We start from the raw sequence: 69,963 nt of genomic DNA on the forward strand, positions 1-69,963 counted from the left end.
ACTTGCGAAAACAGAACTTGAAATAAGATTTTTGCTCTCTACTTTAGAAATTCCGAACTTAGGCAGCTTTTGAGATCGTTTGTACTTGAATATCGCCTGTTAAAGTACAGAAATCTTGATTTTTTTCTGAGTGTAGGAAAGGTTTCATTTAAAAAAGCGCGACAGTAAAAGACCCTGTTAAAAACACAAAGATCCTGCAAGCTTTAAAGTCTGTAGCGCCAGTATTCTCTTCTTATTCTATTGAGCCAAGTAAATATGCATCTCTTTGACAAACTCAATAAGCCCTTTACATTTTTGTAAGTACAGGGTGACATAAACTACAACAGAAAACTGCCGATCGCAATACAACTTTCCACATGATTTTTACCTTTTGTGCATTCTGTATTCGGACACCCTTTAACCAACTTAAGTTGCTTGCAACTGCGCCTTGGGAAAGCACCTGCCAACATCATCAGCAGCAACCTAAATGTGGGCTGCCCTAATGGAGTTGTCTTGCGGGTCTGGTTGATTCGGTTTCAGGATTCACGATTCGGGTATTTCGACAAGTCCAGACTTTATATCTGCTGCAGGCACGTCACAATAATTACTAAAATTTTTGCCTAATTATTTTCATATTTTATTTAAACTCTGGGCTGGATGTGGCAATGCCACTGGCAATATAAAAAGGGGGCATGTCTTTGTCATTCATTAGGAACGTCTGAGTTGCCATTAGAAAGGTACAAAAACTGCCATACGTTTAAAAGAAATGATCAGTCTTCTGGAGGATTCTTCTCAGATAGTTGCAACATGAGAAAACAAACTCAAATTCCTTGTTCCTTACTTTACTATCTTACTGAATTAAATTTAAACAGAAAAAAGAAATCCCTTTGAATAGGTTTGTAATTTCAAGGATCAAACGCATTTCCACAATGTTCCATAACATTCCATTCGCAAGGGCTTGCAGGGCATATCGACTTCGGCGCATGCGCAATCCAAACCGCCAACGAAAGATCGATGAGCTCCTCTTTGTAGTTTGTAGCGAACTCTGCTTCTGCTGCTGCTGCTGCTACCGCTGTCGTTGCTGATGCCTTTTGTCGCTGAGCGAAGGCAAAGCAACAAAAAAAAAGTCCGTTATTATGTTTTGTTATAGTGATGGCAGCATGCCGATGTATGAAGTGCTCTAGTAATACATATATATATAATAAAATATTATTATTAAATATTCAAAAAAAAATTAAAATTAAAAATTAATTATGCACATACATATATAAAAAATATATCGTGCTCTTACTGAAATATCAGCACGCGCTCATCACTACTTTTGTAGACGTCGCATCTTTGCCTGGAAGGCTGCTTGCGTCGCGTCGCTGCCTTCTCGAAAGCAGCAGCAGCAGAGCAGAAGCAACAGCAGGAGTTCTTCTTCTTCTTAGGCTGTGCGACTGACGCTTTCGAGCGACGTTGTCGCTGAAGCAGGAATCAATTGCGCGCGCACCATCAGCGAGGACGGTTGTGCAAAAAGAACTCTTAAGAAATTCTCTCTCTTTTTCAACGCGGTCTCTTAGCGGTGAAAATGAAATGATCTCTTCTCTCGTGTTAAACTTTGGTTCGCGACGCTGTTAAGGTTTGAAGTTATATATGTGTGTGTGTGCGTATTTGTGTTTGTATCTGTGTGTTTTTATTTGTTAACTACAGAACCGTTACTTAAAATGTAAGGCGAAAAGACAAAGTGCTGAAACGTAACGAAAAGAAACTAATTGTGTGTTAAGTGCAAAGAGACATGCAAAACGAAATATGCCAAAACAACAACATTTCGATTTCGATGCAGTTGAAGTTGCTGCAAAGTTTACAACCAAAAGAAATAAAGGCTACGCAGATGCAGTTTGAAGTTTACGGAATTGGTGGGTGCGGCGTTGTTGTTGTTGTTGCTGCTGATCTTGAACTCACGTTGAGGCCGAGGCCAACTCCCCAGCATGGACCTAACGGTGCAGCAAGTGCAGCAGCACGACAAGCAAAAGACGACGACGGCGACGTCGACGCTGCTGCAGCCATTGCATTTCTTTTGATTGCTTGTGTATCATCTTTGGGGATCTTGGCAAAACGCCTTCGTCTTCTTCGCCTGCGCCTGCGCCCACTCGTTCGCTAAATTTTCGTCGCCGAAATGGTTTTTCTTTTGCTCTCAGTTGTTGTTGCTGTTTTTTTTTCGGCTATGAAGAACAAGACGGCAACGCTACAGACGAAGACTATGCACTCAAAAGGTAATCTTATGCTAGAGTATAAAACTGCCGTTAGTTTTTATGTTTAACCGTTTGACGTTTGGGTGCAGCAGCCATTGAGACGCTCTCTCAACATTTAACAGCCTGTACAAAGTCCAAATTCCGTATGTTATGTTTGACCATCACCATCGCCATCATCAACATCAACTAACTGACGTTTGCCAGTATGACATTCAACATTCACACAGTGCTTTTTGCATTTAAGCTTATGACGCAATAAATATCTGACGAACAGAAGTGCCATGAGTTACAGAAAGGGGAATAGAGAGAGAGTTTACCCCTTCGGCGAGGTTTTAACGACGCAAAAGCGGATTGCTATGAGAACTGTTAGGGGGAGGGGGTCCAGGAAATTCTTATAGCAAAATCAAAAATATATATTTTTTATGAATTCTTATTTTATATCTCAATTTATTAATTTTTTTAATTCAATTTAACTGTTCAACATACAGTTGGTCAACAAAGTGTTTTGACTTAAACATTAATTTACGCATTATGTCTAGCAAGAGAAAAAATTATTTTTTATGAATTCTTATTCAACATATCAATTTATTTGTTAAATTTAACTATTTTTAAATATAAAAGCAAACAAAAATGTAAATTTTGTTTGTCAAAACACTTTTTTGACCAACTGTTTTTAGGCAGCACAAAGTAGTAGCCCCTTGTGCCCCAGTATTTTGTGGATTATGACTCATCCTCACCCCCAACGTTATACGATATTTCACATTACATACTTTTTGCATTTTGCGCGCCAAAGCAACGAACGCGAACACAAATGGAGCAGCGAAAGGGCAACCCAGCAGAGAGAGAGAGAGAAAGAGAGTAAGATCCGAAATCACGTGTGTTGCCAACTTCGCTCAGTTTTTGCACTTTTGCTTTGCGTCACAGCTTCTGCGCTCCTTCCTTGTCAGCGCCTTCATTATTATAATTTTTATTGCTTATGCATAAATCAAAATACATATATACATACATACATTCATATATATTTCATACATACTTTTTATATTCGTATAAAAAAGCACCTTTTTCGCCGCCTGCACTAATTTCGCAAAATGTTGCTGCTGATCCTTTTCTTTTCTTTGTTTTTTTTTTATGTGTTGCGCGCATTTCCGTTACGGATTTCTTTTTTCTTCTTTGAGCTGGCTTTCGTTTTTGTGCCAAATCATTGCCGTATAACATGAAACATGAAATGTCTGTGGTTTGCATACAAATTCATTAGTGCCGGGGTGCCAATGGTGATTGCAACAACAACAACAACGCCGAAGACTGACTGACTGACTGACTGGCCGCTGTCTGCCTCCTTCTACTATTGCTATCCTTCTTCCTCCACCTCCCACACAAGCATGGAGGCAAAGCTTTTTTGTTGCTCTTTTTTTTGGTTCGCATTTCTCAGAATTCTGCAGCGCACCTTTGTTACAGACCGGCAAGAACTTGGCAGGAACTCACACGGCGCTACCATGTTGTTGTTGTTTTCCCTGGAATTGTCTTTGATGCTCCCTTTACTGTTCTCTAAAATACTGTTTTTATACACCAATCTTAATTATAAGCTATTGATAGATACCTTGTTTTTCAAAATACAATTTTCCAGAATTTTTCTATTTGGTGGAATCTTTCAAGAACTAAAGTTCCATATCATCTTCTCTTTAAAAACAAGCTAGAACTTTATTAGAGTTGACAAACTATTCTTGTAAACACAATCCCAAAAGGTTTCTTTTCCAGCTCATTTAGAGCTGTCTCTTATCTTAAATCCATCTCTATTAAGCACTCCACGTGATCCAGATCATTGCCTATAGATCTATCTCACATAAATTAGGCGCAACCTCAACACTTTTCGCTGCGACAAGAGAAGAATTTATGAAGTTTAAATTATTTCTTTCTTATTATTTATTTTTTTTCTGGGCTGCCCTTTTTTCTGCTTACTGTGTAACCCAAAAATGTGACCCGAAACTCGTTCTGCACGACAATTTGGACACTAATTTTGGGGCTGGCATACCCAAATACAGTTGTCGGTAAAATTTTATTGATCTTCTTCGCAAAAATATAAAATTGTTTCATGGTCGTCGGTTGCCGGTCGTTGTTGCTGTTGTTGTTGTTGTTGGCAACGAAATCGAAAACGAAACACAGCTTGGAATCGAATTGAAAACTCCAGGACCATAGAGGACTGAGGATTGGAACTTGGAGTTGAACTGCAGACGACGATAACAACAACAACAAGAAGATGAACAAAAACAACAACAAATACGCTGGTTTAGGAGCCACTGTCCGGAGCAGCTGCCGGAGATCGCCAAAAAGGGCAGCCGAAAAATATTTTTATCTTGATATTTTCTGTTTTAGTTTTTTTTTTTTTTTTCTTTGCTTGTTCTAAATACGCCAAGAGTGGCTTTTGGGGCATAAATATATGTCTTTAGTGTGGCATGTCTGGTTGCGTTTTCGGAACTTGGTAAATGGGCCACTGGACGGTCGAGACGGCTATGTGGTTGGCGAGGAGCCAAGTTGGTTGGAGCAGACGCCGCTATCCCCGAATGTCCGAATGTCCGTGTGCCGAGTGCCGGCCGTCTGCCAAAATTCATGGAATTAGTTAACGATTAATGATTGGATATTGATTTCGGTTGTTTCGGTCTCGACGCTCAGATACGAGTATATATTTATACATATATACACTCTATACATGTGCATTTCTCGCATTTCCCCAATTTAGTTTGGTTAAACAGCTAGTAAATTTGTTATTTACAGCCTCTATTGTCATCCTTTTCTCCATTTTCCGTTCTCTCTCTCTCTTTGTTAATTAAATTAGCAATATTTTTATTAGCTTGACGAACTTTCTTCTTGCATGGTTTAACCATTTTATCTTTACGATCGTCACTCGCATAAAACCCAAATGGAAAGGGGCAATGATCAGTGAGAGCGGGGGGCAGGGGTAGGGGAAGGGGCATGGATATTAGAAGAGGTAGATGAAACAGCTTCCCAGGTAGTTAAGACGCTGCGATCTGCTTATTTTTTTTTTCTTCTTTTATTTTTATTCATCGCCGCTTCCTATGAAACTTAATTTGTGGTGTTGCTCCTTAGCCGCATATCAAATTGGCGCTATCGAATATCTACACACACATGTACACTCAACAATGCCCCATATAACCGTATAACTATGGGGCAACCTTCTTAATAATAAGCGTCTACAAAATTTGCTTAGCTCTTTGAAATTTTTGGTTCGCCTGCGCGAAATTTGAGGCTTAAATTCCTCAAAGATCGTTTCTAAAACTTTGCTTATACGATAGTCTCACACACACACATAGATAGTATAATTGGAACAGATTTAACGCCACGTTGCTTCAGCAGCATTCGAATCTTTTTAAAATCTTGGTCGGAAATTTGTGTGAGAACTTTCTGAGATTTGAGCTTCATGTTAGATTCTACAAGTATGCTGCGGATTATAACTGGGCGCAAATTTTTGGATGCTAATGATTTGCTTACTGACTTGGCAACAAGCTCCTCTCTTTTCGGTTGTGTGTGTGTTTGTATGTGTTGGCCTATTAATTGCATTTTAACCAAAGCTGCTTGGCTTTTAGATGCTCAGCAGGTTTTAGTAATTGAGTTGTTAGCCATTTAGTTGTGTCCCCCCAAAGTGCTCACTGTAATCGTACCACTGTGCCGTCAGTTGAGTAATTTTGATTGCTAACGAGGCAAGCACTTGTTGCATGTGGCATGGCTTACATTTCAAATGGAAATATCTTTTATTACTTACTTACTTCTTGAGTAAATCGTGAAATGTACTTTCTTTTTATTTATTGACGGAAGAACTTAACTTAATTAAATGATAAAACTTTATTACTTGGAGTCATGTTATTTCATAGCTGTAAATAACTGTTGGAATTTAGTGAGCTTAAGTTACGTATGTTAAAAAAAACTAGATATTGATCGTATTTCAATTGAAAAACCAAATATATTCGATCAATTGTGCCTTGAGCAAACACTATATTGAGAGTGAAGTGAACAAACAAACTAGATGACCTACAATCTAGATTCTAGAATCTATAATATATTTCTTGATCACACAGTAAAGATTTTAGTATATTTCCTAAATACTATATATTGGTAGATCTTTTGAACTGCTTTAGGAATCTATAATTCGTATTTTTTGTGTAACACTTAATTTTTTATTTATTCTTCCAAAATAAGGAATTAATCGCATTTTATTTGAAACTCAGAAGAAAACGATTATCTTATCACTGCGAAAGTCAATTTAAAATAAGGATTTAAACAAGGTCAGTTCAGATATAAAGTACATATTTCTTGTGAAATTTAGGCATTAGAACTGATACGCTTAAGATTAACAAAAACCAGATGTGGCATGTTGAAAGAAATTATTAAAAATTGAATTCCTAAAAGCGATAACGCTTATATCACAATTCTTGTAGTTCAATAGCAACCCACGCGAACACACACACACACACGCACACACGCGCACATAAAACTCTACAGCTCTGCAGCATTAGGTATTGAATGCCAAATTGATACTTAAATGAAGAGAACACACAGCAATTGAATTAAAGATGCCAAGATCTTGCCCAATAAACGTCTAACTCTGATTTGCATTGATTGCAGATAATGATTGTCCGGTAAAAAACAGTGCAACTCAAACTGTAATGTATATATGTCCAGACTGTGTAGTGAAGTCTGTGTAGAAACACATACGTATAAATATGGACAATACTCGTATATTATGGCATAACAATATCAACGAAATGACTGTGGTGCAACTACGAGAGGCAGGAGGCAGCAAGGAGTAGAGAATTTGCGAATGTGGGGAATGATTTTGTGCGCATTGCTCTTTGCCAGTTGTTATTGTTGTAGTTGTTGTTGTTGCAGGAGACATGCCCACTTATTTGCGCCAACTAATATTAAAACACCGTTATGCATATCAGGCACACACATTTCACATAGCTATCCAGATGGCGCATATCGACTCACAACGGTGCAAAGTGGCAGCTCTCTGCCGATTGGCATGTCTTGGCCATGGCCGTAACCCTTTAATTATGGCACAGGCGCTCTGCCACTGCCACAGCCACACAACAACAACAACAACGACATAGAGAATAAGCAAAAAAAAAAAAAACCACGTCAACGCCTTTCGAATGGCACTCGCCCAATGTTGGACTCCATATAAGCCTTTATAGATACTCTGAATACTTTCTAAAAGAAAAGAAACTGTCCAGTCATATAAAAAATTGCCAAGCCATGTGAGTGTATGCGACTGAAAACAACAAGTTGCCACCAAAAAACGAAAGAAAAAAAAAAGGCAGCTTAATTGCATTTCGATTACGTTGGCTAGAACCGAATTTGCAAGCAAATCAAAGTGCGAGCGAGCCATTCGCAGCCTGGCAACAAACAGCAGAGAAAGCACTCGGCAACAAAGTAAATGTTGCACCGCGAACAGGCCCACAGCAACACACAGAAGGAGGCTGGCTGGCAGTGCCACCAAATAGACAACAGATGAGACAGCCAAGGCACAGCCCAAGTTTTCAGGCCCAAGTCCCAGTCCCAGTCGCAATACCAACATCCAACTCTCTGTGCAACGCCTTTTTTAGTGCTCTGCGAGCTTCACAACTAAACAATCTGAAACTGGTTTGAGTCTCCTTGCCGCCACCTCTTGCAACGCTGCCAAAAAGGCAGGCTAAAATTGTAACAGTCCAACTCAGAGCAGTGTTCTCAGGCCAGAACCTTTCTATAAGCCAGTCTCAGACTCAGTCCTAGGCACTGGCCATTTAATACAGTTATTTTTACAGCGCGCAGACGCAACAGTCGGACAACAACAACCACAACAACAAACTCTTTTTGGCTTTAAGCTATTCACCCGATTCACCTGGTTCCCCCTGATATCCCCCTCTCAGTTCCCTGCTCCTTTCAATTCTTAGCCTGTCAATGCATTGACGCTGTACTCGTACTTGGCGCTGCTCCCGGAGTCATTAAAAATGATTCTCCTCAAACTAGAACAGACAACACACCATCATCATCATCACCATCATCGCCATCGAGCATCAACCAAGATCCAAACAGACAAAAGGCTGTCCGCAATCATAAGCGAAAATGTCGAAACATATCGAAGTTCAAATACACTGCCAAATGCATCTACAAGTTTGCAAAATATATAATAAAAATTAAAAAAGAATGCAGGGAATAATACTGTTACCGATATCGGAAACGTTAACCGAAACTAACCGTTTCATTTTTAGTACCGGAACTGAAACCGTAACCGACATTAATTCAAAAGTCGACAAACTTCCTACTGTCATAACTTGAAGAAAACTGACCCGATTTTCAAACGGAATGCCATTTTGATCACGATTCGGTCTCTTAATTCATACTGCATTCAAATTTTTTTGCATTTAGAAAATTTGATTATTTTTCGACCTTCATAGCCATCATACGATGATAAGGGTCCCCCCTTTGAAATTTTGAAAACTGAAAATTTTAAATCTCAAGTTTTTACTTTTAATCAACTCCTTACATCGTAATAAGTATAAAACGACACTTTAAACTTGATTCTAAGGCCTTTCATTTCTTTGTAAAAAATCATGTGAAATTGAACAAAAATTTGGACTTGTAAAGTGATTAAATCCGCAGTCTGACAAACTTCAAACTGTCATAACTTGATCAAAACTGAACCGATTTTTAAGCGGAATGTCATTTTAATCATTATTTTGCATTTTAATTCATTCTGCATTTAAATTTTATTGAATTCTAAAAAAAAAAATATTTTCCTATAGATTCTACTAGATATTGATTTCGATGCTAAGGGTCCCCCCTTTGAAATTACGAAAATTTAAAATTTTAAATCTCAAGTTTTCACTTTTAATCAACTCCTTATATCGTAATTAGTATAAAACAACACTTTAATCTTAATTCTGAGACCTTTCATTTTTTTTCTAAAATATCATGTGAAATTGAACAAAAATTTGTACTTGTAAAGTTGCTAGGTCAAAGGCAAGAGCAACTTCGAACTGTCATAACTTTGGCAAAACTTTACCGAATTTCAAGCGGAATGTCATTTTGATCATGGTTTGGCATCTAAATTAATTCTGCTCTCAAATTTTATTTAATTCGTTCATAAAATTGTATTCTTTTGGATCTAGATATTTATTCGATGTTATGTTTCATGAACCGAAGAATTGCTTAATATTGTAAGATCTCAGCAGGCAGTCTACATAGATTGTTATGCTTTTCACCATAATAATCAAACTAGTTGTGGCATCGATTCACTACCTGCTCTGTTGCTATTCCATTCACACTCCCCTGCTCCTTTCCTGGAAGCATCCATGTCTATGGAATATAGGTGGGTTCTGTTGCTGATGCCTCTTGGATGTTGTTTGTTGCATGTTGGCCTGGCCCCAATGGCGCTGTTGTTGTTGTTGTTGTTTCAGTCGTGTCAGCTGTTTGCTTAAGCAAATATTATTACATGATACTGCGCCGCGTTGTTGCTATTCAATGAATTATTAGTTATTTCAAATTTATGTGGCGTTTTTTTTTTTGCTTTATATATTTTTCTCTTTCGCTCTTTCACATTTATTATATATATTTTTTTTTATCGCGCGTCTATTTGCGTTTCCGCTTTCCGTTATTATTGGCCTGGGACGACGGCTGCTTTAGCTTTTGCTTTTGCGATTCCTTCTCCCATTCCTCAATGGAGAGCCAAGTCTTAAACACGAACTGGGGCCAGTTCAGTTCAGTCTTCAATTTCTTGTGGCTGTTGTTATAGTTGTTGGGGGCGTATTTGCCTAACAAAAATAAATAAATATGAATTTATTGCCGCGTTTGTTCGTTTTCGACTTCTTCCCTCTTTCTCTCTCTCCCGCGCTCTCTCTATGTCATTAAACTTAAAGCTAATGCCCGTTGCGATCACATAAACAAATACGTGTATATATGTATGTATTTATGTGCGAGAGCTCCCCTTTTCTTGCTGAAGATAAGCGGCATAGAAATACGCTGAGCCACAGAACTTAATAAAAATGTCGCGCTTTTCCCCCAACTCCAGAATCAGCCCAGTCCCAAGTCTTGAGTCCCACATATATGTATGTAACTATAATACAAAAAAGTGCTCGAGAAACTTTGATTTTTCTGCTGTTGTGGCAATTCCTCCGCTCAGCTCAGAGAATTCATAATTGCCACTGTCAGAGAATCCAAGCGGTCCACAGCAGAGAATCTCGAGAGATTCTTCGAATTTTGTCACGCTTTGGATTACAAATTTTGTCGATGTTAGCCAACTGTTAATGGATCCCGGGCCACGCAATACATAACCATACTATGAGTACATAAATTATATACAAAAAACATATTTGTATAGAAGATTAATATTGTAGAAGATGCTTTGAGGCGTAAGTAAATGGCATTTAACGCTTGATTTGCAGAGTTTAATTTTACCTGTCTGGTACTTTAGTTTCTCAGCTTGATCCCTCTCATCTCCACATCCTTAGCGACGATCGATCCGATCCTATTGTTCTCAGCGACGCCCGCACAACAAAAATATGTCCAACAAACAAAAAAAAAAAAAAAAAAGTCTCAGATATTGAGAGCCCTTCTTCAAGTAGGGGCGGAAATTTAATATGAAATACATTTTTTCTGTATGTTTTTGAAATTTGAGATTTTTAGGCACTGATCCGCTGCTCTGTCTACCTGTTTATCCTTATTTCTCTTCGGTTTTTTGTTTGCTTTGTGCAAAATATAATTATATTGTAATTTGGTAGTTTTAGTACTTCTGAAATTCAATACCAGTTGTTATAGATCAAGAAGTTTCGCAAAAATATTTCACATAAATTGCTTGTAGGACGGGAAGGTGTCAACGTTTTGCATTTTGAATAAACATTGCACTTGTCCCGGCCTATAAGCGGTTTGTGCAACACCGAAAATCCGTAATAAAAAAAAATACGTATGTCAAAAAAACTGTATATCTTTAATATAGTAATTTTCGATGAAATAATTATATCTTTTTTAATGTATTTATTTTTGTTTACTATCATTACAGCTTCTCTTAACATTAAAACTTGACATAGACGCGATTCGGGTTATATAAATCAGGTGAGCTTAACTGTACATTATTAATCTAAAAATATCTAATATAGTTTATCAACTAGTTGTTTTGGTAAAATTAAAAATAAATATGTGATTACAATTGTGAAAACAATTGACTACTAATATGTCTTCTTTTGTATTAAACAACACGATATATAAATTAGATTTAAATATTACGTTTATTAAAATTATAAACATTCTGCCAAACCATTGTAGCCATTTTTAATGGCCACAGGGTATAAATAAAAAAAGTTGCCATTTTATTACATTGCATTTACCCTAAACGTACTTTAATTACTCATAAGTTATATCAAAAAATATCTATTACACTGTATCAAAAGCTTCATAAATATATATATATCATAATATATAAGTTAGCATCAACCAAACGTAAATTTTTATTTAAAAAAAAATATCAATCAAGTTAGTCGAAAAGTATTTTTAAACAGTTATCACATAAATGGAAAATGTTAAATACACAGTTTCCTTTTCTAAATCAAACTGAAACGAAAACTAAATTTAGAATAAAAAAAAAGCAGAAAAAATACATACGTATTTCATTTATTTTAGGGTAAATTTCATTTTAATACAATACACAAATAATTTTATTTTAAATCAAACGAAAAAAAAAATAGTTAAACTAATTTCAAACAGCAAAAAAATAAATTAAATTTGAAAGACGAAAAAAGTGCTAAAATACGCGCGCAGTTTTCTCCAGCTGACTTGAAGTATTTTTTTATTTTGGTATTTTATTTCGGGATTTTGCTTTGTGCTGCTCATTTGGTGCATTTTGTGTCTGTGGCGGCGTCGCGTCCGTCGCTGTCGCTTGTGAAAAACAACAACAACAACAAGAGCAGCAAGCAAACCAATTGCCCGCCTGCCTGTTGTTGTGTGTGCCTTTTTCGTGGTGTGTTAAATATAAAAACAAATTGAGTTTAACTAAAATATTCAGCGTGCAAATTGCAGTAAGTTTTTCAACATAGGTGAACAAATAAATTATAAATGGCAGCTGTTGGTATTTGGAAAAGCATCTAATTATGTATTTATACATACATACATACATATAAATATATCCCCCGCGCAGCGATAAATATTTTTTTTTATTTTTTACTTTGCTTTTGCTCTCTTTTTTTTATGCGTTGCTTTTGCTGAGTCGTTTTGAGTAAATTTATTATAGTTTGATTTTTTTTTAACGAGACGAAAAAAATACGTATGTACATGTGTAAGAAACAATTATAAAAATGCTCATTTTTTTTAATTAAATTTTTTTATTGATTTATAGAGAGAGGTCAGAGGCTGTAAGTTACGATTATGGAGCGCGCTTCATCCCCGCTGCTGCTGGCACATTCAGTGCTGCCCATGCACCAGCCGAAGAGTCGAGGACGACCTCGTGCCTCCTATGCCCAGACCGGTGAATTTGATTTGGGTCTGATCCGAGAATATCGCTCACGACCTGCGCTTTATGATCGGACCAACAAGCGCTTCAAGGATAAGATATATGTGGCTCAGCTCTGGATGCAGATATCACACAAGCTCGGCTACGACGGTAAGAGAGAGAGAGAGAGAGCGACAGCAGAGCGTGAGAGAGTGAAAATTGCTTACATTTTATGTTAACTAACATCTTTCGATAGTTTCCATGTTACGTGAACGCATGATCACGCTGCGTAATCGTTATAATATCGAGAAGAGACGCGTGGAGAACAGCTCCCTGACCGCCTCCTTTGTGGGATCGCAGTGGCCGCTGTTTGAGAACCTTAGCTTTTTATCCGAGCACATACGTTCCCGACGATCGTATAAGACGCAGAGTAGACACGATGGTCATCAGGACGATGATGAGGACGAGGAGCCCTACGATGTGGATGATCTAACGGGCGAAATCAATGGTTATGGCAAGCGAATCAAACATGAAATGGATGCGGACTATGAGGATGGGGATCCCTTTGATTGCGATCGTCAGATGCCAGTGACCACAGTACTCAAGTGAGTAGTAGTAATGAATGAATGAATCGAATCTTCTATATGCTATATTCCATGTTGCAGCATACCGCACAGCGCGCATATATTGAGTCAGGAAGATTACAGCACGCAACTGAATGGCAGCGATAATGTAAATGTCAATGGTAAAAGAACTGGTAATCTGGAAGGATTGCGTCAGCCGGAACTGGTGATGGCCGCTATCAAACAGAAGCGGGCACAGCCAATGACAGAGATTGCCAGACGACGACTGGATGCATCTATTTCGACAGATACGGCAACTGCAACCGCATCGTCAGCAGCAACCTCGCTAACAGGACTAGCAACAACAGCAGCAATAACACCAACACCAATAACACCAACACCAACGCCATCATCGACAACAGCAAAGTTTCGAGCCTTTGGCGAATTCGTGTCTCATTCACTTGCCGAATTGCCTCTCTCGGTATCGATGCGTCTGGTTGAGGCATTTACCCGCGATCTAGTTCAGGCTGCCATTGCCAACGAGTCGTCAGTCAGTCAGGAGAGGGAGAGAGAGCGGGAGCGGGAGACGAAGACAGACACGAAGTCGCAGTCGCAGCCGAAGCTGGCAACGGGTTCGGCGGAACACAGTAGCATGGACGAAGCGGATGATTAGATTTAGTGTTAAGAAGAGAAACCACAATCAGCTAAAATACCTACAAATTGTAATCTAATTTTTAATTATTTTTTACATAGACAGGAGATGGGAGGAGGCATGCATGATCTTTCCTATATATATATATATATACATATAGATGCCACAAACAAATAAAACCAATGGCAACAAATTGAGTTCCGAGCTGTTACTTGTCGCATTGCACGCATGTGCATAAAAATTACATTTGTATTAATTAAATTGCAGAGGCTGCAAAACACCGCTGGGCAGTGGTAATGAATATTGGCCACAAACCACAATCTGTGGCAAGTTCATTAGAAATGCTTGCCACAGGCGAGTTTAGCTTTTGTTTTGCTTTTCTTTTATGTTTATGTTTCTGTTATTAATGCGTCAATATTTTAATTAAATTACAGCCTCGGAAATGGGCAGAAGTAATGACAGTGTTTAAGCCGCACTCAGAAGACGACGACGACTTTCTTGGCTTATTGATATTGTTATGGTCATGTGTGTGTGTGTGTATGTTAAGTGCTGTGCAACATTAAAACGTCACCTGATGTAGGTCGTGCCTGGTGCTTATTTGTTGTTGTGCGAAATACAAATTGCACTAGTCCCGGCCTGCAGTGAGTGTCGCTAACAACAATTCAGCTGACTCAAATGCGGTGGCATGTGGTTGTTACTCCGTTTATGCGCAGCATTTCATGTATTCTTTAATTCATGCATTTCAAAATTGCCGCCTGTTTATACAGCAGGCAATGATGAATTCATAAAATCAAGGCAACAGAGTTGCCACATCGGAGTAACTTTTTAAACTGCTCAATTGCCATAGCTGTTTAAAAATTAAATAAAGTACTGGAAGTAGAACAATTATTTATTTTATTCTATACATTTTTTTATAATAATTTCAAGTTATTTTTTTCAGGTTACGTTTAAGTTAAACACTTCTGACACCATTTCGTGAAATGACTTCACGCAATTGACTGCGTATAAACCGTTTATTTGGCAGTGGCATGTATTTTGTGTATTCGTGTTCCGTCACTGTCAGCGGCAAGCAACTAAGCATGTGTGGCAAGAAGGCAACAGCCTGCCCTGTAATTATATAATTTAATCAAATTACTTGCATATGTTGCCAAAAAAAAAATAACAAAGAAAAGAATGAAGCGAAAGACGTAAGCAGAAACCTCAAAAACGAAACGAAAACAACAGACTCAACTTAAGTGCAACATTTTGACAGTGAAATGTGATTATGTATGCTGTGTGCGTGGCCAAAAGAAAGATATTTGCGTATTTTAGCATTCATCATCATTACTCTTAACCTGCCTTGCGCTGCAGTTGAAATTTTGAAGGCGCACTTAAACTTGACAGCGGTTTGACAGTTGCAAATTACTTCAGCTGCAGCGCGTGTTATAGTACTCAGCCTTAACAATGGCAAAGGGCTCACAAGCTGACTGCTACAAAATTCTAGCTCATGCATGCGACAGCTTTGCAGTTGCACTTTCTCAAAGCTGATTGCTTTTAATGCTACACGTACGCCCTTTTTTTTTTTAAGGATTTGTATTAATCATTAATTCTATAAAATCAAATTTAGGCTTATTAGTTTAATTTAAAAAATATGTCTGTCTTTATAATTTCAATTTATGCAATATCAACTGCGATGAAAGATTGACATCAATAAATTGGGAGGAATGCTTATGTATTGTCGCTTAAAATATATTGCTCGATATTTTATTTTTTTGCTATTAATTTTTTTCTAAACTATGCAAAAGTGAACACAAAACGAGAGTCACAACTGACAATATACGCATTCTACCAACACCTGATCGCCTTTCCGCTGCCTTACGTGAAATATTTACCTCTTAAAATATACGGCATTGGTACTCATTTTTTATGATCCGCCATAATTCTTCAAACAAATCCCGTTAGAAATGCGGCGCGGCGTCCTAAAACTGATTTTTAAATTTTTTTTACCGTATTTTGGTTCTGCCAAATAACGGTGTGGCAACCTTGAATCCCAGCACAAAAAATAAAGACCGATAGTTTGAACGTCTGGCAACCTTTGTATTCAAAAAATTTCGAACAGCCTGGCAGCTCTCGGAAAGCAGCGCGCTATATTCAAAAATCGAGAAAATTTCGGACAAATTAAAAAAAATTAAATATTTTTAATTTACTTTTTTTTTATATAACATCTTCCCCCAAGGAGTGACAAGCTTCAAACCTTTACATTCAGTTGCCTGCATACATAAGCGTCCCACATACGTACATTTATCGATAGTTACAACGAAGTAGCTTTCCTGAAATCGCAGTTGGCACTTTCAAAAAATTAAAATATTGTAAAATAACGAATTTCCATTTCAACTTCTATTATGTATATTTTAGATGATTTATTCGCTTAAGCTTTTTGTTTGTTGACATTTAGTTTTCCAATACATTTGATTTTGTAATTATTTAACTAATACTAGGCAAAGTTAGTGATTCTTGCATTTATTTACGAATATATAATGAATCTTATTTATTGTAAAAAGCGTTTGTCATAAAAATAAAGTGGAATAATAATATTATTTTGCACTGCTGTTTGCCATAGTTTATACTTGGTATATTTAGTACATTATTACATGTTTTTCTTTTATTGTTTATTATTTACTATTGCATAACGCTTGTTTCGAAATTCCATTGCTAAATATATAATACATCCAGATGATAATTGGATATTTTTATTATACGTATATTGTTTTGTGACATTTAATTGAGATAATGAAAATATGGATTTATTTATTTATTTGGTGTAAATAGCTTGTGGCTTAATATATCATTGAATTATTGTGTACATTTATAAGCAGAAATATTGCAATGCCTGTTATGTATGTAAATATGATCTCTTTTATTTTCCAAATACAATATACTTTTAGTATTCGTAATCCAAAGATCTTCACTTGATTTTATAGTTCCCCTTTATTTATTTAATTTAGTTTATGATGAGTAAATTTGTATAAGGGTTAAGGTAATGCGTTTATCTTTAGTAAGGCACTAGTTACACGTTAGAGTCCCCATTAAAGTTAAGGATATTTCTTAACGTGTAACTACTGACTACGGCATATTTATCATAATTCATATTCATTCTCCTTCCATTTTCCGACCAAATTTTAAAGCTTACGTGTACAATTTCATTTAGCGTATTCATTTCACATACTTAGTTTTAGTTGTAGCTATTATGGCAAAACTAAACTGATTACAAAACAAGCAACTATACAACTATCCAGCCTACTAAAGATAGATATCATGGATGGGGGAATCAAAGATCGGTATCTCATCCTATGGATCATCATCTAAACTTTTGTATTGTTTCATATTGGGGTGGTTGGTAATAAGGGTTGATTGGTAGGTTGGTTGCGTGATTCATGTTGATAGTGTACATTTAGGCTGATAGTTACTGCACTTGTGTTTTGGAATAATACAGGTAGTAATACACATATATATATTGGTAACACGAGTACATTAGTTTTGTCGAGTTCTCACGATAGTTACAATATCTAACCTAGAAATATATATAGCATTATAGGGGGAGAGAGATAGAGAAAAATAGAAAGAAATGTTTGTATAGTTAGCACTCGTGTTTTCTATGTTCTTAGTACAATTCTTTAAACCTCCTGCCCATTTGGCAAGAATACAACTAGTTATAGTTTTAACATGACAGCTACATATAAATTGGAAAATGTAGCTGTTTTTGTTGTTGGAAATATATTGCTTGTCCAATTTGATAAGCACAAGCCAATATGTTAAAATTTTGTATCAAAATCCATTAAATCAGTGAGTGAGTGTGAAAAAACACTTTGTTACATATGTTTCTTGTAGTTTACAGGCAGTTTTGCAAAGTTGCTTCTTTATGTATGAGTGTGTGTCTTTGTGTCTCTGTGTGTGTGGTGTGTGTGTGCGTGTGGCTGGGGCACATGCATAGCAGAACTAACAACTACATACATAAGTGCAGGATGGCTTCTATTCTAAATATATTCATGTATGTTTACCCTCTGAATATATATTTATATATTCTCAGTTTTTTTTTATAGTTTATTTGTAGGCATACAATTTAACCTAAATAGACAAGGATGCTTGGCTTAAAATTTAAAATCTACATATTTTGTCATAATTCAATTAAATTAAAAACTTTTGTAGGTTTATTATAAAATATATGTTCACATTGTTAAAACGGTTGCCATGATTTTCATTTGGTTACATGTTCGAATTTTTATATGTATTTATGTATATATATATTTTTTTTTATAGTGTATCCATGAAGTCTGCATGACCAGATGAATGTGAGATTCGCTTAACGATTCTGGTTTGACAGTGATGTACATTGAGATTCGCATTCTACGCACTTATTATAAATAAAACTCATTCAATAAATGATAAATTATTACATTTCAGTGGACAGAATTTACACTTAACTCAAACAAAAAATAATAACATAATTATGCAAATACGAACAAAACTTAAAACTTATCGAGCAAATAGAGCTTAAATGAACTTAAATTATAAAAGTATGTACTTATGTGTGTCGAACATAAGTTTATAAATTAATTAAAGGTAGAGTATATATTTTATATAATACATAAGGCCATGGTATGGAAATAGAGTTCAATGCTTAAAATTAACAAAAGAAGAATTTTCTTTTAACGCTTAAGTGAGTTTTTGAGTTCGAAATGTGTGTGAAATGTTCTGTGTGTGTGTGTGCCTGTGTGTTGTTTCTTGTGACACATATAATACAGTTCATCATGAATGTATGTTTATATATGAATGTACAACATGTGCTAAACATATGCAATTAATATATTAGTTACGTTTCTTTTGTCTTGTGTTTGTTGTTTGCTGTTGTTGGTGTTGTTGTTGTTGTTGTTGTAAATGTTGTCAGATTTTGACTGTATTGATATCATTTCTGGTTTTGTTTTGATTTGATTTTTACATTTATGAATAATGCGTTTAGTTCAAGAACTTTGCTACTGTTATCATTATGAGGTTGGCCAACATGATGCAAATGCTTGATTCTGGCAAATAGCTACCTCCGCTCACAACAATGTCTTTCTCTTCCATCAGCGGATAATCGATGACATGGATAATGCCATTGGTGCACTCCACATCCGGCCGATAAACATTGATCTTCTTGTAATTCCAATAGATCACATATCCTGCAATAAGATAATAAATTATTTAATAAATGTTACTGAAAATTTCTCTAATTTTTTGTTAACGGGTAAAGTAATGTATTTCCTGATATTAAAAATTATTTTCTAAGATAAGTTAAAATTAGATTAGTGATGTTAATTAAAGTATGTTAAATACAATTTACAAAATTTGTTTTATGTTGTGGTTTTAATTATAAAAAATTAATTTGTAAATGTTTTATGTTGATCACTATTATAAATAAAACGCAGTGACTAATTTTTATTAATAAGATTTGAAAAAAAATGATATTACAAAAAAATGATCAAATAGTTAAGTAATAACATAAAATGTACAAATAATTGATGATTTCAGATTTAAATCCAGAAGAAATGTGTTTAATGGAAAACATTTAAAACAAGTCTAAAAATAAGCGTAAAAAACTGATTCTCAAATTAAACGGTTACGATCTCTGGAATATGTAGTATGCTAAGAAGCATATATTGTGAGAGTTATGTTATGCATGGAAATGTCCAGTTGTGGGAAATGGCTTTGGTGGGTTTGTGCGATGGATTGACAAACGACAACACTCACCAGTCCATTCGTGACTAGCAAACTCATCATGTAGATCTTTTAAATATGCATACATATTGTTTTGATTTGGTTAAATGCAAAAGCATGATATTTTTTGGTAAAGTTATAGAGAAACATCAAAAGTTAGTACAGATCATGATACCAATAGCATTAAATTTAATGTAAACAAAAGCCCTCTAAGGATCTACAATAATCAAATACTTACGTCCAGCTTCCTCCTCGACCTTAACCTTAAGTGAGTCACGCAATGTTGGTAGCACCACCTGATCGGTGGTGAGTGACATTTGTGCCAGATCTTTCATGGTATACACCTGATCCGCAATGACCAGATGACGCTCCAATAGATTCTTTGACTATTTAAAATAGAGATACAGTTAAATGGGAATGCATTTAATGTAGAGCATATTGTATCTTACATGATAGTGAAAGTCGCGCATAAACAGTTTCTTATGCGCCGAGGGATAATCCAGTTCGGTCTGTTGCCATCCCTTGTCGCGCGGAACGAAGAAAGTGTATCGGCGCTGAGTATTATTCAGCTGATCGTTAAAGTGTGAGAACTCTCCCATTCTGTAGGTGTCGCTGTGAAAATAAAAGAGTTAAAGTTATATGGACATATTCGAAAATTTTACTTTTTATCTTTGAATAAGGAAATGTTTTTACTTAATAAATGTTACATTTCTGACTTATTAAGAAAATATGTTTGCATTCAATTTATGTTTAAAATTTTATGTTATCTAAATTGAAAACAAATTTTATTAAAAAAAAATTAAATAAGAGTTAGATATCTAAATAAAAATGTTAATATAATAAAAAGCTTCTATTTGCTTATCTGTAACACTAATTGAAATTATAAATTGATTAATTATTAGAAAATGTACAACTAATTTATATTTCAAAAATAATAATCCATTACTGAAATTTTAATCCTATCTTACCTCATCATCGGGTCGGTTTGAAGTTTGCCCAGCACAGTGTTATGTGGCACGCCCAAAACACGATCAATTATATGCACATATCCATTGGTTTGTGCCACATCAGCCTGCAGCACAGTGGCATTGACGCCACCACCTTCAACAGTGACCACAGCATCGGCACCCTCGCCCTGAACGTTGAAATACAGGAAGGTTCTATTATTTTCCGTGGGCACCTGGGCGATCTGAAAGTGTCGAAAAAAAAAAAATGATGTTTAGAATGTGGAGCATTAATTTTTGATCATTTAATAAGATTCTACCATGTTAGCATTCTTCTGTCTGATCTTTCCGACGTTCAAGCGATCCCTAATGATGTGCATCTTTATAATATCGACTATTCTCTTGCGATCTCTGTGAATATATATAAATTTGACTGTAGAATAAACATCATGATCTATTTATTAATTGTACATTTACCTCACAATATTGTCGATTGATGACACGTTCCATGCCTCGTTGCTGGGCGCCAAAATGGTAACCTCCGACATTTTAGCGATGCCATCCAGAACTTCACCTCCAGCATCCATAATAACCTCGTAGAATTTACGCAATGCTCCGTTCTCGCCGTTATCCTTTAAAACAAAATCGATCGTCAATCAGTTAAAATACTCAATATGTTTTCAAAAATTTAATTCTAACTCAACAAAATATTTTTTATTGAAGTGAGGGGAAGCAAATTATTATGTTTTATGTATGAATAGTGTTTACAAACATCAAACATCGATTGTATTCTTTATCAATACATATTCACAACATTTATAATGTCAATAAAACTATATTTAAAAGAATTTGAATAAAATGTAAAGGGTAAATTCCTAAAATGTGCCAGGATCTCGATATAATTTAGCTTGTTGCTCCGATGATGATTGAGTAAATCAATAAATAAAGTGATATTTTATGGAGGGATATGGAAAATGAGATATATGTGAAAGATGACGGCGGATTTGTGATTTCTGTGGTTAGAGTGGTTTTGGGGTCAAACGCATGATGTTTTTGGATGTTTAGATTGCCTTAAACGAGTATAATTACTTACGGTCAGAAACTAAATCAGTAGTAGTTGGAAATGAGCGTTTGATTATATTTAAAATTTGTGGGCAAATGTTATTGAAATTGAGGTTCCGCGACGTGTGCAAGTTCCGCCACAGAGTTGGAAAATTGTTTGAAATAAAACATTAGGGAAATAGAGTTTATTTTCATTGTATCTTTGCGAAGTAAATGTTTAATAACGATACAATTACGGCTATATTGTAAATGATTTTGAACCAAGCATATTTTCTGTACAGAATTTAAAGGAATTTCTCAAAAAAAATAATTTATCAAAAAATAGCAAATAAATAATACTGCAAAATAAATAATAATCAAGTTTATATTTCTGCTTGTCATGCAGTCTGAGAAAGAACTTTAGCTTATCTTAATATAATCGAAAATGAAAACAAGACATATGATTTTTTTTTACAACGGAGAGGGATCATTATCATCTTTCAATAACACTTCAAAATAGTTAAGCAAACTTATAAACATTTTAATCGTTGCAATTGTTTTAAAATAATGATCGAAATCTGTCTGTGAAAACGAGACAGTTGAAATTACACATTACTTCAAAATGAAGTATATTCGCATAAAATTAAATTTATTTCTTGTATAAAACAATTAATTAGAAAACATAATGAAGAAAGGCATGCTGACATGCACTCATATAAAAACATTGAATTTAAAAATAAATTAAAAATTTAAATATACTTGTATTCAGTTAAAATTATTTACCTTTAACGACTGTTTTCAAATCGAACGATCAATTGGCGTTATTGGCAATATATTCAAATGAAGTTTCAGTAAATTTGTGAGCGATACGAGAAACAGAATATATATATATATAGATCAGTTGGTCAGTAAAACAGTAATGGAGCTGATGGAACAATAAATACAACAAAACTCTAAACAAACAAGTCAGAAATGGATAAACAAAAATTGTAAAAATAAACAGAAAACAATGATCCTTGACTTCTGATCTGATTTCTGATCGAATGCACAACAATGTATATATGTATGTATATGGCTGCGATCTCACATCGGCGAAATGATGCTACAGATGCAGAAACAGTTACAATTAGAATTACAGTTACAGTTTGAGTTGCGATCAAAACATGCCGACGGAGCGAATGATCGGGCGAACTAAGAGCTGATGCTGAAGCTTATGAATGAGGGGGAATATTGAAGGGAGCTAAGCCAATTGGGTATATAATTTGTACAACGATCATCATTACAATCAGTATCAATATAGATATGCTCGAGGTTTATGAATGAAGTATTTAGTTGTCGCATGAGGAGATTGCTAATGTGAAGTAGCTCGTTCGAAGTAAATTTTGTTATTGTCTTTTCTGTTAGCCAATTGAACAAGCCAGGCTTATTAAGCTGCAGTTTGAAAGCCAGAACTTTGTAATCCAATCAATTCATAAATTGTGTCAATTGGCACCTTAGAAATTGCAGCTCAATATGGTTAAGATGTTGGATAGAAAATTGAAATTTTTGTTCAATAGATTGATTAATTTACATTAAATACATTGCTTTTCATTCAATTTTGGTTTTTGGTTGATTTTTAATTTGTTTTTTTTTTTTTTTGATTTGGCAATACTTACATTACACCCAAAATTTTTTTAAAATAAAATTTGTATTTTAAAAATTATTTTAAAATAAAATTTTGCTTATGATTTTACATGGAACCGAACTAGTTAATAATAGTATCGAGTAAAGTTCGAGACGTGTTTGAAACGCAATCAAACTTTACAGCAAATTTTAGATCTTCTTTTTTAAGAACCATTGAATTCAGTTCTATGTAATATCAGACTTTGGGCTGTATTTCTATTGAGTGTCGAGTTAAGATCAAGCGTCGCTTTATGATCCAAAAATACATACAGTATGTGTGTGTGTGTGTATTTGCTGTGTGTGTGTTTGAAACAGTGATGCCAACTACTTTCCAAAAAAAAAAGAGGAAATATAGATTGAAAAATAAAATTAAACGGACACACAAATAGAACAAATACTTTCTTATTAAAATAATTCAATTTAAAACAAGGAAACTCTAAGATTTTAATAAATTTATTACAAAACAACTACTTTTTTTTAGCTGAATAATTAAATTTTTGAATAATTGAATTTTAAATTACCAAAAATATCAAATAATTTAAATCAATAAAAAAATCAGGTTTATTATACAAAATATATTTTTAAATGTAATATCAAAACTAAAACAGGATAGATTTTGAAAAATAGATCTGGAAAAAAGCTGAATTGGCAACACTGTTGTGTGTTTGTTTTTGTGTAATCTACTCTCAATGTCAAGTTAATGGTGCATTTAAATCTTTGGTTTTGACTTTGCATATAGAAGAACGCTGGAAATTGTGGTCTACCACGTCAGCAGAAGACTGCTGAGACTTGAGCTTCAATCGAGCGCAGCTCAGCTAAATGCAAAGCTGAATTGTTTACAGTTTTTCAAGCATTTTGCTCAGCAATTCAGCAAAAGTCAGCAATTGAGCAGAAAATATGTGCTAAGCCTAAGTTTTCCCTATTTTGAAGTGTCTTATTGTCTTGTTGGTTGAAAGACTGGCTGCCACGCCCATTTACCTGTAAAAACTCTGTGACGGTGGTGTCGATGATCACCAGCGGACGGTGAATCAGATGGACAACGCCGTTTTTAACGGGAATGTTGGCCTTAACTATCAAAGCCAGCACCACGCCCTCTGGATGCTTTGCATCGCCACTCATTGTTCTGGATTTCACATACACTGCAAAAGAAATATGTGAACAATTATTAATTGTATTAATGATAACTATTCGAATTAAACTTACTCTTGCCATCTTTTTCCTTAATGAAGCTGACAGTGACCTTGAGTTGGTCCTCAAAGGCAGCTGAAGTCTTGGGTTCATCGTGCTGTGAGGCGGCAGTGAAAATGACAGTGTTCGGTATGACATGACCGTCGATAACCTTGCCATCCACCAAAGTGCTGCGAGATGACATCTGTGCGAAATCACAATTTCAGTTAGAATAGTTTTAATTTTTTTGTTTCACAAAATAAATTTTTGTTTTAAATATAAAGTATATTAAATTTAAATATTATAATACTCAAATTAAATATAAAAACAATTTAATATGAAAAATATTAAAATTGAATATATTTTGTATTTAATCAACTAAATCCGCTAAATTATAGAGCAAAATAACTATCAGTGTAGAGATGGAATAAAGGAAACAAAAACTAGGAAATTCCAAATAGCGAAAACATTCAGGAATTTGCAAAAATCTAGTTCTTTATTATTATTCGGAAAAAGTAGCTCGAACTTTTTAAAAATAACTGCAAAAGACAAAAAAGAAAAACAATATCTAACTATGAATAAAAAAGAACTATTTTTATTTATTTTGGAATGCCCATAGTTTTGTCTTCCCAATTTTCTTTTTCCAGTTTGAATTTTCTCAAAAACAGTTAATTTTTTTAAATTATTTTAAATTCCTTTTTAAAATCTTTCTAATTTTGAATTTCTAATAACAGGGTACCATTGGAACAGATTTAACCATATAGATAAATATTCCACTGATTCAAAGTACCTTAAATCCTTCATCTACGGGCACCAGGAAAGTGTGGAGTCCGGGCGACTCATAAAGCGATTCCTTCTTGTTCATCGTCACTTGGGCGCGATATGTTCGCAATCCATTGGCGCCTATATTCAATTGATCGGCGTTTCGCATAAATTGCATAGCATCCATATTATTCAAATCTGTACTGGAAGACTTGGCAGTGAGGGGCTCCAAAACCTCATCGATAATGTGCATGACCTGAATGACAATTTAATTAAAAGATTATCAGACAAAAATTCATGATTTGCAACTATGTATTTGATTACCGACCTGACGCTTGCCCTCCTTATTGGTCAGCTCTACACTGAGCGATGGAATAATGCGTGCATTGTTCACATAGATGTCACCATTGCGTCCATGTGTAATATACAGTGGAGGATTGCCCTCCATGTCCGATGACACGCTCGTTTTCAGTTGTTTCTGACTAAACGCAGCGGTGGCTAAGGGAGAGATTGAATTGATTGGCAAATTAATAATGATTCACATGGATTAAAGCTACACGTTACTCACTGATGTGATAGAGGACATGTGTGGTGCCCTTGTGACGCTGGAAGGCTTCATTCGTCGGCACGAAGATCGTGCAGGAGCGCAAAGCTAATGTCGAATTTGCAACCTGATTCTGCTCCAACAGACTGTAAAACTGCAAGCATAAACGATAAAATGAGATTATAAGTATGAAAATATTAGTGATGGATGCATATTTATGGCCATATTGATGTACCATGTAAAATGTATCGAAATCATGAATATTTTAGTAATACACATCCAGTTTTTAATTTAAAACTATCTATTATTATTATTGATATTTATAAACAGTTTTACGAAACAACTCTTATTTGTAACATTTATAAAAAAGGTTAAAGAACAAAAAAATTGTTATTGATAAAATAATTTATAATTTGTAAAACTTGTAACCAGGGAATAACACCGGAGCCGTTAACCGAAACTAACCGATTCATTTTTAGTACCGGAACTGAAAATTCTCTGTCAAGAATCGAATACCGAAACGTTTGTAGCGGTACGGTTGTGGTAAAGTTGCTAGGTCAAAGAGTTGTCCAACTTCCAACTGTCATAACTTGATCAAAACTGAACAGATTTTCAAACGGAATGTCATTTTGATCATGATTTGGCCTCTTAATTCATTCTGTATTCAATTTTTGTTGATTTAGAAAATTTAATTATTTTCGACCAAGACTCGATTTCGATGCCAAGGGTCCCCCCTTTGAATTTTAGAAAATTCAAAATTTTAAATCTCAAGTTTTCACTTTTATTCAACTTCTTTTATTAGTTTAAAACAACACTTCAAACTTCATTCTGAGACCTTTCATTTCACTGTCATAACTTGATCAAAACTGAACCGATTTTCAACGGAATTTCATTTTGAACATGGTTTGGCCTCCATCATATTTATTTATAACTTTGGTATGTTGTTTGCGATCACTAAATAATACTTAAAAATAATTACTTTATCGCATTATAAATTCTAAAACTTAAACAAATTTTGTTGGACAGTGTTTGGCATGCAAAAGAAAATCATGCGATTTTATGGGTTTTTGGCAAAGCCAACGACCAACACACAAACAAAAGGAAAGGGGCCAATTCCATGGCAACGTCAAACAACTGCGAGTCGAGTAAGAGTATAATAATAAAACTGAATACAGGCTGGCAAAAAAGGTTTATTGAACCAATTACGTAAGCATGTCGGGCTTAGTTTAGTTATGGGGCGGATTGTTGCCCTATAGCGAGACGGGGAGAGAGAGAGAGAGAGACAGGGAGAGAAGAATGCGTGCCATTAGTGAGGGTGCGATGTCTATAAAAAAAAATACAACAGGCGCAGGACTTTTTGCTGTGGCACAAATGGAAATGCATTTTCCAGGCGCAGCTACACGCACACATACTACCCTAAATAACAGACGCTGACCCTACGAATACAAATACTCTTGCCACCTGCCTACCTCACATGCCACCGCCACATGCCACAGCCACATGCAACCGCACACAATTTGTGGCTTCCCAAAGGCAGGAACCACCTACGACACGCCCTGCTGCACATTCTCAGTCAGCTTTATGAGTTGTGCGACAAACAAAGCTCTAAATTGACCATCTATTTGTATGTACGTGTATACACCTAGTCAAGAAAGTATTTTGACAAAATTTAAAAATTTTCACTTGTTCTTGGATAAAAAAATATATATTTTTGATGGAATTTTATTTTGATTATAATTTTATTATTATTGTCTGTGCTCTATAAACTTAATGGAACTATTTTAAAAACTGATATTGTCAAAACACTTTTTTATGTGTACAAAAAATTCTATTCTCTTTCTACTTTTTTCTTTCTTCCTGCCACAAAGTGAGTCATATCGAACTTCAAGTCCCTTTTCTCGTTTTTCTGTTTTGGCATCTCTTTTTAGTTTAGTAATTGGAGAAGACAACGTTTGTTATTGCTTTCGTCTTGATATTCGTCCTGTTTGTCGTCCTTAGCCGGTTTCCATTACACATTTAAAATGTTTTAGCTTATCTCACTGCTTACCTATAGATTGGAACCGGAGAATGCTCTCAAGGCACGTCAAGTAACACTGCGTAACAGTGGACAAGGTTCTATACTCAACACAAGAATAGTTTCAATAATCAAACTAATTTTATCTCCAATTTGGTATACAGACTTTCTTATGACAGACTTATTAAGTTATAAAAAAATATAATTTGCCCTAAGAATTAAACAAAATTTTCTTTTATAAAATAATTTTGTCCAAAACATAAGAAAAAAAATGATTTATTTTTTAAAAAAATATTCCATTAATTAGAAGATCAATATTTCTCTTTATCTTATCCAACCTAAGCGAGTACTTTAAGACGATTTAAACAAAATTTTTCTAAACTCCAGAAAATTCGCAAATACTTACGAAAATATTCCGCATGCATGTATTTTAAAAACAAAACAATTTCTACATTTCGGTTTCTTCCCTTTGCAAATTATCTAAATTTAAGGTCAAATTCGATTATTAAAGTGCGATTTTGGAGTAAGATTTTTGTTGAGTGTAAGACCTCAACTTTGTGTCCTTTGGGTACATTTGAATGCATTTGATTTTCAAAAAAAAGAGCTCGCAATGCCATTGAACTCTGAGAAACACCACGCACTACAATTTCGAGGTTGGAGTTGGAGTCAAGGGCAAAATGAGTCAGAAGCAGACGGCGGTGCAAACAAATTCGGCTAATGCAACCCTAGACCGCTCACCCTTTCTCCCCTCCTGCACCCCTTAGGACACGCCCACACAGAGAGACACAACCCCTGTTTTCAAATTTATTAACAAAATTAAGGCAAAAACATGTAACGTTTTTTCTTTTTGGCTATAGATATAGATAAAGAGAGTTGATGTTTTTGTGGTTGTTGTTGCAGCTTACCCTAACTGGCATAAGGCGCCTGAAGGATTTGGCAGTGCCCTGAAAGAGAGAGAGATAGAAAGAAAGAGAGAACCGCTGACAGTTCAAATTTTGTTTGCATTTCACTTAATTTGTGTTTTAGTTTTTTTTTTTTGTTAGCCAAATTTATTTAATTTTGTCCTAGTCAGGGAATAAAACAAGCTACGAGTACAGGAACTTTAACTGCATGTATGTGTGTGTGGTGTGTGCGTGTTTAAATGTGGGCGTGGCAATTTAGGTAAAATGCAGCAGCTAAATGAGTTTTTGCTACATTTGGTGGCAGCTTCCTGGACAGCAATTGAATCATTATCAATATCAGTCAGACGGGTAGTGAATACACTCATACACAAGCGAGTACTCGTATTCGTATTTATGTACACAATTATAATTGGTACAAATTATGCAGATGGTAAAGTTTTTGGAATAAATATGCTTAATTGCAGCAATCCCCTCGAGTTTTCTCTTAATTGGTGTCGAACACAAGTCGAATGAAAAAGAATGGATGTGGAGAAATGGAGATGTAGATGGAGTTGGAGGAATTGCCGCATCGCATGTCAGTTTCACGCCCGCAATGGATCTACATTTCAATATCCATCCCGATCTCTAATGCATCGAGTATATACTCAGTATATAAATACGTACAATTTGTGCTCTATGCTTCTTCATTAAGGTCAGACACTCATTCACGTCTTTATTCATTCCGAAGATCATATAACACACAACTATACGTTCCATAATATCACGCGTCTCCACATGGATACATCTCATGTATGGGGGTAATGTAATCTTAAATTAAATTTAATTGAATTCGATTCTGTTCTTGATGCTCGCCTTGATGTGTGGAGTGTGTGTGTGTGTGTGTGTTTGTGTGTGTCTCTGTTCCTAGGTCGGTCAGCACAGTTGACAACAATCCACCCACACATGCCCCAATCTTCCACTGAGCCGATTGCACTTCCAGCAACCGTTCTCAGTCAAAGGTTAAAAATTATAATAATAAACCAGATGAATGAGATAGAAGATTCAAAGAACAACGACAGGAAGTCTGGGGTCAGCGTTGGAGGTCAAATTGGAGTCGCAAAGGGAGAAAGGGGTACAGTAAGTCAAATAATTGTAAAAATTTAATGTAATTATTTGAATTTTAATTTTTATTAAAGTCCCTTTTAGTTCTTAGAACAATTAAAAAAAAAATGAAGTAATAAGATTCTTACATTTTTTTTATACATAAAATAAATATAATTTCGTGAATTCTTTTTTTTTTAATTTTAATAAAATTGTTTATGATAAAAAGAAATATTCAGGTGTGCCACAGAAAGCGAAACCATCCAAAAATCTCTCGAATCTCTTTACATTTTTGGAAGATTTTCGGTTGTTTTCGATTTCTGCGGCGACCCTGAATAAAATGTAATAAGCTTAACTATATTTAAAAATAATAAATTCCTTTCTTTGTCGAAACAGTCACTTGACATATTGTATACACTTCTTCTCACAAGTGCACTTGAATAGAACACTCCCTAAGTAATTTTTCAATCGGACACTACACATTTCAGAGCCTTAATATTTATTTAAAATTACAATTCAATTGATTGTTGTTTTTTGATCAAGAGGAGCATTAAATACATAGTCTTTAAGTATTAACAAAAAATTATTAATCAAAAGCCAACAAATTTTGGGTCTTTAATTTGCACCACTTAAATAAGAAATATGAACGAAAACATTTTTTCTATTCAAGTGGTGAGGACTGAATGTCATAATAATTTCACTTGAGACATTTAAGATGCATTTTAAGAAATCGAGTTATTTCGTGGATAATTCACACTGAAAGTTCCGAAATTATATTGATTAAGTTGTGATACAATTAGAAACAGTCGTAAAAACCATAATCATACAGCCTTGGTAAAAAAAATAGGCAAATATATTTTAAACGTTTATATTTCTAGTCGCCTTTTTCACCTGTCATGATGGTTTCGTCACTAGCGTGGACTGTCGTCCACAGTATTAGGGAATTAGTGTCAATACTTGCAACATTTTGTGGCATAATGTTTGCAGCTGAAGAAATTCTGTTAAGCACGCTCTGCTTCCTATTTAAAACTAGACCAAGCTGCATACTGCACAGTTAGTCAAGAAAGTGTTTTGACAAAATAAAATATGTATTTTCAATGGATTTCTATTTTGTTCTTAAGTTTTAAAAAGAAGAAAATAATCTAAATATTTTTATAAGTAAAAAATAAATTTTTTTTGTCAAAACACTTTTTTGACTCGCTGTATACATATACACATATATGCTCATATCAACTATGTTACATATATTGAAAGTAAACGAAAGACAATTTTCTTTTCATTGTGGTGACAGGTAAAGTCGACGCTTGTATGTAAGTACAGTGGCTCCCAGCTAATTTGTACCACTATTACAATTTCAAATTAATTTATCTTTTAATTGGAAGGTAAAAAAATTAAAATTTAAACGAAGCTTTAGTTAATTAATTTTAAAGCTTAAGCACAATATTTTCATTTTATTTTGTATATATATTATATATTAATAAAACAAAACTTAGCTAAAAATGTAGTGGCTAAAATAAGCTGTGAGCCACTGTATGTATATGCATCTCTCTTTCTCTCAGCTGGAAACTCACAGCTCGCACGCTTTCTTTTCAATTGTGAAATTTTTCTTACATTTTCTAACAACTGTGAGCATTTTTGGGCATTAAATGTTTAACAGAGTAGAACGACAGACACTATTGTTTTTGTTGTTGCAGTTGTTGTTGTTTTAGGCAGCCAACCTTTAATGGCTTCTGACTTTTTACACTTTTATGTTTTGTCTATCTGCCTGTGTGTGTGTGTGAGTTTGTGTGTGTGTCGGTGTGTGAAGGTGTAAAAAGGCAAAGCAGACTTAATAATAAATAGGTAGAAAACTGTTATGCTCAGTCGACGGCAACAAACAACCCGGGAATTTTTTGTGCTCTTCTCTTTTTAATGTGGTTGTTGCCTTTGCATAATTTATGTGGTTTTTTATTTTTATATAATACTGGCTTTAATCTGCATACTAAAATTGTTAGAGTTTCCATTGTTGGACTTTGGATAGAATTTTGGCTTCAAAATGAGACTTGAGAGCATATTGATTTTTCAAAATTGACAACAACAAGTGCAAATGTTAAAGGTCAAGGACGTGAATCAAGAAGGCAGCTGCAACAACTCGCAGTTACCTGTGTGTAGCAGAAGTCGCTCTCTGTTAATCTCTCTCTCACTGTCTCTCTCTTTCTTTTACTGTCTCTCTCCATTCACAGTTTGTCAACTTTTAGCACAAGGCTTTTCAATTCAAGGTCAGTTGCCGCCAGGCTCCGTCAAATTGTGTCAATATACAGTGGCTCAAGTAATTGTGTTGACAAGAAAAATGCATATATTAATTTTACGGCAAAAAAAAACATTAAAATCAATAATCGAAAGACGCTTTTTATATCTGCAAAATTAAGCAAAAAAAAATAATAAAAAAAATATTTAAATTTAATTTATATTCAATGGATATTATGTTGTCAAAAGAATTACTTGACCAACTGTACCGTGTAGTTGTGGGTGACTCTGTGTTGAATAACAACTCAATAATTACATATGTATGCGTGTATGTGTGAAAACAACTGTAAGTACGGGACAAGAACAACAAGACCAACCTGCTATTCACCTATATGTATATATATGATCTACATGTGTTTTCTATATTGGGCTGCAATATAATTACGATCGAGTATTTACTTCAACTGTGCTGTACATTTTGACTCACCTGTGATAGTTCCGAATCATCGCGCAATTTGTCAGCCAACTCAGCGGCGTCAACTGCATTGGGCGCTAAGCAGCCGCAGCAGCAGAGCAGCAGCAGCGCTGCTAATGCGCTCAGTTTGCACCGTGCAAACATTTTACAACACTCGCGCACTTGTTTTTCTTTATCCCCTTTTCTATTCGTTTCGTTGCTTCGGCGGCTTTCGAGGGTTGGCAGTATATGTTACTGTATTGGTGAGCTCTGCTACGAGTTATTTATCTGCAATTTAAATGAAAACACACATCAAATATTCATTCACCAAACCCTTCAAACGAAAATCCTTCATCAGCACAAAGAAATTCGCCAGAAAAACGAGCGAACGTCCGAAAGAGAACATTAAGAGCAGCAGAAAAAACAACAACAACAACTACGCGGCGGCTTGACTTTTGTGAATTGCTTTTGTACTTTGCACAAATACCACTCAAGCTTACACACACACACTCTAGCATGCAGAAGATTTCGCATGCCAATCAAATACCGTTATGTCACATACAGTGGCTCACAATTTAATTGACCCACTAGTCTTGCATAATACACATTTTAAATGCATTTTTATTTTTTAGTGGCAAACCGATATAAGTATAATTTATTATTTAAATTTAAGCAAAGTACTTGCACTTACTTTTTATATAAGTTAATACTAGCAATAATCAAAATAAGAAAGAAACAGTTTTAATTATAGTGTCAAATAAACTGGGAGCCACTGTATAAAAAAAAAACAACAAGCACAACAGCCCAAAAAGCTAAGCACAAAAAAGCAAGAGACAAAAAGCTTATTCGCGCTTATTTGTATTTATTTTTCTTTCTTGTGTTTAATTTTTATGCACAATTCGATTATATGCGCATTCTTATTGACATCACTTTTTTTCTTGCTCGCGCTTAAATAAATAAATATTCAATAAAAGCCGCTGTTTTTGTGGTTTTGCCCCCAATTCAAGGATAAGTTCTTTGAAAAAGCTAAAAATTATGCAATGCGTCTCCGGGCAACCGCGTTACACTTGTTTAGTGTCTGCAAAAGCCATTTGCATGTTAACAGACATTAGCAATCAATGACGATGAACTATTTTTATGTTTTGCTGCTTACACCACTTTTTTTTACTTTTTTTTTACTCGACGCAGCAGAAGCAAAATCTACACTATTCTGTTCTCAGCAGAACGAGAGTCACAACTGAAGCCAAGCTTGAACGTAGGGATGTCGAAATATCATCGATATATCGATAGATATTTTCTGGTGATGATATATTTTGGGCGATAATATCAATATCGATATAATTATTTGATATTATTTAGAGAAATTTTTAGCCGTTGCCTTTGCCGTATTCACCAATTTTTTTTTTTGTGAAACATGAAAGCAATATTCTACTTTGTCAAAATGGATAACACAGCAAGCCGTGTAATAATATATGAAAATTAGTGGAAGCACAACTAATTTCAAGTGAAAACACGGCATATTTTAGGTTCCGCCTAAATGATATTTGTTTTACATCGAAATATTTTTGATATTGATATTTTAAAAAAATCAAATATGGTTAGACCTGCCAACTTAATTTAGATTAACATTAGTGTCCTTAACAGTTGCTTAACATTAAGAGTTATAATATCGATACATATCCAATACAATCAAGTCAAATGTGCATTTGCGGCGGTACGCCGATATGTTTCTTGTCGTCGACTCTGTATTTCTAACTGTGTAGATATATCGATAGTCAATAAGCACCATCAATCCCAAGTTTTACTACAAAAATTTAAATTATCGGGATCGTTGTATTTAAGTGTAAAATTGTCCGACTTTGCACACACCATATTGTAACCAAGACGTATTTATTTCAGGTGACGTCGATACAGTTGCCCTCTTTGAGGTACCTATTTTAACAGAGCCATTTGTCAGTTTAACTACCTTAGCTGTCAACGAAAACCTCCTCTTATGTAAATACATCTTGGTTGTAATATACTGAAAATGACAAAATTGACAACAGAGTACTTTTAGTTTTTAACGTCCAGTAATTGAGACTATCGATAATCAACTCGATAGTTAAACTCTGTTAAATTTCGAACTGAAGCAAGTTTTTATTAATTCCAATACAAAATTGTAGTTTTAAATCTATTTATCAAAAATACAAATACTTTTCCTTATAAAATATACCAACAATTACGCGTAGCAAAAATTAGATAAAAGCAGCAATTGAGACGTAAACAACAGTTTGCAGAATACGATGATAAATTCGGAAGCTGTGAAAAATATTAAATAATAAAAAAGGATGTATCTAGATAGTAATTGTTTTACTTGTTACTTGATATGAACCCTTTCAATATTATTCGAGCTTTTCGGAAGGACTCTTCAGTCGGTTCTTTTCTGGAAGATATTCTCTCATTCCAAACACTGCCAATTTAGTTTTATTTTTACGCCCTTACAATTACCTATCTCCAAGGATTTGCTAATGAATCTCATACAGAGTGCTTAATTCTATGCCCCAGAAGATGTCACAATGTAAAATTTCTCGATACTTAGAAATTTCCTTAGAACTTGCCACCTAATCAAAATTTCTTGACGATTCTTCAATGATCCTTTGGACCTCCGTATGTAAGGGTAAATTTATATTGACCGAATTAATGGGAAAAAAATGCTATATCTGACAATGGTGATGACGGCGGAGCACACCCCGTTACATATAATAGAACACACACACATTAAGAAACAGGTTTTTTGTTCATTTTAATTTGTGCACTGAAATTAAGTAAATGTATTTTAGTCTTCAAATTATTAAACAGAGCTTATACATACAATACAAGTCTATTAAGTGCAAGATTGTAGGAAAAACAACAACATTACTATCACAACAGCAAAGTATATGAAAGAGTTGCATATTAATAAAGATAAGAAAAAAAAAAAAATTGCAACATTGTAGAAGTGGGCAACATTGTATGTCAGAGCAATTACAACAGGAATAAAAATGATCATCGGTACGTCGAAGATTTGATACACTTCATTTACATATCCAATATCAACCATGGCAATGATCTATAAGATATTAGGTATCTAAGATCCAGAGATTAGAAAAGGACAAAAGGACAAAATCGGCGTAAGATTACAATTAAACATATGTATATATTTACTTTATGGGATTATTCATGGGTCATTTAATGCATTACACATTTCGTAACAAAATAAGAATACCCTCTGCAAGGGTATATTATTTATACAGAAATTATTACCCCATCAAGTTTCATATGACATTGAAGAGGGTGCTTTATTTGGATTTGTTATTTTACTCAACGATTAAACTTAGACGCTGACGATTTTCAGACGGCATATCAAAAATTAAATTTTTGTAAGGATGGTATAAATTGCATTGCTTAAAATGTAAATAAAGCTAATTTAAAGTTTGAATTTATGTAATCTAATTACATTATTAAAGTTTAATGTTAGACAACACTAAAAAAAGCACCCGTTACTTACTTACATTGTTGCAGTGCAATTCTATAAGATTTTAAACTTTGGCATATATGTATGTACATATGATACGATTGGTTTCTATAAAAGGCAGCCAAGTCAATATTTCGTTATTAATCGTCGTTGTGCAATTGTGGATTAAGTTATTTATTCAGATTTAGTTTTGTGAAGATCTCCACACATAAAATGCAATCGCAAATTCAATCATTTTACAGAAATAAATGTGTTTTTATAACCGGTGGAAGTGGATTTTTGGGAAGAGGTAAGTAAATTTGTCGGAAGAAGAATTATAAATTGTTACAAGTTGTTAAGTACAACTTGGATTTGATTACAAGAAATATCACGAATAATGGATCATTGTGGATTATTTCAGTTATCATTGAAAAGCTCCTACGCTCAACTGAAGTCAACCGAATCTATGTGTTAATAAGGCCCAAAAAAGGAGTGAGTATTAAGGATCGAATTGCGGCATGGAATACAGATCCGGTGAGTAGTATTCACTTTCCAGAAATATTTATACTTAATGTTGTTCTTTCATTAGGTATTTTCCGAACTGCTGAAGTCAAATCCCAAGTACTCAGATCACATAGTGGCCATAGAAGGAGATTGTGGTTTTCCAGACCTGGGGATCAGTGTAGAAGATCGAAAACTGTTGGTAGATCAGGTGCAGATCGTGCTTCACTGTGCTGCCACCGTAAGATTCGATGAGCGCCTCAATGTGGCACTGGACATCAACACCCGTGGGACGCTCCTGGTGGTGCAACTTGCCAAAGAGATGCCTCGCCTGGAGGCATTTGTTCACGTGTCCACCGCCTTCTCGAACTGTGTGGTCCGTCATATTAAGGAGGTCTACTATCCGGATAAATTAACCTGCTCTTTTGACAAGATTCTTGCGCTGCGAGAAATGCTGAGCAATGATCTCATTGACAACATGAGTCCGGTTCTTCTTGGACAGTATCCCAATACATATACCTTCACCAAGGCATTGGCTGAGCAAGTGGTTCAGAAGGAAGCGAGTGGTTTACCGGCGTGTATATTTCGACCAGGCATGAGTAGGTAGCATTTATTTATTATTGTATTATGTTCTCATTGCTTTTAAAGTTCTTGCAACATTAAAGGAGCCCATTCCGGGATGGACTGACAATCTCTATGGACCCATATCCATACTATACGGATGCATAGTTGGAGTTCTGCGCGTTACGCTCGCTGATGAAAATTCGCGAGCCCATATTGTGCCAGTTGACTATTGTGCCAACATGGTACTGACCACTGCATGGAAAACAGCTGCGGAAAATGTCCAGGCTAAAGAAACTGTCATAGAAAAAGTACCGTTAAGGGATCCGACCATTTATAATTATGTTAACAGCGATCAGAATCCCGTAAAATGGCGTGACTTTTCGAATGCAGTAGAGAATCTTCGATTTGTTTGTCCACTGGAACAGATGATATGGTATCCGTTTCTAAAAACTTACACCAAACTTTGGGCCTTTAAGCTGGCGATCCTGGTCTATCACATTCTGCCAGGACACATTATCGATATAGTATTGCGTCTAAGAGGTCAAAAGCCAAGAATGGTCCAGATGTATAATAAAATACACAAGAACATTAGAAAAATTTCGCAGTTCGCGATTGAAAACTGGACGTTTGATATGAACAATACGGATCGACTTATACAATGTATGTCGTCGGAGGATCGAAAACTTTTTGAGTGTGACGTGAATGGCCTAAATTGGAATGAATACTTTAGAGGGGCAGTGTTTGGATTGCGAGAATATCTTGCGAAAGAAAAGCCGACTGAAGAATCCTTCCGAAAAGCGCGAATAATAATGAAACGGTACGTATCACGCTTAACAGTCAGAATCGAGATCATTTCTTAAATATATCTTATTGTATTTTTCGCAGATTCCATATAATTCATCGTATTGTACAACTTATTGTGTACGGTAGTATTCCTGCTTTGATCTGGTTAATGCTACGCGTAATTCCGAATCTTCTCTTTTAAGAACTAAAATTTTGTCTTTCTTAGAAAGTTTAAAAAAAAATTGTTTCGCTTTGATATAAAAACGAGTTTATAGTTGAATCACAGTCGCCCGCCGTTTATTTATACAACTCACGACGAGTTTAGATTATAGAATTGAGACCCAATATAAACATACCCTACATATTGTTTAATGTAGCCAAATTTTATTTTTAATTAAAAAAAAATTTAAATAAAATAAAATAAAAATAATATAAATAATAAAATTCCGTGTTTCCAACCGAGAAACTAACCCCGGACTCTTAAGTCTAACACAAATCCTCTCTGCCATGTGGATATATATAATATATATAATATAAAATATATATATATATATTTAAATGCAATATACATGTGAACTTTGACATCGAGTTTGATCCACTTTCCATTCCAATTTCGAAAAACGTCATCTTATCTCACGATGAATTTCTCTTAGCTATGTTCTGTCAAAATTACAGACTTGTACGCCTTATGGCTACACAATGATTAATGACTAAGTCGGAAGTCAGAAGATTATATCGTTGATTAATCCAATAATATTACCAATAGTATTTATTTTACTCAGTTTCAAAATTTTTGTTTGTTATTACTTTAATAGATAAAGATGCAAGGGGAAGACAGACTAAATCATTTAATGGCAATCTAAATATAGCACGAAAACAGCAGTCGTAGTCTTTAGAAAATTGGCCCGACTACATTTTTTGTCTAGATGCGCCCCTGTCTTTCTATGTATTTAAGTACCCCATTGAAAAATAATTACATGGAATAGTTTTCTAAGGCATTGCACTTTTATTGGCCTTATGACATAACGTAGAATATAGCATTGAATTATATTCTTTGGCTTACGTTGGGCAAATATATACCTGTTTATACTTATATTTATTCACATACCATATGTAAAATGATTGGGTTGGTTCCTATAAATGGCAACAACGAAAATTTTTCGATTTTAATCGCAGCGCGAAGAGTTGCAACTGTGGACTAAGCTATTAAAGTGAATCCTGTTTTGTGTTAAATTACCAATATATCCATATAATGGTATCGCAAATTCAATCATTTTACAAAAATAAAAATGTTTTTATAACCGGTGGAAGTGGATTTTTGGGAAGAGGTAAGTAAATTTGTCGGAAGAAGAATTATAAATTGTTACAAGTTGTTAAGTACAACTTGGATTTGATTACAAGAAATATCACGAATAATGGATCATTGTGGATTATTTCAGTTATCATTGAAAAGCTCCTACGCTCAACTGAAGTCAACCGAATCTATGTGTTATTAAGGCCCAAAAAAGGCGTGAGTATTAAGGATCGAATCGCGTCATGGAGTACAGATCCGGTAAGTAGTATTCGCTTTCCAGAATTACATATACTTAAATTTTGTTCTTTCATAAGGTATTTTCCGAACTGCTGAAGTCAAAGCCCAAGTACTCAGATCAAATAGTGGCCATAGAAGGAGATTGTGGTTTTCCAGACCTGGGAATCAGTGTGGAAGATCGAAAACTGTTGGTAGGTCAGGTGCAGATCGTGCTTCACTGTGCTGCCACTGTAAGATTCGATGAGCCCCTCAATGTGGCACTGGACATCAACACCCGTGGGACGCTCCTTGTGGTGCAACTTGCCAAAGAGATGCGTCGCCTGGAGGCAATTGTTCACGTGTCCACGGCCTTCTCGAATTGCGTGCTCCCTCATATTAAGGAGGTCTACTATCCGGATAATTTAAGCTGCACTTTTGACAAGATTCTTGCACTGCGAGAAATGCTGAGCAATGATCTCATTGACAACATGAGTCCGGTTCTTCTTGGACAGTTTCCCAATACATATACCTTCACCAAGGCATTGGCTGAGCAGGTGGTGCAGAAGGAAGCGAGTGGTTTACCGGCGTGTATATTTCGACCAGGCATGAGTATGTAGCATTAACATATATTTACACCTATGCCCCGATTAATGATATGCATGGGTAGTGAAATGGGTAATTGTCTAGTCTGGGCACGCCCTTTTGCTAAGAAAAAATATCGTTTAATGGAACACAGGTGTATTATGTATTCATTGCTAATCGCAAACATCTTTTCAAGTTCTTGGAACATTTAGGGAGCCCATTCCTGGATGGATTGACAATCTCTATGGACCCTTATCTATATTACTCGGTTGCGCAGTTGGAGTTCTGCGCGTCATGATCGTTGATGTATATACCCAAGCAAATGTCGGACCAGTTGACTATTGTGCCAATATGGTTTTGTCAACTGCGTGGAAAACAGCTTTGGAAAATGTTCAGCGTAAAGAAAAACTCTCTGACAAATTGCCGTTAAGGGATCCGATCATTTATAACTATGCTGTCAGCGAAAAGAATCCCGTAAAATGGAGTAAATTTTATAAAACAGTTGAGGATGAAAGATATACTTTGGCACTTGAACAGATGATATGGTATCCCTTTCTACATACTTGCACCAAACTTTGGGCCTTTGAGCTGGCGACCCTGGTTTATCACATTCTGCCAGGACACTTCATCGATATGGTTTTACGCCTAAGACGTCAAAAGCCAAGAATGGTCAAGATGTATGATAAAATACACAAGCACATTAAAACAGTATATTGGTTTACAGTTCGCCACTGGACGTTTGATATGAGCAATACGGATCAACTTATACAATGTTTTTCGATGGAGGATCGTAAACTTTTTGAGTGTGACATGAATAGTCTCAATTGGAATGAATACTTTAAAGTGGCACTATTTGGAGCTCGAGAATATATTGCAAATGAAAAGCCGACTGAAGAATCCTTCCGAAAAGCGCAAATAATAATGAAACGGTACGTATTCAGTAACATGTTGAACAATCACAATCAAGATACATCCAGATTTATTTTATATTTTTCACAGATTCCGAATTTATCATCGTATTCTGCAAACTGTTGTTTGCATCTTAGTTGCTGCTTTGATCTGGTTTTTGCTACGCGTAATTGTTGGTTAATTCTATTAGGAAAAGTAATTGTATCTATGATAAATAGTTGTACAACTACAATTTAATATTGAAATTAATAAAAACTTGCTTCGGTTCAAAATATTAGAGTTTATCTATTAAGTTGATTATCGATAATCTCAATTACTGACCGTTAAAAACTTACAGTACTCTATTGTGAATTTAGTCAAGACCAGAATGTTACTGTATTTTGTGTAATAAATTGATGTTAAGAAAGTTGGTTAGTTTTTTAAAGTTTCGTTGCATCGCAACTTCAGCTATTATTCGTATGCTCTCCAGCCAGATGCAGCTATTTTTTTCCTAAATAAGTTGGCAGCACTGTAACAGTATTTGCTAACAGTTTCTATTTAGCTTACAGTTTTATGTTTGTCCGCTGTTAGATCTCTTTTAATAGCAGTTTAGAAAAAGTTTTTTGCGTTCAAGTTTCACGAAGAAAGTAAAGTGTCAGCAAAGTCGATTGCTGAAATTAAAAAAGGCGCACAATAATATTTGTATTGATATCGTCAGCAAAAAAAATATCGCAAAAAAATAGATTATTGCAATAGTTATATCGATATATTAAGATTGTGTGAGCAGCCCTGAGTTTCGTTTTTCAACACTGCGAAACGTAAGTCAGCTGTTTGTCAACTGCCAGCTGTGTGTTGTATAACATCTGTAAAACTTATTTCTTTCGGAATGGAATGTGCTCGTAAATGTTTACGCATATTACAAAGTAACCATCATATTGTTACACGCCGCATTGCAATGACTTCCTCGAGCCGTGCCAAAGAGGTCATTGAGCAGCTAAAAGATGCCAATCCCTACTATTCAAAGTATGCCGATAAAATAGCAAAAATGCAACAAACATCGGCCGAGGAATTCTTGGATCGCATTGAGCGTGTTATCAATCCTATTAAGGATGGACAAAGTCAGGCTAGGTGAGTTAAATACAGGGACTGTAATCATTTTATTTTAATAATAAAACTCATGAAATTATCATTATTTTTGAGCAAAATAATAAAATTCATAAAATACTGATTTTTATAAGGAATATGGGAAAAGATTTATATATATTCCCAGTCCAAAAAACAACTTGCTTTAAAATAAAACTCAAGTAATAATAACCAATAAAGAAACCTGAAGAAATTAACATTATCTTATTATTTTTTTTTCTCAAAAATAATGAATATTTCTTGAGTTTTATACATATGCTCAAAAATAATCATTATTTTATAAGTAAAATAATAAAAATCATATATTTTAAAATCATGATGAAATTGCATATATTACCCTTAAAGAAAATGTTTTGGTATATTACACGCTCTTTTAAAGTTACTAAAAGTCAATTATTTGTTCAATTGAAAAAACAAAATAATCATTATTTACCGTCCCTGTTTAATTATGATATACAATAATTGTTTTAAACTGCAATGTGTTATTCAAACCGTTTAGATCCTATTCGGAGCTATTGAATCCAAAGCAGAAGCTGGAAGAGGAAGCTGCTGAATTGCCGCACAAGAAGCTCAGCGATATTATGAAGCTGGAGCTGATTGAGGACAAGAATGCCGAAGAGATTGCACAAATCTGGATCGAATATCATAAGACTAAGGCTGTGCTGGCTGCTACTTTGACTACAGATCAGTATGAGACGCTAACTTCACGCGCCAAGAAGCATCCAATATTCCTGCTGCCATTGCCGCGTAGTGAGGGCTTTGAGTTCATCATGTTGCAGTTTTCCGCCAACACGGTGCACTTTACACCTCTGCTGGCCTATCAGGTGCATCATGAGAATGCTCCCGAATGCCTCACTTTGGTTCATTACACGGAGATGCAGGATAAGGGAATTGTCCTGATGCGCGGAGAGTACGACTCAAAGGTGCTAACTGCTCAGGAGGCTCAATGTCTGGCAAACGAGCTGCAAATGTTCTACTACAAGACGGACGAGAATAAGCTGAAACTTCTTGAAACGTTCACCAAAAGTCCCGATGAGTTTAAGCATATGGATCTGATCAAGGAAGTCGAAAATATCCAGCTTGCCTAGATATTGCATTAGATTTCCAACTAAAAGTCTATTAAATAAACCAGGAATCACAAACACAGCTTATGATTTATGTTTGCTTAGGTAACAGGATCTATACACGATTTGGATGGATTTAAACGATCATTGGACACATTAGTAGACCATTTATTCATGGAGGATTTTCTACATACAAAGTTTTAAATATTTATTTTTATTTTAAGCAATTCTATATAGTATGTTTAAACTATTGCTCCAAAATTATATAAGAGGATATGAGACTTTCCTTCGTTTCCATATTTAAAATGGCTCCTCTTCTATTCCGGAGTGCACCTACAATAGAGAATACTTAGTAATTCGATGAACTACTTTATCTATAATTTTCAATTACCAACTCTCCGCCGTTGCTGTTGTCATTGATAGGATCGTTGTTGTTGTTGCTATTGATACCATTTTCTAGCATTCGATTTCGGAGTAATTGCATTAATGACCCACGTTTTCCAAATCTCACACGTGCTCTGTCCCCATAGTAAACGTCCAGATCCTGAAGATACTTAAGTGCATCCGCCATGGTGCTGATATCATTGTTGCGAGGCGGTCGAGTTTTGGATGCCTCCACGTTGCAACCTGCCGCAAAGAGAGCGAGTGCAATGCAAACAACCAGAGTGCAACGCAATTTGTGTGACATGATGCGATTATCTAAAAGAGACAACAGAGACAGGAACATAAACAGAAACAGAAACAGAGATAGAGATAGCGGGAGGTGAGCCTAGGATTAGTCTGAAAATGATAATTAGCATACTACTGTCCAAGTGCTCGACTGTTAGATGCCCAGTACCTGTATCTACGCAGCCGCTCTAAATTCTTTCATTCAAATTTTATTATATTTTCATAGACTCTAGTCGATGGCCCAGTAGCTAGTACTCTAGTCTTAGTTATTATATTATAAGGAACTTATGTATAATAATTAAATAAATAATAATAATAATAAAAATATTTTCATAGAAAGTTATTTTCGATCTTGGTTTTGATTTTAAAGAATTTTTCTGTAAAAAATCATGCTAAATTAACAAAATATTTTGACTTGTATACTTAGTTGCAATGTCCAAGGTTTGATTAATTTCAAAGATCCTTAACTTTGTCAAAACTGAAGCGATTTTCAAACGGAATGCCATTTTGATCATGGTTTGGCCTCTTAATTCATTCTGCATTCAAACCTTATTATATTTTTTTAAAAAGTTATTTTCGTTTTAGATCTTTGTTTTGATTTTAAAGCACAGGGTCCCCCCTTTGGATTTTTGAAATTTGAAAATTTTAAATTTCAAGTTTTCACTTTTAATCAACTCCATATATCAAAATTAGTATAAAACAACACTTTAAATTTGATTCTGAAACGTTTTATTTTTCTGTAAAAAATCATGCTAAATATAACAAAAATTTTGACTTGTAAAGTTGCAATGTCCAAGATTTGACTAACTTCAAAGATCCATAACTTTGTCAAAACTGAACAGATTTTCAAACGGAATGCCATTTTGATCATGGTTTGGCCTCTTAATTCATTCTGCATTCAAACTTTTTTATATTTTTTTAAAAAGTTATTTTTGATCTAGATCTTGGTTTTGATTTTAAAGCATAGGGTCCCCCCTTTGGATTTTTGAAATTTAAAAATTTTAAATTTCAAGTTTTCACTTTTAATCAGCTCTTGATATCGTAATTAGTATAATTCAACACTTTAAATTTGATTCTGAGACGTTTCATTTTTCTGTAAAAAATCATGGCAGATTGGACAAAAATTTTTACTTGTAAAGTTGAAAGGTCGAAATATTGACCAACTTCAAACGCTCATATCTTAGTCAAAACTGAGCCTTTGTCAAACTTGCTCATGGTTTGGCCTTTAAATTAATTCTGCACTCGAATTTATGTAATTTGGTTAAAAAAATATTTCGCCTCTAGATCAATGCAGGCCTCGGATGGACAGACATTGACCCAAGCCCAATATATCCTGTACCAAGTACCATATTTGCATCAATGAGTATGTATTTATCAGGTAATTGGAGTATTGATTCATTATAGGTCCATTTGGGGTTACGAGTATTTAATAGATGGCAATCTTATATGATAATTGTCAAGGGCGTACTAGAGTTGAGATGCTCGTTGTTGTTGAGCTGCGATCAATACTGGGTCCAATCTAGTTACAGTAAATGCGTCATGAGTTGCTCAATTTTCGAGTGCAGTGTACATCTTACAACAACAAATGCGAGTAACTTTTACTAAAATACATGTGTATGTGATAATAGCGTGCGAAAGGTACTTATTGTATTGCTTTGAATATTCAGAGGCTGGATAAATAATTTTTAAGGCACAGTTCAATTTACCGAAGCTATCGAGTTACTATATAATTTACTGAAATTAATGTTAGTTGAGTGTGCTCTTTTATAAAACGAGTTTTTAAATAACGGCTGACTTTTCACAATTATTTAATAATTAACATAAGTATCGAGTTATAACTAAATTGCATTTATTACTAATAACATTTATTAATTATTTTAAATAGTTTGAAATTTCTTAAATCCGAATCTTAGTTTGTAGAGCTAAGTTTTGAAGAAAGAATTAAAAATATTCAGAAATAATTTGATCAAGTTTTTACTAAATACATTTTTCTTAAAAGAGCTAATTTTTTTCAAACAATTGTGTTTTTCAAATATCTAGAGATTTTTTAAATAAATATAATCAATTTGAATTCATTTTCTAAGCCTTTAATTTAAGCTTTGTCTGCCAAAGGAAAACCTATGGGTTGCTAGAAGTTTAAAAACATTACTTTGATTTAAGATTTTAACAAAGCTATTTGTAAATTTTGGACAGTAAATAAATTAATTAAAAATGTATGCATTTATAAATTTGAATTGAATTATTATAATTAACAAGTTTATCAAATCTTTCAAGAAATATTTTGACATTGAAAAGCAACGAAAATTGGTTTCAAAAACACTTTTGGATTGTTTGATATTTTTAAAACAAGTCTAAACATATTATTTTTAATTTAACAAAACTGCTTCTAAATTTTGGACAGTAAATGAATTAAATGAAAATGTAAATTGTGTGTATAGTTAAATTTATTTCAATAAGTTACAAATAATCAAATTCAAGTCTCTCAAGAAATATTTTGACATTGAAAAGCAACTAAAGCTAGGTTATTTGGAGATTTTTAAAGCATGCGTGATAAATTGTTATAGCACTTGTAAAGTATGTTATATTATTATTTTGATAAATAAACTTTATTTCGGAACTAACCTTTAAGGGTTGAGTATTGATGAAAGGTTTTTAGAACTGCGACTCGTATGCAGTTATAGTGTGATCCGACAGGTTCTTCACGTTGCCGATGCTGAATGATAAGTGATGGTTAGTCAGTGCACAATCACAATCAAAATTAAATTCACAATAGACCACACAATGAGTTTAATGCTCGAGCGAATGCTGAGCTGAAGAGCCAATCAACGAACGAGAGCAAATGATGGCCGAATGGGGAAAGCAACAGGCATTTATACCCAACCGACCCGACCTGCCCTGACCTACATAGATGATGAAATGTATGAGTATCTGAAGGATTTGTGCTCCTCCCCCGCTCACCTGCAACTTGCTTGACAACGCGAAGCCTCAAAAATATGAATATTTTTATATGCAAGCTAATTACAATGGGTAAAGTTTTTTGAAGCAGCTGGAACGGAATCACTGACAACTGGCAACTGGCGACACCAACGCTAACAAATGCTGACAGTTGTCTAACGAGATACGAAATATACGTGGTATTATTTCAAATGCTCCTTTATATTAATGATAAAAAGCGTTGCGAAGGATTAGCGACACTATCATTAATTACACTTACTAAATTATTATTTAATTGCCGCTGGCTTTACCAATTGCGATTGCGATAGCGATTTGGGTGACGCCAATTGGAGTTGGAGTACTAGTAAAAATTCTATTTTTAGTCCAGCACTCAAAGGGTACATGGGCTATAGAGTTAGTGACAGTGTCAGTCTGTCAGAGACTACAAGAGTTAGAGCAGCCAAATTTTGTGACAATACTCTTCGGGAAAAGATCGCAAAAAAATTATTATCAATTTTGAAACTTTAAAATTTGAATTTAACACACGAAATGTGTGATTTTTGGCGAACGTTTGCTTTAAATATTCTCTTAATCAGTTAATAAACAAAGAAAATAATTGAGATATAGCTATATATAGTATATAATTTCTTTTATTGTTGTTACTTTTTATATTATTTCATACATTTATTATTTAAAATCTAATTTATTATTTATTTTTCAAATTCCCATCAAAAATTTATTTTTACTGAAGTCTACTCTTCTGCTTAAAAGTCTTGAGTCTGAAAGACGGAAAGGGTTGTCTTTTTTCCTTAACTTATTTAAATATTTTTTATTTTTTCTTTGCTTTTTTTGGTAAAATGTTAATTTTCTCTTACTGCAAATCTACGAATACTGGTCATCTGAAAGTCAAGCCCAGCAATTGTAACGTTCTTACTTGCATTATTAAGTATTTATTTCTAACGCTGCACCAAGGGCTGCAATTTGAATTGCTCTATAATTTGGGGTCATGATTGCCAGCATTTCCATAACAAATGCAATTTTAATCACTGTCTGCTTTCCGGCTTATTGCGCATACGTAACGTTTTACCTTAGATTTAATTCGAATTACGTATACGCGGAATTGTCCGCGAATAGACGTTGATGTCGTCATAACCGTGATGACTTTTTTAAATGCTTATTATTATTTTCATATTAGTTTACAATGACCTGGTTAATTAACACAGTGCATACATATATTGCAACTACTAATTTAGTTGTTTTTATGCTCTATGAGAAGCCGTTGTTAAATTGAAATCAATGCAATTAAGCTCGTTAAATATGCATTAGAACCTAACCGACAGCGTATCGGATTTAAATTTAATTGGTATCCATAACTGGCTTGGTTCCTTATTGTACAGTTTAGAGTTTACTGCAGTTCAATTAGTTACATGCTTTATCTGAAAGCAGAATACTTTCCTGTATTATTAACCAGAGTAATCAACAATGGCTCCAAGCTAATATCATATAGGGTCACTTATTTAGACCAACTTTTTTTTCAAATTATAATAATAAAAATAAAAACTATAAGAGTTGTATGTCGTAAAAATAATCTGTGATATCTAATTTTTATTAAAAACTTTCCCTCCAATTTTAATCATAAAATTTAGAAAAAATAATAATAATAATAATAATAATAATAATAAATCTTTTCTTAAAAATGTATTTATAATAAAAATAAGGAAAAAATGTATTTTTCTATAATTTATAAACAGAATTGAAATCAAATTATTATTTCATGAGTTTTTTTTTTAATTTTTACATAAAAATGTATAATAAAATTTTATCCTGTTTGCAGGATACCCCATCTAATAATTGTTTATTTATATATATTTCCATTCATCAGAATAATTATTTTCAATTTTGATCTTAATAAACTTATCACTCTTCTGTGCGATCCTTGTTTCAACTAAAAAATAAAGGACTCAATAAATCACCCGTTTTAACGCAATATTTACTTCCTATTTCGATTGCATTTTCTACCTAGGAAGAATCTATTAACGACTGTATTTGCTTATAGTCGTAACTTTATTAATGATCCAATAATAATTTACATATGTGATTTTATAGCTTCATTTATGTTTGGAAGTGTTGTTTAGTAGAGCTGTAACTATTAACGCACACATGAGAAATCGCACTTGCCGCGGGGAATCCCCAACTTAAAGTGCTTTACACTGAGTCGACGTCACATTTCTGCTGGGGATTTACTTCAAGGACACTTATTGATCTTTGCACAGTCTGTAAAGTGTTTAGAAAACACTTCTGTCTGCTAATGCAAATTCCTATTATTTCTGTAATTTTAAGTCTCTAATTTAATGCAACATATTTACAGTTATAATTTGTAGAAGCATGCAACCGGGAAATCCCTTGGAGGCTTATAACTGGACTCCTCCCCGAGAGAGAAAGAAAACACACATCGCGTGATTTGGCAATTGATTAAAAGGTAATCGCACTTTTAAACTTGCATGTTTGAGTTTTTTTTTTTTTTTGTTTGAAAAGTTTTCAAAATTATAATTAAATTATAATATTTGATATTGGCACGTGAGAGTCATCATAATTTGATTAAATTAGCTCTGTACAGTGTAGACATAAGTTAGCCTAAAATAAAAAGTTCTGAAGTATTTTGTTTTCCTGTATTCGTACTTGTTTCAGTGATTCATTCAAAATTCGTTAACTGGAAAGGCAAAACCTTTTAATTTTACATGCAAACAGTTGACAACAATTGTTATTCAGCGATTTACCAATAGCAACTAACAATTAAGTGACATTATGCATACCCTCTAAATACGATACTAATGCATACCACCCCTTACTTTCTGGGTAATAAATTTGTTAACCACTTTGCGACTCGCATTTTCACTTGATATTCATTTGTTTAAAAATCTAATGCTATTGATTTATGAATTGTTATTTTTAATTTATGAAACAACCTAATGTCATACGCACTCAAAGACTATCTACGGAATTCTATAGAGGCAACGTCCGCATTCTATAAAATAACATTTTCTAGTTGATTCTAGCAAAAATATCTGTGGAGGCAACATCTATGCGACTTCATAGTTTCAGATCATAATTAGGGCAATTATAGATAATGTTCATATGTGTGAAAACTTCTCTACAAAAAAAAGCTTGTTTATTGTAGGTCTTGGTCGGATATATAAGGTTATGTAAACAGTTTGTGTGTTGCTCTCTCCAAAAATTAAAAAAAATAAAATAAATTAAATAACTAATTTAATTATTTTTTATCTTAATAAAAAATATTTAAAATATTGTTATTTTGGAGTCATTTTATAACTCTTATTTTAAATTCCAATTATAAAAGCTTGTCAAACAAATTTAATGATGATATATTTTGATTCGATAGATGAATAAATAATGGTAATACTTAAACATAATTTTATATAAGTATTATAATACAAATTCCAAATAAAATTGGAGTTTAATAAAGTTTTCTAATTTTTACTCAGATGAAAACTAAGAGATGATTAAAATTGTGTTGGGTTTTAATTTGTTATTTCTAATCCCTGCAGAAATGGAAATAGAGTATTTCATATTCAGATATATTCCACAAAGAAGATTAAAAATTATATATTTTTTATTTGCTCTTTAGCTGAACTCAACGATTATACAGGGGCTAAAGTTGATGTTTATTATGTATTGCATGCGAAATATTCAAACTTGTCAAATCCTTGACACATGCTTGCACAGTAGAGAGCTTTAAGCTCTCGGAACGTTTGAAAAGCTTTCTGAAAAGCACTCAACCATCGCGGCACATCGCCAACTACGCATTTACTCGCATTCGTTTGACTAATTTGCCATAATTATGGTTATGCCTTGCTATAAATAACAAATAAATAACAATTAAATGTTTATAACATGGCAACTGATATTTAGTGGGAACTTAACGCAAAGTTTTTTTTATTTGGACTTAACTTAATTTGAGCGTGTGCTAAAACTCAATTTGATAGGGAACTCACACGAAATTTTGAAGTCAGATCAAAAGACAATGGCCATTAAAACGGAGCAGACAAATGTTCGCTATAATAATTAAGTACGAAAAATTATATGTGTACGTACACTGCAAAAAAAATTGCACTATTAAATTGTCCAAAAACTATGGATTTACGGCCTAAAATTTAGAAAATCAAGACGAAATTAAACAGCTTTTTTTATATATAATACGCAAGAATTAGCAGGATTTTTTTTTAAATAAATTTTGTTTGGACTTTTCTCGAATATAGAAGTGTTTTACTTGATGCTAGACATTTTTTTATAAATTTAGTTTGAATTTCTCATGCTAACAACAATTTTCTTAACTTTGTATAATTTACAAGAGATTTGCTTCAAAAACTTGCCACAATTTTTCTTAAATATGGAGCAACAAACTGTTTTTCTGAGTGTATGTGTGTATATTTGTGAGAGCATTAGACACATGCGATCTTTACATAGAATCAGCGCTCAGCTTGGCTTAAGATTAAAGTCGCTTAATGCTTAATGGAGTGCCCTGCCACAAGCCATCCCATTGGTAACTAGTTTGCGTTAACACTCTGGCAATCATACGACAGAAAAGGCCAATGACAGAGCAATGGTTGTTGCTTGTTGCCTGTTGCTTGTTGGTTGTTGACTGTACAGTGAAAAGTTTATAGTGTACACGTGACATAAACTTTGTCAACGATCTAGATCGTTCAGGTTGATCATTATCCGCATTGCTTCTTAATAGCTATTACTTACTAGATGCCTTCATTCCACTCTCCCACTTCTCCATTCACAGTTTCTAATAATTATATTAAATGCGAGAGCTTTATGAATATATTTAAAAAGCCCGAGGCACGTGTGCGTGCACAGAGAAAAACGATTTGATTTAACTATTTATCGATTTTAATAGACAACTTAATAAAACTTATTATAAAATACAATTGCTTAACAAAGTTGACATATTTAAATGTCTAAGTTTATTTCAAGATAGTAAAATCATAGTAAATTACACTGTAAATTAAAAACGCGATATTTAGTTTAATGCCATATAATATTAATTTCAAAATCTTGTAAATTTAACTATTTATTTTTATAGTATCTTTAAGTATGCGATAAATATGCATATTTAAGTCATATAATTTGCATATTAAATAAATATTTAATTACTTTTCTAAAATGATAAAATTAAAATTAAATTAATTACTTCACAGCTGGGTTTCAAACCGAAAATCGGTTTCAGTTAGTGTTTCGGCTGTGTTTGTATTTCGGTTTTCGATTATCGGATCTAAAAATCTTTGTATATCGGTTAACAGAAAAAAATTAGTTGTTAAAAATGTTAAAAAAAACATTAATATATTAACAAATATTATTGAATTAAAAAAGTCTCTATATTCATGCTTGATTGAACCGAAACAAACCGTTATACTTGAATCGGTTACTAATCGGTTATTTCGGTTTCATTACAACTATAGAACCAGTTGAGAATTCTAAGGTACGATAATGAAAAAGAAATATCCCAATACGATCTTATTTTTAACTTCTTTTCAATCTTGAAAAAAAACTATTTCAGGTAAAAAAAATCTTAAACTAGTTAAGTACAAATAACTCAGTTGTTTCTGGAGGTATCTTTTCGAGACCCACGGATTATATATTTTCCAGGGTATTATACATTCTGACTAAGTTTGGATAAAATCGGACTACTATTTCGGATAGCTGCCATAGGAATGTGAAGTCAGAATCCTAAAATTAAGATCGATTCATACTTAATTCAAGATTTTTAGTACACAGCAATCTTAAAATTTGCAGAATGAAACGGTATAAATTCAAGTACTGTCGTACCTAATTTTAAGATGGCATATTTTTCTGAGTGTAGAGTTTTAGTTACGGCTACCAATTTCAATAGGTTAATTTTGGTTGAAGGATACGGTTTTAATTCCTGCTTCACAGAATTTTTAAGTTAGTCGGTCCTAACTTTACTAAAATGCCTTTACACATACGCTAAGAATTTCAAATAATATTTACTATGACATATTTAAAAACAATCATTGAAATTTGAAAATGATTGCGAAATTTAATTTTAGCATACTCATATTTAATTTAAACTGATTTATTCCATATTTATCGTTAGGTAATTGAGCGAAATAGTTCGATCAAAGTGTAAATATTTAAATTTCCGAGTATTTTGCTCTGGTTGTGCTTGTTAGGGATTAACTAGAGTAATTTGAGCGATTAAATCTGGTATAAGAGAAATAAAACTAAATGTATAACGTCAATAGCATTTGAAATGTCTTGTATAGCCACAACAATATTGACGAACTACAGTAACCCCCAGTTGTAGTCAGATGTTAACATGGAGGAGTAAACAGAGTCTCCAGCGACGATTAACTCATCATTCTAATACAATACAATCACACTAAGTTGCAAGTACTTGGCGATCATTTAACGTTTTCTACATTATTGTTGTCGTTGTTGATGTTGACACTCAGGGACCGGCGTTGACGTCGCGACAAAGTCGCTGTCAGCGTCAGCGTCAGCATCGCCGTCGCAGTCAGCGTCGCCGTCGCAGTCGCCGTCAGCGTCAGCGTCGTCGTCAACTTCAAACAGGGGCTTTCAAAAGTGGACCGGTTCATGAAAAGATTTTTCGCGCTTCGACGTTGAATAGATGCTCGATCGCTAGGTCTATGTCTCTGTGCCTGTTTCGATCTGAGATCTCGACTTCGACTTCGTCTCAGTCTCAGTCTCAGTCGGAGCTGAGCTGCCCGGCCCAAGAGTCCATATAAAGGTACCCACTGTCGTTCAGCTCGTCGCATTAAGTTGTCAAATATCGTGAGAATAGGAAGTGCGTGTCAGTCAGATTCGGAAACAGTCACAACAATATAATACTATCAATAACAACAACTGCAACCACAACAAGTGCAACTGAAAAATATTCCAAATATATAAACGATAAAAATTCTTCAAGAACCCTGCTAAAATTCTATACAGATTCCGTAGCCAAATGGGACATACTCTGTGCAAAATAAAGTGCATTTGTCAAGTTTTCAAGTCAGGTGCATAACTGATATTGATATTGATAATAATAATAATAATAATAAATCTGTCGACAGCATTTAAATTTATGGAATTTAAATTGAAATCAACCACTTCAGCTAATTGATCACAAGATATCATCTGCGAACTTGTTAATCGTTTTATTTGTAATAAACTATAAACAATAAGCTGCATAAACAAAGAAAAAAAAAATATTAATAGTTCAAGTAATTGATTTTTGTCATAAAGCCGCTAACCATAAATATCAGTTAATTGATTGCCACACGGCTTTAAATAGCTTAAAAAAAAAATAACGTAGTTGCAAAAAAAGCCAAAAGTTGCAAGAAGTTGAAATATAATTTGAAAACTACTAAAAAATGAAACTGTTCGCAAACAAAACGCAGCGCAATGCAAGTGAGTAAATAAATAGTAATAGTAGTAGTAATAGTTTAAGTAATCGTAAAGCTGCAATGTCGCTCTTAATTAAGCGATACTCTACTACCGTTTTACCGTTTTACCATTATACCGCTATACCGCCAAGTGTCCAGTTTTGACCAAATTGAAAGCGCCATAAAAGTTAATTCGGAACGCCTTTAAAGTAAAGGGAACTTCCCGACACGATCGTTAAATTCAAAAATATTTATGTTCGAGTGTATCTCTTGCGAAAACTGGTTGCAAAACTCCACAAATGTTGCAATATGTGGGCTGGAATTGAATGTTATTAAGCAGGATTTGGGAGTATGTTGAAAACTTGACGGATACTCGAATGGAAGTCCAAGAGTATGTCCAAGAGTTTCCATTTGAAATGCAGAATTTTCAGTTTTAAAAACATGAATAATCTATTTGCGAATTACATATATTCCATCACACGCGTCGCTAGTTAAAAATTGTTATTAATCTGAGAAATTTGCTTAATTCACTTTTAATTGTTGGCCAAATTCCAGTAAAGTCGGAGGTGAATGTTAATAATTTTAGCACAATGCCAAAAGTAGTTGCTAAGTAAATAATAATTACAATTGACACTTGTTACTATTTAAATGTTTTATGTATATTATTTTAAAAGGAATGTACATTTGCTACTAGAATTTTGAATACAATGCATTAAATTTGCATAAAATAATATACTATATTTAATATTCCTCATTAGCAATATACACTGACACAAAATTGTTTGCTCTAGTTTATAAAATTTAAAAACTTTCATATAAGATAAATGCCTTTAGAATTTTTCTTTTAAAGCTGTCTTTTATATGCAATAGTCTTGATTTTTTAACAGTGTACTCTTATTAATTGTAATTTAATAATTAATTTATTATCTGCCCTCAAGCCTCATTCCAAACCTAATTGATTTGTTAAGTAAATCTGTAAACTTGACTTAAACCGATTTGAATTGATTCGTAAGTAATTGCTGTCATATCATTAAATTGATACGACAAAGTCATTGAATATAAAGTAATTCCAAAGTTTATCTGAGTTTCCGAGTAGTACGTGTATTAACGGATCTCAATTGTAATTAAGCTTGCATAAATTATAATTATAATTTGAAGTTGCAACGATTTAGACTGTAACGTCACGTACTATCTTACCATGAAGTCCGATTTGATGACGATTTCAAAAAAAAAAAAAAAAAAAAAAAATAAAAAAATAAACAAACAAACAAAAAAACGGTCTCAAATTGAAGGTGAGCTTTAAGCAATGTGCAGCATTTGGCCTTAAAGATGAATTGGGTGTGATTAGGCATCTTATTATACATACTCGTATATCAACATATCGCTATATATAACATAATAATATATATGTCTTTCAAGAAGTGAGATTGATTTACGTTTGTGATCTTAAAAAAGGTTTAACTTTGTAGGATGTTTAAACACTTGTAAGTACGTTAGCTTCAATAATAATATAATGCCTCATTCTCAAAAGGGGGAATATATATTTGGCAAAGCATAATATTTGTTAAATTCTTTAGAGCTTTGAGGAATCATCGTCACTCATAGAAAATAGATATAATGCACACATTAACAAGTGCTAAACAATGCAAATAACAACAATTGTTAAACCAATGACAACAGATACAACAAAGCCTATCAGTTTCAAAGCCGACAGCCGGACGGATGGAGATTTCAGAGATCTGAGAATGGAGACGGAGACTGGTTCCGATAAGCCTGGAAGTTGTAAACGATATTTGCTTTTCCTTATTGGCAGGCGTCTAATTGTTAACGAGAACACGACTGCGACTATTTAAGGGTTTTTTGGGTTTTTTGTTTTCTTGTTTATTTGTTGCTTTTTTGGCGATGATTAACAACAAACAAAGTCAATACGTGTACAATGGGAACAATGTGCGATTAATCATTAGCTAAACACAGGCAAACAGGCTGTAGATTTGGCAAACAAATGAAACAGTTTAAAGTGCTAGCTGAGAGTATCTTGTAGATACTCGCAAGTATCTCATATGCTAGTATCCCAACACGAGCGAGAATTGTCGACTTGTCGACCGTTTGACTAACTCGCTGACTGAATGTCTGACTGACTGACTGTCTGACTGACTGACTGTCAGAATGACTGACTGGCTGGTTAGTATATTTACTTAATTTATTGTCATTTGACGGAAGTCGCACATACGCAGTCACTACAAATATATTACATACATTGTTGCTGCAGCTTTCTGAAAATAAAAGCAATTCATTCTTGACTTTAGTGGGTCAACGCCAAACTCCGCCAACTTCAATTCAACATTGTGTCGCTGACTGCGCTTTTAGCTGAAAGTTTCTTCATTTTCGGTCAGTGTGCATTTTGAGCACTTTTTTCCAGTGTTTTATTTTTTTTTGTGTTTCTTCAGATTTCAGGTTTTAATGCTATGCCAAATTGCAGCGAACTTGAACTTCAAACTGCTGCAGACGGTCGTCAGCCGACAACCTCATAAATATGTAGAAATGAATCTTTACACTAAGAAAAATTATGCTAAAATTAACAGAATTTCATTGCTAAATACTTAAATTTTCATTTGAATACTTTGAATGTTTTCCCTGGCAAAAACTGAGAATGCATATTTTAGATTAAAATAATTTTATAACTACATACTGATTTTCAAATCTAGCTAATGTGCTTCAAACTCAGATTTAATCACAAAATGTATGAACACAAAGTTAGTAAATATTTAAAGTTCAATTTAAAAATGTATTTATCTTTTGTCAATTTTATTTACTCAAATTCCCTTAGCAATTTAATTTAAGCATTTACACTTTTTTTTAATATTTATTTTGTCAATTCTATTTGCTCAAACTCTTCTGTTTGCAAATATTTGCTTTAATCTGTTAGATCATTTGAGTTACCAGATTTTTAGTTGTTGTTAATGTTTATTTAATAGAAACAAATTAAATAAAGACATTTACTTGATTAAATTCAGCCATAGTCGACAATCATACTCACCTGTATTTTCGTCTAACTATCTAATTAGTTTATATTCATTCAAATCTTTTTTTACTCAAATAAGGATATTTATGTTTTTAATCTATTAGATAACTAATAATTTAATTACTTTATTGAAATTGGAAATTGTATTATGATATTATGATTTTTTCTGGTTTTCGTACAAAATTCTATGATTTACATAATACACATGGGAAAACAAGTTGGACAATACTTTTATTACTTACTTTGCTAAGGCACACGTGTGGCTGACAAATATAAAAATAGATTTTTGGTAAATTGAGCATAATTTATAAGCAATTCTAGTTTTTTGAATTATATTTGAATAATCCAAAGCAGTAAATTTAGCTAATTAACATTATTGATTTATTAACTATTGCTCCGCTTTTCAGCTGGGTCAATAGCTCTCAATCTTAGAATATTTTATTTAATTTTTGTTTACTTTCCTTTTCATACACATGTAACTGAATTTTAATAGATTAAAGATATGCGTGGTGTTCAGATTACATATATAATAAACATTTTTATAGTCCCCGAATTTTAGGGTTGTTTGAATTAGCAAGCGTTTAAATTAATGAGATTGTTCTGCATTAATTATTTATTTAGATTTGATGCTAAGCGTTACAAGACACAGCTTGTAATAAAAATTAGCAGCTGGTTGCTATGGATAAAATTTAATAAAATTAATATTTAAATACTTCATTTAGACGCTAACAAAATAAATAGAAAATAAATAAATATGTTTATATTTATTATTTTCTTGGGATAATTAATATTTTACTTTATGATTATTTTTGTTTAATTTTTATCATAATAATTTGCTTATTTACAGTGCACTTTTTAGCAGTGTAGCTTGCATATTTTGTCTGACACGCTAATAAAGTGCCCCAATGAGCTTTTGGCCAGAAACGGGTTCAGGCCAAATCAGCTGTCGAGACAAGCGCCACTCATTCATACTCATACTCACTTTTGGCTTCGGCTTTCGGCTTTTGCCTTTTGAATCGTCATCTCAGTTTCGGTCTCCGTTTCAGTTTCAGCCAAATCTTAGCCACAACTCACACTAACTTTGGCAATGCAATTGCATAATTTACCACTCGCCGACTCGATCGACGCGTCGATGTTTTTTTTGGCCTTTCCTATGTGAGATTCGTTGCAGCAGAATAATTTGAACGCTTTGTTTGGCATTTAATTTATGGAAGTTGTGCTATTGCGACTGGCGACATGAGTTGGCCCAGCAAACTGGCCAAATGGCTAAATGGCCAAGTGATCAAAGTGTCGCACAGTGGAAAAAACGCCTAGATTAGCCCATAATAATTAATATCTTTAAAATGTAGCATAGAATCCGTCTGTTTATTGTTTTTTACAATTTTATTATGATAATAATATAATATTTTTTTCGGTTATTATAAAAATTAAATATTAAAATTAAAAAATAAAAATTATTTATTTATTTTTTTCATATTTTCAGTTTTTTTTTTTACATTTTTATAAATGTTATTTTCATTTTAAAATGAATTTTTTTTAACAATAATATATAATATATGACATTAAAAAAAAATTGATTCTTGATAATAGAATAAGGAATATTAAAAAAAAAAAAAAACAATCTAATAGAATTAACTCAAATAACATTATAATCTAAAAACCTTGTGCTTAAAAATCATATTTTGTTGCGTGATTTATATTTTTTTTTCAATTAAAAAACTATTCAAATAAAAAGTTATGCATTAAAAAAGAAAACCATTTTACTGATTTAGAAAAAGTATTAGAAAATGCAGCCAATTTTCCACTGTGCGTCGCTAAATGTTGACTGTGATTCAAGGCAAGGATCACATATGGGTCATCTATATACTGACTCACGAGAACTCGTATGTATTCGATATCATGGATAGTTTTTCGAGTTTTGTTTTGATTTTGAAATCTTGAACTTATTTACGCTTTGTGGCGTGACAAAGTTGACATCACAACAAACACAAAAACAAAAGCAAAACTGAAGATAAAATTGTTAATGAGTTTTGCTGTTGCTGTTGCTATTATTGATATTGTTATTGTGGTTTTATTTTATTTTATTTTCTTGAGTGCTTCAAAGAACTGCCGTAGGGGTTTGGTAAGCGGTTCAATGATCTTGAACAGGTGCTTAGTGCGGTTCTTAGTGTGATATTTTATTGTTTATTGTCTAATTGGCAGCAACGAGTACCAGTATAATTTTTTTTTTGGGGGATTTGGTAAATGATATCGCTGATAAATGGGTTAACAATTTGTTTTGATTTATGACTAGTTTGCTGAATGGGTGTGGAGTAGGCACACACGTGACCATGACCCCAAAAAAATCGGTCACGCCAACTGAAATTCTCCTACTCGTATTTTATTTTTTCATCTTTATGAAGAGCTTGTAATCAGTTTAAGATCACACCCGGAACAAAACATTTTCAATGATAACACTCTTTTGGAAGGTGAGCATCTTGACAAGTCGATAAAAAAACGTGTTTTGATACACTACACAGAAATGTGAATCGGACTAAAGAAGCTTACTTATGTTTGTACGTTTATATGCAGGACAATCGTCATAATCTCTGTTTATTTTATTTATTAAAGTAGAGAAATGAGGTCATAACATGGTTGTACTCAACACTGTTAGAGAACCTTAAATAATTGTTAATACACTGTACGAAAAATTAGAATCGAACTCAATATTATAAGCTATATTTGGCATCATAAATTATGTTTATTTTATTTTAATTTATGATTTTAAATGAAAAAATAAAATCAATTAAATTATTCAGAGTATTCAGAGTTATTTTTATACACAACAGAAAATTAAAATTTGGACTAAGTAATATTAGCTAGATGCGGAATAATCAAATTATCTGTTTATATTTAATATTGATTATAAATTGTTTTCTACAAATTTTAGCAAACAGATATGTTGCTTTACTTAACATAATTTAAAGGTTTTTTTGTTATATTGTTAAACATTTTTATTTATGTATTTAAAAAAAAAAATAATCTAGAACGAGGTCACATCTAGATACATTCAACCCTTGCCTAGAATACTAAATACTTTATAAGGAGTTCTCACAATAAACTCGTATTTTATAAATTTTAACTTGTATAAGAGTTTATTAAAAAAAAATTTAAAAAAAAATAATGTATGAGTTTGTTGTGGGAACTACAAAATGATCAACATAAAAAGTAAGGCAACAAGTTTATGATTTTTGGAGCATCATAAAATGTTGCTCCAGTATCAGTCTGTCTGCCTGTCTAGATTTCCATCTTCCCTCTTCATTTCCTTGCCCCGTTTATCATAAAAAGTCGAAGAACGTTTATTGAACTCTGGAAATAACAGATAATTTCGAGTATGTGCCTTGTTAACTTGTCGGGGGTTTTTTATAGGCATTTTTTTTTTATTTGTTTTTGGTTTTTTTTTTGTTTTTTGCCGGCTTTTGGTTCCTGCTCCTGCCATTGAGGTAGGTCGCAGATCTTTGCACTGCATGACAGCGACAACAAATTGTGGCGAAGGTCAATAACATGGCAGACACACGCGATCCAACAAAGCTGTCAGAGATTTTGCAAACTTGTTGAACTTCGACTGCTTGCAACATGTGGCGACGCGATGCTGACGCTGACAGCGACTTTAACTGCGACTGCGACGGTGACTGCGACTGCGACTGCGACAGAGATTCAACTAATTGCATAACTCACCTCGTGCTCCAATTTATTTCGCAGATTTATTACGATGTGCGGCACTTGGAATGACGCTATTGTTCCTTGGCGCGGTCATCTTTATGACGGATCCCGTCCAGCTAATTGTAGATTGGGTAAGTCTGCTTAAATATAAATACGCTGATACAAAAATGTTCTAAGATCAAGATTGTGGTCTCGAAACTAAGAAAATTGGTAAAAGCAATGAGTCGAGAACATAAAATTGTTAGACTTTAAAAACACATATTGGTTTTGAGAACATTTCAAGTAAGATCATGTTTTTACTATAAGAAATAATGTTCTTAAAATTAAAGTCAACAAATAAAAAAAAAAAAAAAAAAAAAAAAAAAATAAGAACGATTTTTAAATTTATAGTTTTTTTTATTGTTCTGTTTATTTTAATATATCACACTTTTTTTGTTGTCAATTTCATAAATGTTCTATTACTATTATATGTTTTTCCTTGAAAAGAGTATGACTCAAACTCTTGTGTTTTAGATTAATATTCTTAGTAATTTGGTCTTAAAATGGTCTTAATTTAAGAAAAAAATATGTGAGATAAATGCTCTTGATTTTAGGGTTTTTAGTTTTAAGTTTTTCAGTGTTCATATTGATAAAAATTCTTAATTTATTTTTGTTTCGTTTAGCAAATAAGTCTGAGTCCCAATTCACTGCTCTACAAACTGTGGCTCTTTCCACCACTCGAGGTCTATATCAAGGTTCACATGTTCAACTACACAAATGTGGATGCATTTATAGCGGGCAGAGATGCCAAGATGAAGATCGAGGAGGTTGGTCCCTATGTCTATCAGGAGGTGCTCTCCAATCACAACGTAACCCTGAACGAGGCCAACAACACCATAACCTATACACCACGTCGTGAATACGTCTTCGTGAGGGAACGTTCGGTGGGTGATCCGAAATTGGATCGCATTCGGGCGCCAAATATTCCCTATATGGGCATTAGCACCCAGGCAGCAAGTCTCTCCATGTTCGCAGCTTTGGGATTGAGTGCTCTGACCAAGCGACTCAATGCCCAGCCCATGCTGGAGGTCAGCGTCCACGACTACATGTGGGGCTACGAGGATCACCTCGTGCATTTGGCCTCCAAGTTCGTGCCCAGCTATATTGACTTTGCCAGCTTTGGCCTCATGGAAAAGGTGAATACTCTCAAATGCATTTCCATCTCCAAAATATCGCTCATATATAAATATTCTTCAAATAAGCATTAATATCTCAAAAACATTTGTTGAATTTATTTCAACGCTTAAAAAATATAATTAATAATTTAACTTATATTTCTTAATTTTCATTATAAAAATTGAAAATATAAATTGAACACATGCACATGCACAAAATACTTAAAAAAGTAGCAAATAATAAATTTAGTTTTTTTCATATTGGAATTTTGTTGATTCTTATCAAAAAACACATATATCTAACTTAATACTATGAAATTATTAAAATACATACATTTTGAAATCTATTCATTTTTTGGCATGTACATTTCAATTTTTATTAGAAAGTTTTATTATAAGAATTTAAGACATATCATTTAATCTTTAAAAAGTGTCTGTTAATATTTATTTAATGAAAAATGAAATTAGTAAGTATTATATTTTTGAAATACAATTGAAATAAAAAAATAAATTATTATAAGACTTTTTTCTTTTCTGATAAAAAGTAAGAGCTTAAATTTATTTTTTTTTTATAACAAAAATTAAAAATAAATGCTTAAAATACACAGATACAGAATATCTCGTTAAGCACTAGTACATCTGAAATTTTTTTTTTTCTTCCCCATATATTTAAGAACTGTTTATTTTAATAAAAACATATTACTCTAATTTGCGCTTAGCTATTTCGTGAGGGGAATGAGAGCAACGTGTTCAACATGCATCTGCCGGAGCGTAAGGATTCGCATGGCGTCAATCTGCCTGATTCTCCCCGGGCCTATTCCCTGCACAGCATTAACGATGAGCGGGGATTTATGCGCTGGGATTACGATGAGGCCACCAAGTAAGTGCCGAACTGATCCTTGTCAAGCCAAATTCTGACTGAAATCCTTGCTGCTTCCCTTGCAGTGGCACTCAGTGCAATCGTATTTGGGGCAGTCACGATGCAACTCTGTTTCCTCGGGACATGAACGAGAAGGACACTTTCTATATCTACCGGCGAACATTCTGTCGGCGACTGCCGATGAAGTTTAATAGAACCTTAACCTTTAAGGGTCAGGATGCTTTTGAGTACACCATGGATCCTAATGTCTTCGACAGCGACTTGGATAATGTGAATTCCTCGTGTTTCTGCAAGAACAATCACTGCCTAAAGCGCGGCCTGGGAAGTGTTGCGCCCTGCTACTACAGTGAGTACTCGCTATGACGATACAATTAATATCTTACGAAAATTCCGTTCACTTTTGTAAGACTTACAAAAATAGAGACAAAACATAAAAAATACAATATACAGAAACCAATAGAAATGTATATGAAATAAAACATATGCAGATTTGAATAAGAAGTCACATAAAGATAAAAATTACATTCCGCAAAAATATTAGTTAAGAAATAATGGACAGTGATAGAAAATATGAAAAAAATGGACAGTGAAAGATAAAAATTTTAATTTTCCAATTTTGATACAGAATGAAAATAGGGACCAAATAATGATGAAATTGATATTCCGCAAGGAAATCGGTTCAGATTTGACAAAGTTATGACAGTTTGAAATTGGTGAAAAACTGTCAAGGAGGAAGTATGGAGAAATTGGACAGTGATCGAAATTATGGAAAAAATGGACAGTAAAAGAAGAAAAATTTAATTTTCCAATTTTGATGCAGAATGAAAATAGATACCAAATAATGATAAAATTGATATTCCGCAAGGAAATCGGTTAAGATTTATGACAGTTTGAAATTGGTGAAAAAGTGTCAGTTAGGAAGTATGGAGAAAATGGACAGTGATCGAAATTATGGAAAAAATGGACAGTAAAAGAAGAAAAATTTTATTTTCCAATTTTGATGCAGAATGAAAATAGGGACCAAATAATGATAAAATTGATATTCCGCAAGGAAATCGGTTAAGATTTGACAAAGTTATGACAGTTAAAAATTGGTGAAAAAGTGTCATGGAGGATATATGGAGAAATTGAACAGTGATCGAAATTATGGAAAAAATGGACAGTAAAAGAAGAAAAATGTAATTTTTCAATTTTGATGCAGAATGAAAATAGGGACCAAATAATGATAAAATTGATATTCCGCAAGGAAATCGGTTAAGATTTGACTAAGTTATGACAGTTTGAAATTTGGGAAAAAGTGTCAAGGAGGATGTATGGAGAAATTGAACAGTGATCGAAATTATGGAAAAAATGGACAGTGAAAGAAGAAAATTTAATTTTCTAATTTTGATGCAGAATGAAAATAGTGACAAATAATGATAAAATTGATATTCCGCAAGGAAATCGGTTAAGATTTTACAAAGTTATGACAGTTTAAAATTGGTGAAAAAGTGTCAAGGAGGATGTATATAGAAATTGAACAGTGATCGAAATTATGGAAAAAATGGACAGTAAAAGAAGAAAAATTTAATTTTTCAATTTTGATGCAGAATGAAAATAGGGACCAAATAATGATAAAATTGATATTCCGCAAGGAAATCGGTTAAGATTTGACGAAGTTATGACAGTTTAAAATTGGGGAAAAGTGTCAAGGAGGAAGTAAAGACAGTGATCGAAATTATGGAAAAAATGGACAGTGAAAGAAGAAAAATTAAATTTTCCAATTTAGATGCAGAATAAAAATAGGGACCAAATAATGAAGAAATTGATGTTCCGCAAGGAAATCGGTTAAGATTTGACAAAGTTATGACAGTTAAAAATTGGTGAAAAAGTGTCATGGAGGATATATGGAGAAATTGAACAGTGATCGAAATTATGGAAAAAATGGACAGTAAAAGAAGAAAAATTTAATTTTTCAATTTTGATGCAGAATGAAAATAGGGACCAAATAATGATAAAATTGATATTCCGCAAGGAAATCGGTTAAGATTTGACTAAGTTATGACAGTTTGAAATTTGGGAAAAAGTGTCAAGGAGGATGTATGGAGAAATTGAACAGTGATCGAAATTATGGAAAAAATGGACAGTGAAAGAAGAAAAATTTAATTTTCTAATTTTGATGCAGAATGAAAATAGTGACCAAATAATGATAAAATTGATATTCCGCAAGGAAATCGGTTAAGATTTTACAAAGTTATGACAGTTTAAAATTGGTGAAAAAGTGTCAAGGAGGATGTATATAGAAATTGAACAGTGATCGAAATTATGGAAAAAATGGACAGTAAAAGAAGAAAAATTGAGTTTTCCAATTTTGATGTAGAATGAAAATAGGGACCATATAATGATAAAATTGATATTCCGCAAGGAAATCGGCTAAGATTTGACTAAGTTATGCTAGTTTGAAGTTTATTAAAAAGAGTCAAGGAGACGGCATAGAAATAATTTGTATTAATACTTATCTGGATACCATACGATTACAGTTGTAACTTTATATTATATTTCCGGTTTTTCTATTTCTTTTTATAGACATGCCCCTGGCCATAACTTATCCACACTTTATGCATGCTGATCCCAGTTTGCTGGAACCTTTCGACGGTCTTAATCCGGATGAATCGCGTTTAGCCTCAGCACTCATGCTGCAGCCGGTAAGTCACAGGATATTTTCTATTTGCCAGCGTATTTTGACCTCTGACCTTCTTTTCTGCCTTTTAGCAACTGGGTGTTCCTCTGCATGCTCACGTGCGTTTGCAGGCCAATCTAGTTGTGGGTAACATCAAGTTTAATAGCTTAATGGAACCCTTTGAAAACATGGTGCTGCCCTTGCTCTGGGTTGATCTGACCATTGACAATCTTCCAGTCTCACTGCAGATGCTCGTGCACGGCATTAAATATATATTCCCACTGCTACAGGGTATCATTACGTTGTGTTTGATCCTCGCCGGCTTTTATCAGCTGAGTGCTGCATTTATGCTCTGCTTTTGGTCACCGCCAGGCGGAGTTCCGCACAAGTTGGAGCAGGGAGAGAAGAGAGCGAGCATTCTCAATGGATTAACACTGAACGCTTCCTTTCAAAAGAGTCCACACGATTCTATGCAACATGAGGCGCAGAAACTTCTGCCCCTCGATGCTTCTCACACGCTGAGTGAGGTATAGAATACGAATGGGGATGCGGAGTGTAGGATTATTATTTGGAACATTACCTCAAGTGGATACGAGTACATAAACATATCATAACTATGATAATAGCCCTCTGTGATAATAAATGTTAAGCCAACCAGGAGATTTGTTGTAGATTATATTCAACATAACGAAAACAACTTAGGGAACATTCTATGCTTACTTGACAATCTTAAATTTAGGTACAAGGTTAATCTATTGCATAATTACCTTAAGTTAAAGTACATACAAATATGAATACAATTACAGCACGATCAATCATGTCAATCAAATCAATCATTGGATGCTTTTCTTTCGAGCCTAGCTCGCCTTAATGTGAGGCAATCGTGTCTTCAATCCAATTCAGATAGTACGAGATTCGCAGGTAAACGTCCGGAAAGTTCTCAAGGGCACAGCCCGAACCAAAGGACGTGACCCCGGCCAAAATCCAGGGTCCATCACGGGACAGACGACACTGTAGCGGTCCGCCGGAGTCGCCTACACAGGTGCCTCCCTGTCCATTGAGCTGACCAGCACAGAGGTGTCCTCCATGGATGTTCACAAAGCTGCCATAAGCATCCTTGCACCTGTGGACACACAGAACGATTAAAGCAGGAGTTATGAGTTCAGAATAGCACCTAAAATAATGTATATTTGAGAAATAAAAATCTGGAGTGGGAACATTTTAGATATACTACTTTGGATGGTTTTTTGTCACAGGATTAACTTTTATTTTCCATTTTTATCATTAAAATAAATTTTAGTTCTTGTTTTTCATCTTAATTATAAATATTTTAAAATAAGTGCATTTAAGTTTATCTTTTAAATGTTTATCAAACAAATTTAATTTAAATTTTTACAAAAAAAAAAGCAGCATAAAAGATATTTTTTGATTTTTAAATAATTTTTTAATTATATTTCTATCAGGGACAGTTAATAATGTTTATTCTGTTTGTTTTTTCAATTGAAAAAATTATTCACATCTAGTAACTGTAAAAAAGCGTGAAATATATAAACATTTTTCTTTAAGGGTAATCTATGCATTATTATTTTACACATGAAATAATCATTATTTTTGAACAAAAAAATGAAACTTAAGAAATAATCATTATTTTTTAGGAAAAAAAATCATTGAATAATGATTATTTCTTTTTTTAATCCAAAATAAAACTCAAGCTGTTATTTTGACTTACTTATAAGAAATATATGGACAAATTTATATACAATTCTAGTCAGTAAACCATTTTTAAATTTAAAAAAAATTAAGAAAAAAAATTTATATTATTATATTTCCAATAATATAACTATTTCATTTTAAATTTTTTTTTGCAAAGTCAAAATAACAACTTGAGTTTTACTTTTGACCAAAAAAAAATCTTTATACAAGAGCAAATAATCTAAAATCAAGTTAAATGCTCGATTTATCTATATAACGATTACACATTAAAAACTCACCTGCGATTCTGATGCAGAGGAACTCGAGTCTTTAGCAGCTCATTGGACAAATCGCCGCTGATGTTGGCCTTGCCCCATCCGGTGGCAACACAGTCAAAAAAGGGCATCTCATGGGAGTGATCGTGCTCTGTTAGGTCGGCATCCTGATCCGATTCCAACTTTAGTTTCATTAGCTTATCATTTCTTCGGCGTGTGCGTTTCTTGCTACGCGGAGAACGCTGAGATTGTCTTAGAGCTTGACGTAATCGATTCAGAATCTTCATGTTCATCAGTTCCCGCATGGACATGTCTATGGAACTCGGAGCAGTCACATTGCGGTATCGTCTCCGACTCTGCACACTGCGCAGAAAGTTGTCGATCTTCTCGGGCACATCGTCCAGCTCCACCTGTTGGCTTAGGACATCCTCCTTGGCCGGAGTTGGCGTCTCCTGAGACTCCCTCAACATGAAGGGCAAACAGATGCGACGAATGTGCGAGGATCGTGAGAGATCCGCGGGCTTTGACAGCTTCATCAGCACAACATCGTGACGGAAATTGTGATAATGATGATGCAACACGATCTTCTCTACGGGAATCCGTTGCTCGTTTCCCGATTCAATGCTGCGATCGTGCTCACCCAGCACAACGGTCCAAAGTGGAGGAATCGGCAGGTTGAAGAGATCGCTGCAAGATTTGGAATGATCAATAGTGATTTACGTATGCGATATTTTCATATCTATATATATATAAAACTCTTTGTCCTGACTCACTTATTCATCGACTCACTGATCACTGCACAGCCCAAACCATAAGACCTAGAAGGCTGTCATTTTTACATAACATAGCTGAGACAATTTTATTGGGCGGCGTTTTGCGAAATTCGAATTGCAAGCTCAAATTCGGGGTTAAGCTCGCACTTTAAGAAAATTGCTTGGTATGAAATAATTTATAGGAACAATCGGGATGAATTTATCTTTTAAACTTTTTGTTTCTTAAGATATTTCAATCAAAATCACAGAGACTATAATCATTTTGTAACACTGGAGCCTGCCAAAAAAGTTAGCTGAAAACTAGATTTTTCGAGTATACTATTTTTAAAAACCGAGCTTAAAAAATCAATTAAATTTTATTTGATTAAAAAAATAGTGTGGATCAAATATAATCATTTTTTAAGGAGATTATGTATTTGTTTTAACATTAAACTAACTAAATTAAATAATAGTTTGTTGCTAGAAAAGTTACAATAAATAAGAATTTTTTCTTTGATTGAAAAATGAAATCACTTTTAACCATATAACACTTACTTGTGCACACAGTGGGCAGCAGAGAGTATCCAGTACTGATGGATGAGCACAGCTCCACACCAGTGTCCCAGAAAGCCCAATGAGGGATGCAACAGTTCCAGGGATGCCTGCCACGGAAATTGACCTTCGTGGGTGGAGGCGCCAGCAATAATCCGCGCATTGCGATGACCAGGTCGACAACCGCAGTCTGGAATGAAGATGAAGATGACAATGACAATGACAATGATGAGGTGAAGATGAAGATGTTGCCATTGTTGCTGAAGGAGATCGCTTACACTTACCAGTCTCAAATTGCGTCGTTTGTTGCACCAACAACAGCAGCAGCAGAAGTGACACTTGTGGTGACGATAGCTTCATCATCTTCATCATCATTCCACAGCCTCAGCCTCATCGGCTCATCGCACGACTCGCATGACTGACCCACAGTCAGAGTCAGCAGTTAATGCCTGTGGTTTTGATACACTGTTTGAAATAAATGCGTTGTATCATTTAATGTTTGTGTATTCACTTTCGAAATGCATTCATTTATAATAAAATCCACTATAAAACACTTTGACTTAACTACAAACATTATTCAATAACACTTTTTCAATGTCTCGTTAAATATTATAAAAGAGATATTTTCAAATTTGACTTTATTTCTATACATTTCACATCAAAATATCTGTAATTTAGTTATCAAACTCCTTAAATAGACATTGAAAAGCCGGCCCTTAAAATGAAATATGTATAACATATTTATTTGAACGTTTATTTCTATTCAAATTAAATTAATCTTGTGTAATTTTTATATGCTTTATATAATTTAAAATCTTAAATTTGTGTAGCTTATTTAAATATTCGATAAAAATGTATAACTTAAATATGTGTATATTTTTGATTATATTTCCTTTTTTATTATTATATTATAATTATATTATATTTCCTTTTTTATTTAATATAATATGAATAGAATATATTTTAATATTAGAAATGTTAGATTTTAAAATAAAACCTTTTTAAAGTAAACATTTTAATTATTTCAACTTTAATAACAAAAAATAATATAAGTTTAATATAAAACGTATTTAATATGGTTCGACAATGCTTAATGATTAATGTGTCCATTTTAAAATACAGATTTAAGTGTACAATCTTTTAATCAATTGCAAAATATATAATTGAATCATAAATCATATTTATACTAAATACTTATACTAAATTTGATGGCAAAAATATTAAAATGTAATGTTAAAGGTATTTAATATGGTTCAATATTTAATTTATCAATGATTTATGATTGATATAAGCATATTTAAAAGATA

At 33.7% G+C, this 69,963-nt stretch overlaps 8 protein-coding genes across 15 annotated transcripts; 5 read left to right on the plus strand and 3 right to left on the minus strand.

The window, feature by feature from the left end:
* Window positions 1–1,482: 1,482 nt before the first annotated feature.
* LOC117791590 lies at window positions 1,483–14,108 on the plus strand. Of its 4 annotated transcripts, none has more exons than XM_034631376.1 (5): window positions 1,483–1,600; window positions 11,263–11,315; window positions 12,592–12,855; window positions 12,941–13,289; window positions 13,350–14,108. In XM_034631376.1, exons 3-5 carry the CDS (start codon window positions 12,621–12,623, stop codon window positions 13,918–13,920), a joined length of 1,155 nt encoding a protein of 384 aa, XP_034487267.1. In that variant the 5' UTR covers window positions 1,483–1,600; window positions 11,263–11,315; window positions 12,592–12,620; the 3' UTR covers window positions 13,921–14,108. The 4 variants fall into 4 exon arrangements, with proteins under 4 accessions (XP_034487267.1, XP_034487269.1, XP_034487271.1 ...); XM_034631378.1 differs by lacking the exon at window positions 1,483–1,600 and adding an exon at window positions 2,175–2,234; XM_034631380.1 differs by lacking the exons at window positions 1,483–1,600; window positions 11,263–11,315 and adding an exon at window positions 12,100–12,274 and having other exon boundaries at window positions 12,594–12,855.
* Window positions 14,109–16,693: 2,585 nt separating this feature from the next.
* On the minus strand, window positions 16,694–33,691 carry LOC117792479 (fasciclin-1). Of its 3 annotated transcripts, XM_034632641.1 has the most exons (16): window positions 33,587–33,691; window positions 32,462–32,716; window positions 25,777–25,906; window positions 25,537–25,706; window positions 25,237–25,464; window positions 24,483–24,651; window positions 24,258–24,418; window positions 22,401–22,409; window positions 21,670–21,678; window positions 21,054–21,208; window positions 20,897–20,987; window positions 20,601–20,821; window positions 20,082–20,244; window positions 19,871–20,018; window positions 19,666–19,701; window positions 16,694–19,097 (listed from the first exon to the last, which is right to left on the minus strand). In XM_034632641.1, the coding sequence occupies exons 2-16, from the start codon at window positions 32,591–32,593 to the stop codon at window positions 18,892–18,894; spliced, it is 2,028 nt and encodes a 675-aa protein (XP_034488532.1). In that variant the 5' UTR covers window positions 32,594–32,716; window positions 33,587–33,691; the 3' UTR covers window positions 16,694–18,891. The 3 variants fall into 3 exon arrangements, with proteins under 3 accessions (XP_034488532.1, XP_034488533.1, XP_034488534.1); XM_034632642.1 differs by lacking the exon at window positions 19,666–19,701; XM_034632643.1 differs by lacking the exons at window positions 19,666–19,701; window positions 21,670–21,678; window positions 22,401–22,409.
* A 2,380-nt stretch (window positions 33,692–36,071) lies between these two features.
* On the plus strand, window positions 36,072–38,178 carry LOC117792481 (fatty acyl-CoA reductase wat-like). Its single transcript, XM_034632644.1, has 5 exons — window positions 36,072–36,210; window positions 36,322–36,434; window positions 36,490–37,000; window positions 37,050–37,782; window positions 37,851–38,178. The coding sequence occupies exons 1-5, from the start codon at window positions 36,135–36,137 to the stop codon at window positions 37,948–37,950; spliced, it is 1,533 nt and encodes a 510-aa protein (XP_034488535.1). The 5' UTR covers window positions 36,072–36,134; the 3' UTR covers window positions 37,951–38,178.
* On the plus strand, window positions 36,074–41,023 carry LOC117792482 (fatty acyl-CoA reductase wat-like). 2 transcript variants are annotated; one of them, XM_034632646.1, is made up of 7 exons: window positions 36,074–36,096; window positions 37,957–37,963; window positions 38,950–39,076; window positions 39,188–39,300; window positions 39,357–39,867; window positions 40,037–40,769; window positions 40,840–41,023. In XM_034632646.1, exons 3-7 carry the CDS (start codon window positions 39,001–39,003, stop codon window positions 40,928–40,930), a joined length of 1,524 nt encoding a protein of 507 aa, XP_034488537.1. In that variant the 5' UTR covers window positions 36,074–36,096; window positions 37,957–37,963; window positions 38,950–39,000; the 3' UTR covers window positions 40,931–41,023. The 2 variants fall into 2 exon arrangements, with proteins under 2 accessions (XP_034488537.1, XP_034488536.1); XM_034632645.1 differs by lacking the exons at window positions 36,074–36,096; window positions 37,957–37,963 and having other exon boundaries at window positions 38,922–39,076.
* A 555-nt stretch (window positions 41,024–41,578) lies between these two features.
* LOC117792483 (ATP synthase mitochondrial F1 complex assembly factor 1) lies at window positions 41,579–43,017 on the plus strand. The gene is made up of 2 exons (XM_034632648.1): window positions 41,579–41,856; window positions 42,371–43,017. The coding sequence occupies exons 1-2, from the start codon at window positions 41,615–41,617 to the stop codon at window positions 42,957–42,959; spliced, it is 831 nt and encodes a 276-aa protein (XP_034488539.1). The 5' UTR covers window positions 41,579–41,614; the 3' UTR covers window positions 42,960–43,017.
* A 70-nt stretch (window positions 43,018–43,087) lies between these two features.
* On the minus strand, window positions 43,088–46,457 carry LOC117792484 (neuropeptide F). Of its 2 annotated transcripts, XM_034632650.1 has the most exons (3): window positions 46,227–46,457; window positions 43,327–43,634; window positions 43,088–43,268 (listed from the first exon to the last, which is right to left on the minus strand). In XM_034632650.1, the coding sequence occupies exons 2-3, from the start codon at window positions 43,621–43,623 to the stop codon at window positions 43,236–43,238; spliced, it is 330 nt and encodes a 109-aa protein (XP_034488541.1). In that variant the 5' UTR covers window positions 43,624–43,634; window positions 46,227–46,457; the 3' UTR covers window positions 43,088–43,235. The 2 variants fall into 2 exon arrangements, with proteins under 2 accessions (XP_034488541.1, XP_034488540.1); XM_034632649.1 differs by lacking the exon at window positions 46,227–46,457 and having other exon boundaries at window positions 43,327–43,860.
* A 6,791-nt stretch (window positions 46,458–53,248) lies between these two features.
* On the plus strand, window positions 53,249–66,214 carry LOC117791692 (scavenger receptor class B member 1). Its single transcript, XM_034631511.1, has 7 exons — window positions 53,249–53,993; window positions 60,732–60,823; window positions 61,355–61,867; window positions 62,566–62,726; window positions 62,792–63,072; window positions 65,292–65,410; window positions 65,478–66,214. Exons 1-7 carry the CDS (start codon window positions 53,957–53,959, stop codon window positions 65,916–65,918), a joined length of 1,644 nt encoding a protein of 547 aa, XP_034487402.1. The 5' UTR covers window positions 53,249–53,956; the 3' UTR covers window positions 65,919–66,214.
* Window positions 66,048–69,028, minus strand: LOC117789519 (tryptase beta-2). The gene is made up of 4 exons (XM_034628551.1): window positions 68,941–69,028; window positions 68,660–68,846; window positions 67,377–68,039; window positions 66,048–66,508 (listed from the first exon to the last, which is right to left on the minus strand). The coding sequence occupies exons 1-4, from the start codon at window positions 69,026–69,028 to the stop codon at window positions 66,253–66,255; spliced, it is 1,194 nt and encodes a 397-aa protein (XP_034484442.1). The 3' UTR covers window positions 66,048–66,252.
* Between the last annotated feature and the right edge of the window lie 935 nt (window positions 69,029–69,963).

Source organism: Drosophila innubila, assembly GCF_004354385.1.
Source record: "Drosophila innubila isolate TH190305 chromosome 3R unlocalized genomic scaffold, UK_Dinn_1.0 2_E_3R, whole genome shotgun sequence".
NCBI lineage: Eukaryota > Metazoa > Arthropoda > Insecta > Diptera > Drosophilidae > Drosophila > Drosophila innubila.

Excerpts from the sequence above, each read along its gene's own strand:
- LOC117791590 (XM_034631376.1), top strand. The coding sequence starts at position 12,621 with ATGGAGCGCGCTTCATCCCCGCTGCTGCTGGCACATTCAGTGCTGCCC. Across the intron at positions 12,856-12,940 it reads ACACAAGCTCGGCTACGACG|TTTCCATGTTACGTGAACGC; the intron begins GTAAGAGAGAGA and ends ATCTTTCGATAG. Across the intron at positions 13,290-13,349 it reads CCAGTGACCACAGTACTCAA|CATACCGCACAGCGCGCATA; the intron begins GTGAGTAGTAGT and ends TCCATGTTGCAG.
- LOC117792479 (XM_034632641.1), bottom strand. The coding sequence starts at position 32,593 with ATGTTTGCACGGTGCAAACTGAGCGCATTAGCAGCGCTGCTGCTGCTC. Across the intron at positions 20,988-21,053 it reads TCAATCGACAATATTGTGAG|AGATCGCAAGAGAATAGTCG; the intron begins GTAAATGTACAA and ends ATATATTCACAG. Across the intron at positions 19,098-19,665 it reads TGCTAGTCACGAATGGACTG|GATATGTGATCTATTGGAAT; the intron begins GTGAGTGTTGTC and ends ATCTTATTGCAG.
- LOC117792481 (XM_034632644.1), top strand. The coding sequence starts at position 36,135 with ATGCAATCGCAAATTCAATCATTTTACAGAAATAAATGTGTTTTTATA. Across the intron at positions 36,211-36,321 it reads AAGTGGATTTTTGGGAAGAG|TTATCATTGAAAAGCTCCTA; the intron begins GTAAGTAAATTT and ends GGATTATTTCAG. Across the intron at positions 36,435-36,489 it reads CGGCATGGAATACAGATCCG|GTATTTTCCGAACTGCTGAA; the intron begins GTGAGTAGTATT and ends TTCTTTCATTAG.
- LOC117792482 (XM_034632646.1), top strand. The coding sequence starts at position 39,001 with ATGGTATCGCAAATTCAATCATTTTACAAAAATAAAAATGTTTTTATA. Across the intron at positions 39,301-39,356 it reads CGTCATGGAGTACAGATCCG|GTATTTTCCGAACTGCTGAA; the intron begins GTAAGTAGTATT and ends TTCTTTCATAAG. Across the intron at positions 40,770-40,839 it reads GCGCAAATAATAATGAAACG|ATTCCGAATTTATCATCGTA; the intron begins GTACGTATTCAG and ends TATTTTTCACAG.
- LOC117792483 (XM_034632648.1), top strand. The coding sequence starts at position 41,615 with ATGGAATGTGCTCGTAAATGTTTACGCATATTACAAAGTAACCATCAT. Across the intron at positions 41,857-42,370 it reads GATGGACAAAGTCAGGCTAG|ATCCTATTCGGAGCTATTGA; the intron begins GTGAGTTAAATA and ends CAAACCGTTTAG.
- LOC117792484 (XM_034632649.1), bottom strand. The coding sequence starts at position 43,662 with ATGTTCCTGTCTCTGTTGTCTCTTTTAGATAATCGCATCATGTCACAC. Across the intron at positions 43,269-43,326 it reads ACAGCAACGGCGGAGAGTTG|GTGCACTCCGGAATAGAAGA; the intron begins GTAATTGAAAAT and ends TCTCTATTGTAG.
- LOC117791692 (XM_034631511.1), top strand. The coding sequence starts at position 53,957 with ATGAAACTGTTCGCAAACAAAACGCAGCGCAATGCAA. Across the intron at positions 62,727-62,791 it reads GATTACGATGAGGCCACCAA|TGGCACTCAGTGCAATCGTA; the intron begins GTAAGTGCCGAA and ends CTTCCCTTGCAG. Across the intron at positions 65,411-65,477 it reads CAGCACTCATGCTGCAGCCG|CAACTGGGTGTTCCTCTGCA; the intron begins GTAAGTCACAGG and ends TCTGCCTTTTAG.
- LOC117789519 (XM_034628551.1), bottom strand. The coding sequence starts at position 69,028 with ATGATGAAGATGATGAAGCTATCGTCACCACAAGTGTCACTTCTGCTG. Across the intron at positions 68,847-68,940 it reads AACGACGCAATTTGAGACTG|ACTGCGGTTGTCGACCTGGT; the intron begins GTAAGTGTAAGC and ends TCTTCATTCCAG. Across the intron at positions 68,040-68,659 it reads GCTGCCCACTGTGTGCACAA|CGATCTCTTCAACCTGCCGA; the intron begins GTAAGTGTTATA and ends CAAATCTTGCAG.